Raw genomic sequence first — 72,089 nt, 5'->3', positions numbered from 1 at the left:
CTCTGAGGTTGGCCTCCATGTTTTCTGTTTGTTACAGAGATCTCCGCTAAATGAGCAGAGAGCTGTGCGGCATCATAGACTGTCATTATTTCAGCTGCAGGGAACCCTGATATCACCTGGCAGCTGGTGAAAAATTATCATCTTTGACTGTCCTCCAGCACTGAGATGCAGTACGACTTCTAGGCTTTGATGTGAAACAGCCTCACTTTGTCACACCCTAAATGACAGGAGACAGACTCTTTTTTTCCTTCTCATGCCTGTCCCTGATGTATCATGATGGTCTCCATGGATATCCCCAGGGAGACAGAAGGAGCGTGCATGACAAATCACGGAAGCTGTGTGCTTTGACAGCCACGCAGCAGAGCTTGGGAGAGAGCGTGTGAGAGAATTCTTACACAAATTGCCTACAGCCAGAACCCTGCATGGTGGGGTTCACACATCTCCCTGTGACCTGCCCGATTCTCCTTCTGTACAGTTGCCAAAAGAAGGGGGGAGGAATCACACGGAGGAGAGAGATCCATTGGACCACTGAGATGAAAAGCGTCACCTGGAATGTCAAAGGGTACTGGGAACCACCAACAGTTTCCAATCTACCACCATCCTGTGACACCCCAAGACACAGCAGAAGACCTCATGCACACAAGCTTGAACTCATTCTCTCCCCCCCATTTTTTAATTCATTTTATAACACAAATAAACAATACAAATGCAAACAATGCAAACAAATTCTTGTCTTATCCTTATTTTTTCTACATTGTTAGGTGAGCTTCCCCAAGTCCCCCCCATCTGATTTTCATTTTACCTCATTTTTAGCAGTTTCATATATCATAATTTTTAACCATTTTTTTTATCACACTTGTTGTTGTTGTTTAGTCGTTTAGTTGTGTCCGACTCTTCGTGACCCCCTGGACCAGAGCATGCCAGGCACTCCTGTCTTCCACTGCCTCCCGCAGTTTGGTCAAACTCATGCTGCTAGCTTCAGGAACACTATCCAACCATCTCGTCCTCTGTCGTCTCCTTCTCCTTGTGCCCTCCATCTTTCCCAACATCAGGGTCTTTTCCAGGGAGTCTTCTCTTCTCATGAGGTGGCCAAAGTCTTGGAGCCTCATCTTCAGGATCTGTCCTTCCAGTGAGCACTCAGGGCTGATTTCCTTAAGAATGGATAGGAAAGAAAGGAAAGAACTCTGATTAAACCAACATAATATCTGGCATCAAACCCAGAGTCAGATTACTGAACGGGCATGTACAGTTGGCAATGCTTCCCATAGAACATGCAGTTTTGCAAGCCCCTGCCAATGCTCATGCCAGGCAAGTAGGAGGAGGCCGGTGGAGGCCGCTCCATTTAGGTGATTGGGGCACTGCCCCACAAACCTCAAACTCCACCAGCTTCTGCCAGCCCGCCTTCTTACCTGCAATAAGTCCAGGGGGTGGGCGGTGGTGGAGGAAGGCGTGTGTGCGTGCGCGTGGTACGCACCAGGTGTCAACCGTGAGAGCGGGTGACATTGCTGCGCCACCCCCCCACGCTGCTTGGGCAGTGCCCCGGATGCTTGCTGCGTGGGTGGCGAGCTGCTAGGGACAATGCTGCCATGGGTGGCTAGAGCATAGCTGTCAACTTACAGATTTGAAAATAAAGGACCAGCAGCCTCGAAAATAAGGGATCAGCAGCCAAAATAAGGGATTTTCCAAGCACAGGTATATTCAACTTCTGAGCCCCTCTGAGCCAAAGGCAGAAAGCCCAGCCAGCAGCCAAACGAAGCCTCAAGCGGTGGTTCCCACAGTGCAGCAACCCGGCAAAGGGGATGCAGCGAGGAAAACCACCGTCACCTCTCCGCTGGGAAGCGCTGAGCAAAGGCGAGTCCCCAGGCAACGCGGCCGATTTGATTGGCATAAGGCATGCAAGCTCCACCCCCCAGTCGTTCTTGGACTCCTTATTGGGTGAGCAACGCAGCCAAGCAACACAGTTGGAGCCTCCCTCCTCCCTGGCCGGCAGGGAGGAAGGGAGAGGAGCTGCTTCCTTTGAAACCCGGGAAATTTAAGGGACATCAACAATAAGGGACAGCAGCGGGAAACAGCGCTGGGATAAGGGACTTTCCCGCCAAATAAGGGACGGTTGACAGCTATGGGCTAGCGGCGCCCCCCCCCAAGCTCTCCGCGTGGGCGATGGGTGGCTAGAGACACTTCCTGTGTGCGCTGGCTAGCCCTGCCCCCACACCACTCTGTGTGCCAGGGCAAATAGCTCCGCCCCTGGGAGTGGGCACTGCCTATCCTTTTTCTCCTCCTTACTCTCAGTGTTCCCTTTCTAGAACTCAGCAGGCAGGAGGATGGGGTCAATATAAGACAGAGCTGGCTCTGCCTGCTGTTGGCTCTGGCGCCACCTGCTGTTGACCCCACCGGCTCCAATGGGCACCATCCAATACTGGGTCTCTTCCGTTATGGCATGTCCCATTCCAGTGAAATCGAGAGGACACTGCAGAAGGCTCTGCAGTGACACACGACCTCATCAGCCAAGCTCCTTAATGTTCTTTTCTCCTGCTTTTTAAGATTCCCTATTAATCCTGCTCTTCGTTTGTGCTTTGCCATTTTGTGGCTTTTAGCTCATTGCAAGAGATTTTATTGACCAACCCTTCAGTTATTTAGTGCAATCCTGTGCCGGCCTGCTCTACTCATAAGTAAGCCTTACTGAGCTCCATAGGACATTCGGCCAAGCATAGGTGGGTAGGATCGCAGCCTAAAATTTATTTGAGTGACAGTCCCAATATATATATATATATAGAAGATCATTATTTTGAAACGAGAGCAGCCGTGGTCCTTTCCAATAAACTTGTAATTCTCATAAATAAATATTGCATATGTTATGATCTCATATGACGTTTTAATGATTTTATTGTACACTCCCATTATATATTTTTTAATGAGTTGCTGGTTGATAAATATACTTGTAAATAGAAAACTACAAAGGCTGAGCAATGAGGTCTCTTTGGCATTCAATGCATTCCTAGCTGGTAAGGTGAAAAGCACCATTTTTTAATGCTCAGTTTGAAGACAGAGTGCCACAACGAATGTTGCAGCACCACTGGTGGAAGGGGCATCTGTGTGTACAACAGAACTCCCTCTCCTGCCTCTCTAACACCCCCCATAAACCTTCAAAATGAGCTCTGGAGGGTTGGTGGAAGCTCAGGTTTGGGTACAACTCAAATAACCTGTTATTGTTGTTGTTGTTTAGTCGTTTAGTCGTGTCCGACTCTTCGTGACCCCATGGACCAGAGCACGCCAGGCACTTCTGTCCTCCACTGCCTCCCGCAGTTTGATCAAACTCATGCTGGTAGCTTCAAGAACGCCATCCAACCATCTCATCCTCTGTCGTCCCCTTCTCCTTGTGCCCTCCATCTTTCCCAACATCAGGGTCTTTTCCAGGGAGTCTTCTCTTCTCATGAGGTGGCCAAAGTATTGGAGCCTCAGCTTCACGATCTGTCCTTCCAGTGAGCACTCAGGGCTGATTTCCTTAAGAATGGAAATAACCTAGGGCCTGTTAAAGGTGTGGGAATGGACTGTTACTATGATTATTTTATTATTTTGCTGTCTATTCTTATGCTCCGTATTACGTTTTTATTCTTACGCTCTGTAAATTACGTTCTTAATGTTGTGCACTGCCCTGGGATCTTTGGATAAAGGGCAGTATAGAAATAAAAATAAAAATGATAATTAAAAATCAGAGGTCGGTGGCTTTCTTGATATAGTGATAACAGTAACAACCACCACCGCAAAAAGTAAGATCGCACCACAACAGGCTGCATTGCATCAGCTGTCCCTCTGAGTAAAGAGGCTTGCATCAAAACAGCTCTGCTGGAACATCTGCAGTGGGAACTCTGAAGAGACCACTGGCTGACGTCACAACTGCCTTTGTTTCTGGAAGTGCATTAAGTTAGTTACATGACCGCGAAGCTGCTATATTTATCTGCTAAGCTTCGGCTGCTCACGCAACTTAATCTGGTGCAAAAGTGAGCTGGTGCCAGCAGGCTGCTCGGGGTGAGGTCCAGGGCTTTGCACATCTTTCTCTCCTCTGTCCAGGGTCTCTGGGGGGGGGGGGAGAAAAAGGACTCTCGCTCCGTGCTGATCAGCATAAGGCCCCACTGGGATGCAAGGCAAGGTGGGAAGAGGTTCAGGCAGGATACAAGGCGAGGCAAGGCAGGGGGAGAGACAGGAATTCAAGGCAAAGGGAGGGATCATGCTGTTTTCTGGGGAACACAGAGCTCTGGGGTTGCTTGTAAGAGCATAAGAATAGCCAGCCACATCAGGCCAAAGGCCCATCAAGTCCAGCATCCTGTGCTCGCACTGGCTAACCAAATGCTGTGGGAAACCTGCAAGCAGGATTCGAACACAGAGGTTTCTGTTATGAAATTAATGAAACTTAAGATTCAGACCCCCTCATCCTGTAGGGCCCCCAGAAGTGGATTTCGTTCAAATAATAATAATAATAATAATAATAATAATAATAATAATAATAATAATAATTTATTATTTATACCCTGCCCATCAGGCTGGGCTTCCCCAGCCACTCTGGGCGGCTTCCAACCAAATATTAAAATACAGTAATACATCAAACATTAAAAGCTTCCCTAAACAGGGCTGCCTTCAGATGTCTCCTAAAAGTCTGGTAGTTGTTTATCTCTTTGACATCTGGTGGGAGGGCGTTCCACAGGGCGGGTGCCACCACCGAGAAGGCCCTCTGCTTAAGTTATACTTGGAATTCATTTTTGTAAATACCATACAGCGGTACCTCAGGTTACAGATGCTTCAGGTTACAGACGCTTCAGGTTACAGACTCCGCTAACCCAGAAATAGTACCTCAGGTTAAGAACTTTGCTTCAGGATGAGAACAGAAATCGTGTGGTGCGGCGCAGTGGCAGTGGGAGGCCCCATTAGCTAAAGTGGTACCTCAGGTTAAGAACAGTTTCAGGTTAAGAACGGACCTCCAGAACGAATTAAGTTCTTAACCCGAGGTACCACTGTATAAGGTTAAGGTCTGGTTGACTTCAATAACAACCCCACCCATTTTCGTAATGTACAGAATATCTTTTGTCGTTGTTGTTCTGTTTTGTTCTCTGCATGGGTACTATTTCTGGTTTCTTTTTGTGTGTGTGTGTCTTATTTTACTCTGTGCACCTGTAATTTTGTACTTTTCATTTTTCATTAAAGAATATACCTTGGTTCTCAAACGCCTTGTGACTCAAATGTTTTGACTCCTGAACTCCGCAAACCCGGAATTAAGTGTTCTGGTTTGTGAATGTTTTTGGAAGTCGAATGTCCGATGTGGCTGACACGGATTCTGATTGAGTGCAGGAAACTCCTGCAGCCAATTGGAAGCTGTGCCTTGGTTTTCGAACATTTTCGGAAGTTGAACGGACTTCCAGAATGGATTCCGTTTGAGAACCAAGGTACGACTGTATATATAAAAATGGGGTCTAGTAGACCCAATTTAAGTTGCACAACTCAAGAACTGTAAGGCATAGGGAAATTTTTATTCACACCAGTGACTTTGATTTGCGAGATAATCCAGTACAACAATTTTAATCAAAATCTGAGATGTAGTCGTTCATTTTTATATTATTATGTCGTGGAACAACCCCACTGAAGAAGATAACAGCGGTTATCCAGACCTTGTTGCTGTTTGTGAAGGGTCTCCCATGACAGTTCAAGCTTCAGAGGCCCCAAAACGTAGTTTTCTGCACTCAATCAGAGCACAAGAGAACTCTCCTTTCTCTTGGTTTCCAGCAGCCGGTATTCAGAAGCCTTGCTGCTCCAGCAAATAAGGAGCTGAAACGGAGCTATAGAGTAGAAGCAGCCTAACTAGAGCATCACCTGTGCTGAGTGCTTTTCCAGCAATAAGGAAGTAATCCCTATTCTGCCCCAGAAGTGAATGAATCCAAACTGCCTTGTTTTGCATCCCAGGCGTTGTCCTTGAACCTTCAGCAATGCAATTCCACTACTACATTTTCCCAGGTTAAAAAAAAAAAGGGTGTGTGAAGCAGCCGGGAGTCAGCGTGATGGGGGTAGCAACACTCTGCCCCGCAGCCGGATCATTGAGAGGTCCCGGATGCTCAGCCGCAACACCACCCACCAGGGAAGGTGAGCAAACCTCCCTTTCTCCAAGACACCTGAACACTCACAGCACCATGCAACTGTCCCTCTTTATCGCACTCCTTTCCCTCTAAAACAAAACAACACAAAAGTGTGATGGAAAAGGCCGATTTGAATTTCCAAACTGCGTTTTGTTTTTGTTTTTAAAAACCCTCAGCATGCTAGACGTCTTTCAACCAAAGAGTGCTATACTCAGACTCTGCCAAAGAGGCAAGCTTTCAGGCTGATCTGAATCACAAGGTCTTTCTTTTGTAAAATGCAAAATAACAAAAGCTGCCAGGGTTTTTTGTTTAAATAATGAATAATATTATCAGTAAAGTATTTTTTAAAAGCCATTTAAAACATTCCAAAAAAAATTAAACCCACAATGAACTAAAACCAGAATTGTACTAAACTAGGTGGAGTGATATTCTCACTCACTATAAATCAGTTTCCCATGTTGCTAGAATGTTGCACTTCCAAGACCGCCCCCCTCTCATTCTTCCCAAAACTTTCCAATGGATTGATTTTTTTTTTCTGTTTCAAAAACAAACCACAAAGTCATCAAGCTGCTGCTCTGGTGAGATTATATTTCTGGAACCAAATGACAAACGTATTAGCCGGTCCCCTGGCAGTCTTGGTTTGCTGGATTGAGTTAAGGCTGTTTGTCGGTTTCTAAGAGACTGATACGTGTCTGGAAAAAGCAAGATTATAATTTGTGGAACCCTTGAAAGGTGGAGGAATGATTCCAAGAGGCAACTGTACCTTTGCTCCCCACTAGCTAACTCTGAACTCAAACACTGATTAAAAAGCAGATCTGAAGTGGCGATGGAGTTTGTGCTTGAGTACCAATACCCTCCTGCGAGCCACTACTCTGAGGCTGATTGGCTGACTGGCTGACTGGAGGGGATTAATTTGCTTTACACTGAGTTCCCCACAATTTGTCTTCTCCTCCACTATTTGCACTGGAAGTGTTAGAATTCCTGCTCCATGATTGCAGTCATGGAATTGTTGTCTTTCACATGACGGTGTATGTTTTGACTCCACAGAGTGGGAAGTGACGGAGACAGGATGTTTGTGTTACTGTGTTCCGTAAAGTGGGACTATTGTCCTTTGTTCTTTTTCCTCTTTGCTGTCAATGCTGGAGAGACAGTGAGCCATGTTGCAGTGCTCTGTGTGTGTTTAGATGTAAATAAAGTAGATTAGCCAAAATGCCAAGTTGCTGAGGTCTGTCACGCATGATGCGCAAACTCTGCGGATCCCTAAGTGAGCCAGTGTCGGTTGGCATCGGTCGCTGTGATGTTCAGGCAGAAGAAAGCTTTTTTAGCTCCCGAACAATCGACCAGGAGGGAGGGAACATGCCAGTTGGGCATGTGTCTCTGACAGGGTCCTACTCGAGTGTAAGCTCAACTCCTGACAGGAAGATGGTCAAAGCTATTTTCAAGAGAGCATATTATAACCCCCCCTCTTTCTGCATTGGGTGGGTTGTAATAATAATAATAATAATAATAATAATAATAATAATAATTTATTTATACCCCGCCCATCTGGCTGAGTTTCCCCAGCCACTCTGGGTGGCTCCCAATCAAGTGTTAAAAACAGTACAGCGTTACATATTAAAAACTTCCTTGAACAGGGCTGCCTTCAGATGTCTTCTGAATGTTAGGTAGTTGTTAATCTCTTTGACATCTGATATGAGGGCGTTCCACAGGGCGGGCGCCACTACCAAGAAGGCCCTCTGTCTGGTTCCCTGTAGCCTCGCAATGAGGGAACCGCCAATAGGCCCTCGGCGCTGGATCTCACAGCCTTCCCCTTTTCGTGGCAAAGTATTTATCGTTCTCCATTTCTCTTGCACATCCAGGCCCAGAACATTGTCACCGTTGACCAACACACAAAGAAAAGACGTCGGAAATGGATGATGGGTTGGCTGAGACAGGAAAAGGTAGAAGTTTTTTCCTGACTAATTCAGGTGGAATCAGAATGACTGGTGCTGTGTGTGCATCTGTTATCGCAATACTGCTTGCGTGTAGCCAGATGGGTGGGATATTATTATTATTATTATTATTATTATTATTATTATTATTAATTTATTTATCTTTCAAGCATCAAAAAACCACTTTAGACAAATTTGTTCTGGAAGGATGCAGTTAATCACCAAAGCCCCTTAATGGGGACATTGGCTAACAAAACTGATATGCTTCATTCTTATAACAAAATGTTGGCATGTGTGTGTGTGTTTCTGCAACTATAATTTCCAGTAGTGCCTTTGTCACTGATGGAAAACAACTTTTTGCCATTGAAGGTGAGAGGCATAGTGAAGAAAAGTCCTTGAAAAGATTACATTCCTCTGCATCATTTCATTTTGCTTCTCAAAGGAATTGTGTTGTTTCCTCCCTACTATGAATAACATCTCCCCGTTGCCTGAGTCATCCTGAAATTCACACATTCTGGGGGTGATTCATAGTGTGTTCAGTCGCAGCAAGGCAAAGAGGAATCGGAGCCTCACTGGGTGCAAAATCTGGAACCAGTTCAAGACAGCCAGTGCAGTGAGCTGCAGGGGTGCCGATTAGCACCCCCCCACATTGAGGGGTCCCAGTATCACATGACCCATTCTGCACCCCTGGCTGGGCCAGCTCTTGCCCATCAGCGGCAGGGAACCCCTTGCCTCCACCTGGTGGGCCAGTGCTCGCCTGGGGGGTGGGGGATGGCGGACCCCTCAATATTGGGAGGCTCAGCCCCCTGCCCAGAAATATTCAGAGGGGCCTGAAACCCATTCTGCCCCCTATACTTGGCACCCCTGGTGAGGTGTTTAGAGTGTTGGCTTAGGGCCTGGCAGACGCGGATTCGAATCCCCAATTGGCCATGAAGCTCACTGGTAGAACCAGGAACACCCCCAAACTGTGAGAATGTTCAGGGATGCAGGAGAGGATAGATTGTATGATTATAGCCTTTCCAACTTTTGTAAACAAGTTCACGATTTAGCAGAGTAACATCCCCCTTTTTAAACTCAGCGGATGTGTTTGCTCAGGCTCACTAAAGCCTCTATAATAACTGTTCTGGTATTTTCCCCTTATTCCGTCATAAAAGATAAGACACGACACAGTCTTCTATAAAAGTATAAAAGGAGTTTAATCACATTCTGTTCACAATCGGATCTCAGAAGGCAGACTTAGCTTAGAAAAGTAACATACACCTAGAAACTATCTCATAAGGAGACAGTCCCTCTGTCCTCTCTTGGCTAGAAGCCAAGAGAGCATCCTTGGCTAAGCAGATGTTGCTTCTACGATGCATGTAGCCAAAGAGAGAGAGACAGGGCTGCCCTGCCCTGTGCTTTTGTTGTTACCTGCACAGGTGAGGCCACGCCCACCTCTAGTCACATGCAGAGGAAGTCTGTCCCAGCCCAGAAGGAAACAGGAAGTTTACCTGCTGGCTGGACAAACATTCCTCCCCATGTGTAAACATGTTCACTTTAGGAATGTTGTACTTGACTGCACTTGTGTTTCACATCCCACACAAACTATGCACCTACTCCTTCAAAAAGAGTTCAGCCCATGAACCACTTACTCACAGAACCTCTGTCTTGCCAGGAATAATGGGGATGATCCCGCTGCATTTAATTTTCTCAAACTTTGCAAAGCCTTGGATAAAACCTGAGCTCCCCCTGCCCCCATCCTCAGAGTATTCTCAGATAGCCTGGAAAAATTGAGTGCTCTCTGAGGTAAACTCATTTAGTTTCCCCACAAAATATCTGGCGCCGCTTGAATTCTAACACCTGACATAGTTTCCTGAAGGGACTGGCAGGTCTGTCAAATTCAGTTTCTCATTTCCCCCCCTAGTCTTCAGTTCACTCCATGTCTATTTGCTTTTGCTTTTTGTAGAGTTGCCATATGTCCTCCTTTTCCAGGACACGGCCTCTTTTTCATGGGTATGTAAGATGAGTCATCATAGCGACAAAGAGTTAAAAGTAGAAGTCTTTTTTGCTCTTCAAAATATGGCAACCTTAAATCCTTGTGAGCATTCACCAGCATTTTGAAAAGCACATTTTTTTTAAAAAAAGTAGATTTTTGTACACAGTTGTGGCTATGCACATTTTTTGAAAGCAATGTTTCCTAATATTTCATTTTTGTATGTTATGTTCATAAACACATGCAGTGATATGCCCACTTTCTATCATTTTTGGAACACTTAAAAAACTGCATTGCAAAATTCAAATAAGTATACATTTTAAAGCTGCTTCTTCTTATTCTTCTTTTGCCTTTCATCTACAGATCTCAGGGCTGTTTGCAAGATAAAAATACAAAGTAAAAGCACAAATAAATAGTTAGAACAAAAACAAAACAATAACTGCCCTTCCACAAACAATATAATGTTTCAGAAGTTTGAATTAGGTAGATAAAGATACAAACTGGACTGAATTTCTATCCCACACGAAACCGCACACTGGGTCCAGCTGGCCAGGTGGGTATTTGTTGATTCCTGTTTAAGAGAAGCTGACTTTTTGTGAAGTGTGAGTTTCTAAGACAGACAGGCCCAAATCTCCTGTTCTATTATTCTGTTGTCATTCTCTGTGTTTGTTCCGCCATCGTGCTGATTTAACGTGGTGAATTTCTAATGCTGCTTCCAGATCTGGTGCACGCAGTTTGTGGCGGTTTCCTGTGACAGCATGTGCTCACTGATGGTAACACAGCACAAAAAAGGAACATTAATAAGGATTCATGTACACAATCATATTCTGTTTTGTGCTGTGTTCTAGCAAATGGCATGCAAAAACAAAACACGAAGCAAGAGAAGGAATTGGAAGCTGTGAGAAGCAACTAAATATGCACAATGGTCCATATAAAATTTCTGATTTTTATTTATTATTTATTTGCAAGTAAGAGTGGCCGAGTGGTGATGCTCTGCAAATAAAGCACAGCACAATCCTACAAGTGCCCTGTTCCAAAATTCTGTTGAGTTCTGTGGGGCATAGGATTGCAGGAAAAGAGCCTCAAAATCTGGGAAGAAGTTCTTCAGGGGACCATTTCATAAACATTCTACCTCTCTTTTAAATCAGAACCAGTGAAGACGGTCAAGGTCCTGTGTGAGTGCCTGGAGGCGGTTGGAGGATGGATGGTGGTGTTGAATGGTTTCTTTAAATGTAAAGGTTCATCATTGTTCCACCCGATGTGTATGTCTTTAAGGGGCCAGAGCAAAATAACGAGACCCAGCTTTACAGCTGTGAAACATAGCAGGTGCTGCTGAGTTGTATTGATTAAGCTATGTCAGCAATTGGGTGTAGTATATAAGGAGCAGCACCTAGCTCTCCCATTACCCTGGGGGATGGGTTGGTGGTTGGGTCATGTTTGTTTGTTAAAGTATTTAGTGTAAAAGGAGTTTTTGTTTTTGTAATTAAAACCTTGTTTAAGTACTTTTGAGTCCCTTTTTAATGCATGGTCTCCCCAGCAAGCTCTCCGCAGCGCTACCATACTGCAAATAGCCAACAGGTGGCTAACAGATTGAGGTCGAATCCTGACAAGACAGAAGTACTGTTTTTGGGGGACAGGGGGTGGGTGGGGGTGGGGGTGGGGGACTCCCTGGTCCTCAGTGGGGTAACTGTGCCCCTGAAGGACCAGGTGCGCAGCCTGGGAGTCATTTTGGACTCACAACTGTCCATGGAGGTGCAGGTCAATTCTGTGTCCAGGGTGGCTGTTTATCAGCTCCATCTGGTACACAGGCTGAGACCCTCCCTGCATGTGGACTGTCTTGCCAGAGTGGTCCATGCTCTGGTTATCTCCCGCTTGGACTACTGCAATGCGCTCTACGTGGGGCTACCTTTGAAGGTGACCTGGAAACTACAACTAATCCAGAATGCAGCAGCTAGACTGGTGACTGGGAGCGGCTGCCGAGACCATATAACACCGGTCCTGAGAGATCTGCATTGGCTCCCAGTACGTTTCCAAGCACAATTCAAAGTGTTGGTGCTGACCTTTAAAGCCCTAAACAGCCTCGGTCCTGTATACCTGAAGGAGCATCTTCACCCCCATTGTTCAGCACGGACACTGAGATCCAGCACCGAGGGCCTTCTGGTGGTTCCCTCACTGCAAGAAGTGAGGTTACAGGGAACCAGGCAGAGTGCCTTCTCGGTAGTGGCGCCCGCCGTGTGGAACGCCCTTCCATCAGATGTCAAGGTATTAAGCAACCATCCTACTTTTAAAAGACATCTGAAGGCAGCCCTGTTTAGGGAAGTTTTTAATATTTAATGCTGTATTGTGTTTTTAGTATTCAATTGGGGGCCACCCAAATTAGCTGGGGAAACCCAGCCAGATAGGTGGGGTATAAATAATAAATTATTATCATTATTATTGTTTCTTTTCTCTCTCTCTCTCTCTCTCTCTCTCTCTCTCTCTCTCTCTCTCTGTGTGTGTGTGTGTGTGTGTGTGTGTGCAGCCCCTTCACTTTCCTTTAAAGCTTCTGCATCTTCCAACCTTATCTGTTTGGGTTGGAAAAAGGAAGAGGAAGATCCTGAAAATCACACACTTTCATGAGCTGGAGTACAGTTGGTCGGAGCCATGAACTGCTCTCCCAAGTTAGTTGGCATCTATTAGAGGTCTGTGTAAGGGACACGGGTGGCGCTGTGGTCTAAACCACAGAGCTTAGGACTTACTGATCAGAAGGTTGGTGGTTCGAATCCCCGCAACAGGCTGAGCTCCCGTTGTTCGGTCCCTACTCCTCCCCACCTAGCAGTTCGAAAGCACGTCAAAGTGCAAGTAGATAAATAGGTACCAATCTGACAGGAAGGTAAACGGCGTTTCCGTGCGCTGCTCTGGTTTGTCAGAAGCGGCTTAGTCATGCTGGCCACATGACCCGGAAGCTGTACGCTGGCTCCCTCGGCCAGTAAAGCGAGATGAGCGCCGCAACCCCAGAGTTGTCCATGACTGGACCTAACAGTAAGCGGGTACCTTTACCTTTACCTTTACCTTTAGAGGTTTGCACCAGCTCTATGTGGTTGATGGATAACAAGGTAAATCAGGGTGGTTCAGGGATCTTCTTCCATGCCTCCAAGTCAAAGTACAATATCAGTACCCCTCCATTCAGATCACAAACCCACAGAGCACTTTGCTTTTCTGTTCTTCTTTGTATAGAATAGCAGTCTCCTATTGGAATGAGTCCCATAATTTAATCAGTGTGTGAAGAATTGCTTTATTTTATCTGTCCTGAACTGACATGCAAGCTTATTTCTACCATGCTGCCTCATCCTCACCTTTCCTCTAAACTAAAATGTCCCAAACCTTTCCTCATAGGGACGGCGTTCCATTCCCCTAACTGTTTGGGTCCTAGTGCTCCCATTGTGGGGAGCAAATGGATACGTATAGCAGAGGTGGATTTAGGGCAGATTTAGGCCAGTTCCCCTGCACTGGGTGCTGAGCCAAGAAGGGGTTGTTGCAGCTATGATGTAGTGCACATGCAGAATGGAAGGTGAGAGTCATGGGGCAAAATTTGACCTTTGCACAGGGCATAGTTGAAATTTGAAGGACCAATGTCTGCTGCTGTGCACACAAAGACATGAATTCAGGAAAGAAAGAGCGGGGGGGGGGGACTGTAAATCATTTCAGGCCATGAAAGGCATATCATTTGCCACATTTCTATATATGCAAGATAAATTTAGAGCGACTCAGTAACCAACTAGTGGTGATAAATTAGCATAGCATAAATTACCCGGCAGTCTCCACTGTTTCTTTAAATTCTTGGCTGCGGTGATTTAATCTTGGCAGAGCGTGACTTCCTGGTTTGACGTCATTTGCTATGAACAATGCAGAAATTATAGCAGGCAGCTGTGTTGAACTCCACATCCCTGCCTCAGCCATTCTCTTCTAATGAATATGCAAAAATGAGGACAGCCATCTTGGATTGGATTGTTGGCTCTGCGTTGGTTGTCTCCTGCTGGGCATGTTAAAAAACAAGACTATTTTCTACAGAGGCTCTTTTCTACATAAGCACCGCCATCTTGGTGCTTGCTGTGCAGTGCTGTTGAAGAATCCAAGATGGCAGCCCTAATGCCATCATAGGAACTTAGCAATGTCTAGGCAACACAATGACCATGTACATACGCAATAGACAATCTTTATAGAATTCCTTCAAACCATAACAAGTACAAAATGAAATCTTTAGTCTCAAAGTCTCTGAAAATCTTTAAATGAAGCGAGGTACCAAACTTTGTACGATGAAAGACAAGCTGTATTTTGCCTGTAACTTTGTACTGCTCCTTTAATCCCAATCTCCTTGTATTTGTATTGTTACTTTGCACTGTACCTTTAAACTCAACCTCCTTGTTATTAGCACCACCTGGAGCTGGCTTTATATGTTTTTCAAAAAATATTGTTAGCAGCAGTGACTACATTATTACATAAGCACTGTTCCACAGCATTTGATATTTTCATTTACATTCATTCATTCGAAATAAGATGGGGTATGTATTCTTGTTCATTACTGTTTGTATTATAGTTTATAATTTTTGTAAAGTGATATGTCATGCAGGTCATCATCTGTAAAATTTTATTTTCAGTTTATGAAGCAATTCTATATCCTCCCACCACGCTGACGAAGAATTCCACGAAACAGTAGTCAATATCCGGAATCACTGTTCAGTGTTGGACATCATATTTGCTGAATACACAAAGCTTCACAGCTTGTCTTTCATCGTACAAAGTCTGGTACCTCGCTTCATTTAAAGATTTTCAGAGACTTTGAGACTAAAGATTTCATTTTGTACTTGTTATGGTTTGAAGGAATTCTATAAAGATTGTCTATTGCGTATGTACAAGGTCATCGTGTTGCCTAGACATTGCTGACGTTCTCTTTGCAACACAGGGGTTTGTTTGGTTAACCATAGGAACTTAGGCAGCTGAGTCTACACAGACTCATACGGCCCAAGTGTCCCATTTTTATCAGGACATCACAAATGTACAGGCTTCTGATTGAATCCCAGAATGTCCCGGGATCCATGCATCCTCTCTTGGGCAGCTGCTACTGAGGAGCACGACTTTCTCTCTTCCCAGTGTCTTAATAATTTTAGCAGTGACTGTTGGGAGAAGCCTCACTCTTCTCTAATCAGAGTGGACATCGGGGAGCAGAAAAAAACACTGACTTGATAGGCTGGTAGCAGAGCAATGGTGGTGAAGCACAGAGACGAGGAAACTAGGAGCCAGGTCAGCTCTGCATTGGCCAAGGAGCACCAAGAAGGCCTGCTCACATGGTGTGTGCCAAGGGAGAAGGTCTGGCTGCACTGGCCAAGAAGGGCTGGTTGAGCTGCGCCAGAGGGGGAGGATGTGCTGGCAGATAAAGAGCAAGGTGGTCCCATCACCTCCTGGCAAATAGAAGGGGGGAAGAAATGGAGGCAGTGAGAGATTTTACTTTCTTGGGCTCCATGATCACTGCAGATGGTGAAAGCAATCATGAAATTAAAAGATGCCTGCTTCTTGGGAGAAAAGCGATAACAAACCTGGACAGCATCTTAAAAAGCAGAGACATCACCTTGCCGACCAAGGTCCGTATAGTTAAAGCCATGGTTTTCCCAGTACTGATGTATGGAAGTGAGAGCTGGACTATAAAGAAGGCTGATCGCCGAAGAATTGATGCTTTTGAATTATGGTGCTGGAGGAGACTCTTGAGAGTCCCATGGACTGCAAGAAGATCAGACCGATCCATTCTGAAGGAAATCAGCCCTGAGTGCTCACTGGAAGGACAGATCCTGATACTTTGGCTCCAATACTTTGGCCACCTCATGAGAAGAGAAGACTCCCTGGAAAAGACCCTGATGCTGGGAAAGATTGGGGGCACAAGGAGAAGGGGACGACAGAGGACGAGATGGTTGGACAGTGTTCTTGAAGCTACCAGCATGAGTTTGACCAAGCTGCAGGAGGCAGTGGAAGACAGGAGTGCCTGGCGTGCTCTGGTCCATGGGGTCACTAAGAGTCGGACACGACTAAATGACTAAACAGCAACAACAAAGATGACAGTGGTGGTGGGAGGCAGTGGTGGGTGCGCATGGTGGCAGGCAATGCCCTGAATTGTGATTATAATAATTTGGAGGGTATGCTAACTGGCAGTTGCTTTCCAGGGATTCAGGCAAGGGACCTGGAGATGCTGGGAATTGAGTGCTGGACCTTGTGTATGCAAAGCAGGTGCTCTACACCCCTTCCATTTTGTTCACTCCATCTCTCAACTGCCACTTTGTTTTTTGTTCTGGCAATTCAGGCATCTTGCAAGACATGGACCACTGTGTAATTTAATAGCCTCCCTGCAATCCAGTCAGACCTCACTGGGGTGCAAACATATCAGACTGGGTTTCTTGCCTAGACAAGAACTCAATTTATGTTCCAAGAGAATAACAGAGAGATAGGATAGGTTGGTGCTTAACAGACCACAAAGTGCAAAGGCAAAGCTTTGCTCCACAACCTGATTTAGCGCTATGATGCAGCCTGAGATTACATGAAGCAATAGAGAAATGATCTTCTGATCATGTATAAAGTGCTCCCCGCTCCCCACTGAGAAACCACAGCTATTCTGCGATACAGACTGCATAAATGAGCCAGCTTCTGCCACAGATAAGAGGGTGTACTCTGGGGAGAGACCTGATGCCTAACTTAGCATTGTTAGAATGGTGGTGTTAAATCACTGTCAATTACTGCTGTTGTCACAGGTCACTAAGTTTAACTTCCGCTGTACGTAGAATTGCCGCTGTGCATGAAACGTATGTTTCCCTCCCAATTTCATTACCATTTGATCCCAAGGTTTACAATCCTCCACCTCTCAAATACACATGCCACCCCCCAGCTGAGGATGCTTTGAGCCTCTAAGGAACTTGATTCTATCCAGTTTATAAAGGTTATGCCACTATCAATCTGTTATGATATCCATTGCTGTTTTCACAGAGACAGATGAAGACCTCTCTGGAAATTGCTATCTGATATCAACTGCCTAATACCCGATACTGGATCCAAATATCAGAGCTAAAGAGTAGTATCAGACATTTTGTGAATAATCAATGGTAATGGTGCTGAATTTTGCATTTCAGAGATGTGAATCTCAGTGGCTTGCAATGTTGACTTCAAAGGAAAATCTGAGCTACAGTAGAACTTCTCCATCTTAACCTGCCTGCAGCTTTGGTCGAGGAGTGAAACGAAATATTTGACATCAGAATCTATTGAGCAGGGACAGCCAACATGTTGGCCTTGAGAGGTTTTATATGATGATGGTTGTTTATTAAATAATTTGCCACTTAATTCCAAATTAAGTTTTGAAGCAGTTTTTTTAAAAAAATAAAACAAAGATTAAAATACAAATACCCATTAATTAAAACATGCAGTAAAGCAATCCTATTAGAATAACACCAATTAAGGCAGCAGATTGAGAAGAGAGATCAAGGGAATGAGGGTGTAAACAGATGAGCTCTCAAAAGCTGGCAGAATGCTTTGATCTTAACAGCAATGTTTCTAAGGTGGGGTTCATGCATTTGGATCATAGGAACCCTTACCTTCAAGGTGATCAGCCAGCGTAAGTGTTTGAAATATTTGAGATCTGCATGCTTACATAGTCAACTATTCTTCTCATAAGATAGTACAGGCATTGGCAAACTCCGGCCCTTCAGATGTTTGGGACTACAATTCCCATCATCCCTAGCTAACAGGACCAGTGGTCAGAGATGACGGGAATTGTAGTCTCAAACATCTGGAGGGCCGGAGTTTGCCTATGCCTGAGATAGTACATCTAACATTCTAACCCTTGATTTTATGTTTGAGTGTGCGGCCATTCAGAAACACACAAAGAAATAAGTCCTCCATCCAGCAGAGGGTGCTGTGAAAAAATGGAGCTGCAAGTCTTGTCATCGCTGGCCTTTGCTGACTGGGGGTGATGGGAATTGGAGTCAAGCAGTACCTAGAGGGCACTATGTTAACTACACCACCATAGAGGAGAACTGGGGAGAGCAATTTCATTCCATTTCTAGTCACTTCCGGAGGCGGCGCCATCGGCAATGGCCGATTCCCTCTAGTCTTGAGGGAGTAGCTCCGCGGAAATCGGGTCTTGCCGCTACGGCGAAGTGGGGACCCCTTCAAAAATCACAGGCGGGAGAAGCCTGTGACCGTGGGACTCGGCGGGCACCCTTAGCGCCCCCCAATTTGCGAGGGAACCCTGTAAAGAGATCCGGAGCGAAACGGGGAGTGTGGCGCGGTGCTGAGAGTCAACTGCTTCTTCCGTGGAGTGAAGCCGCGCAGCTGTTGCCGGAGAGCGCTGACCTTTTTCCTGTGACAATTCGGCTATTAAACAACTACCCGTGAGTAGGTCAAGTTTGAAGATTGGGGAATTTAAGGGGGGGAAAGGACTAATTTGGCACTGAAGCGGGAAGGCGTAAACAGGAAGTCCGCCTTCCGTTTTCTGTAAATAGATCAAAGCAAAGACTGTCTAAGCTAAGACCTTGAAAATCGCGTTGAAAAAGACTCAAATCCTAACATCAATTAAAAGAGAACTCTCTCCCTGAGGTGCAGGAGAGGGGAGGGAGAAGGGGAAGTACTTTTTTTTTTGCCTGCAAAAAAAGAAGAGAGAAAGGGAACAAAGACCACCACTTAATCCCTGGGAACGGACTGTCAAGGGACAATAGAACTGTTGTATTGTTAATCGCGCTGTTAAAGGATAATGCAACTTTTTGACAGCTAACTCTGTAAGAGAGATACTTTGACTCTGAAGGGTTTCTTTGGACCTGAAACTGTTGCTTCTTTCATTAAAGGGGGATTTTTGAAAGTTGGAAAAGTCATCTTATTGTTACAAGTTTGGACTGCTACTGTGTCCCCCTAGAGGAACTTTGAAATTGTTACAATTGGCCAGGGAATTTTCCACTCTAAATTGGCCAGGGGAATTTTCCACTACAAAACAAGTAACCGTGGGACTGACCTTGATCCTTAGATAAAGTGTTATGGCAGATTTGACTCAGGAAAAAACAACAAGATTGGGTAAAATTAGACTGCAGCAGCGTAGACCATCAGCACCCGGCCCTTCTGCCCCACCAGGGGAAGATCCAGCTCAGGCGACGCCTAAAGGAATGGCATCTGAAGGGGGTTTAGCTCCAGCATTAGATAAAATTTTTGAATCTTTGGAAAAATTAAGCAAACAAGTTGCTGAAGCGACAACTAAAATTGATCAAAATACTTCAAGCATCAACAACTTGGGGCAGAAGGTGAACTCAAATACAGAATCTATTGAGAAATTGCTGCAGGAATCTACTTTGAACCAAAAAACAGCTGAAGAAGCCAAGGAAAAAGTATTGGCTGTAGAGGAAAAGATACCACCAATATGTAGGCAGCTTGAGGACCACAAGTCATTACTGTCTATGATTGAATTAAAAGAAAAACAGACAAATCTAAGGATCAGGGCTGTACCTGAACTTGAGAAAGATAGTTTGAGTGACTTTCTTACACAGGAATTTGCAGGCTTTTGGAACCTGGATGATAAACAAGATTTCAAGATAGTGAGTGCTTTCAGACTTGGAAGAGGAGAGAGAAAGAACAGGGCGAGAGACTGTTTGATTACCCTCCGATCAAAAGAGGAGAGAGACAAAATACTGAGTCTGCACTTCCAGAATACCTTGGAAATAAACGAATCAAGAGTGGAGATATTTAAGGATATCCCAAAATATCTTTTGGACCTTAGGTCTAACTATGGAGATTTGGTGGCCCTGCTGAGAGGAAACAGAACCATTTTTAGGTGGGAATTCCCCCAAGACCTATCTTTTACCTTTAAAGGGAAAAAGTTTAAAATAAGATCAGTGGAAGATAAAGAAAAATTTCTGAGAGAACACGAAGAAGACCTGCAAAAAGAAGCTGAAGAAGAGCCAAAAGCTTTAAAACCAGGAATACAAGGCATAGTACCACTACCTTTGGGATTGGACAAGCTAGAGAAAGTGATACCACCGTCAGAACAAGAACAATTATTGGGAGCAGTTGGAGGAGAAGCAAATAAATACAGCATGTCTCTGCAACTATTAAGTTGGAACATTCATGGATTTAATTCCCCGGAGAAAAGGAAGAAAGTCTTTCATTTACTGAAAAAGGAACAATTGGACTTGATTTGTTTACAGGAAACACATGTGATAAGGCTACATAGGAAAGTATTGATTAATAAAAGATTGGGCCAAGAGTTTATCTCATCGGACAAGGTCAAAAAGAGAGGAGTAGTTATTTATGCAAAAGAGAGCCTATCACCGAAATTTGTTTTTAAAGATGATCAAGGAAGATTTGTGGCAATCGAAATTCAGACACAAGGAGAAAAATTTTTGATAGTAGGAGTATATGCACCGAATGAGGGGAAATCTGAATTTTTTAAGAAGTTGCATGAGACATTGTTAGACTATATGGATTACAACATTATCATGATGGGAGATATGAACGGAGTGGTATCTACAAACATGGACAAGTCGCAGAGACAAGTTGTTACAAAAGATGGCAGACTACCAAAAACCTTTTTTGAATTGACTGACAATATGGATTTGATTGACATTTGGAGAACTAAGAATCCCTTGGCTAGAGAGGGAACCTTCTTTTCTGAAGCCAAAATGACATGGACAAGAATTGACCAAATCTGGATAACTAGAGGACTGGCACCTAAGACTCAAAAAGTGGGAATTTGCCCTAAAACTTGCTCCAACCATAATGCTGTGAAAATGGAGATGAAATTAACACCAACCGGTTCCTTCAGATGGAGGATGAATGACACCTTGTTTAGAGATCAAGAGATTACCAAGAAGGCCCAAAAAACCTTGAGAGACTATTTTGAGATAAATTTGAACACCACTATTGAAAAAAGAGTAATCTGGGACGCAAGTAAAGCAGTTATGAGGGGGTTTCTGATTCAACAGAATGCAATAAAGAAGAGAGCTCAAAATGAGAAAAAAGATAAAATTTTGGAAAAAATAAAAGAAGGTGAGAAGAAACTGAGAGCGAAACCAAAGTCACAAGAGATTCTGAGAGATATAAAGTTATATCAAGTGCAATATATGAAGATGATGAATCAGGAAATCGAATGGAAAATTAAACAAATGAGACAAAGGACATTTGAATCGGCTAATAAATGTGGAAAATTGTTAGCCTGGCAAATGAAAAAAAGACAAAAGCTCAATACTATTACCAATTTGGAAGTGGAAGGAAAGAACATTCAGAATCCAGTCGAAATTAGAAAATGCTTCCAGAGGTATTTTAAACAGTTATATACACAAGGGCCACAGAAAGAGTTTGATTTAGACCAATTCTTAAAAACAAATGGACTACAAAAAATCTCTCAAGAAAACAAGTTAATGTTGAACCATAAAATTACAGAACAGGAGGTAGAAGGTGCCATTCAGAATATGCAGTTGGGCAAATCTCCAGGGCCGGATGGCCTAACCTCAAAATATTATAGATCTTTGAAGGAGTGGATAATACAACCACTAAAGGAGGTTTGTAATGAAATTTTTTTTTGGGGGGGGGGGGGAAGCGCCAGAGTCGTGGAAGGAAGCTTATATTACGCTTATACCGAAAACTGAGTCTGAAAAGACACAACTTAAGAACTACCGCCCCATATCCCTGCTTAATGTGGATTATAAAATATTTGCTGATATTTTGGCTAAAAGATTGAAGAAAGTATTAGTGGAAGAGATACACAAGGACCAAGCCGGCTTTCTCCCAGGTAGACACTTATCTGACAACACGAGGAATATAATTAACATTTTGGAGAAGTTGCAAGTGAACATTAATACTAAAGCAGTTTTAATATTTGTAGATGCGGAGAAAGCCTTTGATAAGATTTCTTGGAGTTTTATGAAGAAAAATCTTCAGGGGATGGGGGTTGGTCAAGGGTTTGAAAATGGTATAAGTGCAATCTATTCAGAACAAAAGGCTAAACTAATTGTTACTAACGTGGTGACAGAGGAATTTAAGATAGAGAAAGGTACACGACAAGGCTGCCCAATTTCCCCATTGCTTTTTATTTCGGTCCTGGAGGTTTTGCTAAATATGATTAGAAGGGACCGTCTGATTAAAGGTATACAGGTCGGAGCCAAACAATACAAATTGAAAGCTTTTGCAGATGACTTAGTATTGACGTTACAGGAGCCAGAATCTAGTACTAAAAGAGTATTAGAACTGATTCAAGAATTTGGTCATGTGGCAGGATTCAAGTTGAATAAGTTAAAAACCAAAGTTCTTGAGAAAAATTTAACACCGATTGAGAAAGAGAGGTTTCAGAAGGAGACAGGTTTAACACTGGTCAAGAAAGTAAAATACCTGGGGGTTAATATGACTGCTAAGAACTTAAACTTATTTAAAGACAATTATGAGAAATGTTGGTCAGAAGTGAAAAAGGACTTAGAAATATGGTCAAATTTGAAGCTTTCCTTGTTGGGTCGAATTGCTGTTATAAAGATGAATGTATTGCCAAGAATGTTATTTTTGTTTCAATCATTGCAAATTTTGGACAAAATGGACTGTTTCAAGAAGTGGCAGAGAGACATTTCTAGATTTGTCTGGCAGGGCAAGAAGCCCAGAATAAAATTTAAAATATTAACTGATGCAAAGGAAAGAGGTGGATTTGCCCTGCCAGACCTTAAACTTTATTATGAATCAGCAGCATTCTGCTGGTTGAAAGAATGGCTGCTTCTTGAGAACACAGACATTTTGGATCTAGAAGGTTTTAATAACGTTTTTGGGTGGCATGCATATTTGTGGTACGACAAGGTTAAAGCACATAAAGCATTTAAAAACCATATTGTCAGGAAAGCATTGTTTAATGTCTGGATAAGATATAAAGACTTACTTGAAAATAAAACCCCAAGGTGGTTGTCACCGATGGAAGCAAAGGCTCAGAAAAAGCTCAATATGGAGGCCAAATGGCCGAAATATTGGGAAATTCTGGAGCAAGAAGGAGACAAATTGAAATTGCAGAGTTTTGAGAAATTAAAAGACAAAGTGTGAGACTGGCTCCACTATTATCAAATAAGGGAGGCTTATAATTTGGACAAAAAAATTGGCTTCCAGGTGGAAAAATCAAAATTGGAAACAGAGCTGTTAGATCCTAAAACTAAGATACTTTCAAGAATGTATAACTTGCTGTTGAAATGGAATACGCAGGATGAAACTGTTAAATCTGCTATGATTAAATGGGCACAAGATGTTGGACACAACATTATGTTTGCTGACTGGGAACAGTTGTGGACCACAGGTATGAAATTTACGGCATGTAATGCCTTAAGAGAGAATATTATGAAAATGATATACAGGTGGTACATGACACCAGTCAAGCTTGCAAAAATCTATCACTTGCCCGATAATAAATGTTGGAAATGTAAAGAAAATGAAGGTACATTCTTTCACCTTTGGTGGACGTGCCCAAGGATTAAGGCTTTCTGGGAGATGATCTATAATGAAATGAAAAAGATATTTAAATATACCTTCCTGAAGAAACCAGAGGCCTTTCTCCTGGGCATAGTAGGCAATTGGTGCCAAAGAAGGATAGAACTTTCTTTATGTATGCTACAACAGCAGCAAGAATACTTATTGCAAAGTATTGGAAGACACAAGATTTACCCACCCTGGAAGAATGGCAGATGAAGGTGATGGACTATATGGAACTGGCAGAAATGACTGGCAGAATCCGAGACCAGGGAGAAGAGTCGGTGGAAGAAGATTGGAAGAAATTCAAAGACTATCTGCAGAAATATTGTAAAATTAATGAATGTTAAAATGATGTTGGATTGAAATTAAGTGGCATTAGCAACAAGGCCAATAAGAATATGTAAAAATGGACTGATAATGGATGAAAATATACAGTTATAATATGTTAAGATATAGAGTTGAGATAAATGAAAGAGGGTAAGGATTTGCTGAACTGACTATGTGAACGGGAATACAAAAAAGGGAGGTGTGAGGAGGTCAAGGAAACAAGCAAACGAGCTTAAAGATATGGAAAAAAATGGATTTGTTTTTAACTTTTTCTACTTATTTCTTTTTTGTATTTTGTATTTTCTTTTTTTATGTATTTTTGTATTTTTTGTATTTTTTCTTTTTTTTCTTGTCTTCTTTTTATTCTGTTAATTTTTGCTTTCTGTAAAATCCTAATAAACATCTTATAAAAAAAAAATTCATTCCATTTCTAGTAGGTCCTGAAGCTACTCTAGGTGCAGAATACAACATGGAAAATTGTGCATACCGATCTACTTACCACTAGGATTTTGAGTCATAGCAAAGTTGCTTTTGTATCTAATAAACACCTAACTACAAGTTCCTGGTTCCTGGTTCCTGCTTCGTCTATCCTGTCTGCAGCCAAGTCGCCAATTGCTTCCGTGGATTCTGCGTTTACTCTGCTAGGCCTGGCTAAGGTCCTGCAACTAATCAGGAAGTTGCGAAACACCAAATAGGTTTTGCCAACTCTGGACCCAACTCTGAGTCTATTATTCTGTGATTCTATCCTCTCTTGATTTAAGTGCAATAAGCCCTTTTTGCTGAAAACTCTTCCAGCTGTTGCAGCTTTGATCACTCCCACCAGCCTGACACCACGGTATATGCCGTCCTGTCAAATACTGGTAGATGAACCTCAACCTGGTGCAACAACCCTTGGAGGGTAAACAGCCTTATTTACTAATGATCCCCTTGCCATTTACATGCCTGTAGGTCTGTTTACTATTTTAGCTGCAGCTGTCAGTCTCAAAACAAAGCAACAAACCCGATAGAGCTTTCAGTTTTTAAGAGGCGCATATTACAAATTCACAATGATACTCACGGATTAATTGAGCCTAGAACCGAGTCCACCATTCCGGGTGAACTTGGGACACAGCTCATAGTTAAACTATACAATTGTCTCTCACAAGAAGCAGCGATAGTCACCAACTTGTTTGGTCTTAAAAGAGAAATTCGTGGAGGGTAAGGCTATTGATGGCTGATAGTCATGATGACAAGTTCTACTTCCACTGTAAGAGTCAACGCTCTCTCCACTGCAAACTAGTCAGATTGTTCTGTCCTAACTTCTCTTACTGATGTCCTCGTGTTTAATAATTGATGAAGGTTTATTTCTTCTTTTAAACCTAGACAAGCATATGAAGAAGAAAGGCACATCCCCGTTTGTGGCACAGTCCAAAGAGGAAATAATAATAATTAATAATAATTAATAATAATTAATAATAATTAATAATAATTAATAATAATTAATAATAATTAATAATGATTAATAATAATTAATAATAATTAATAATTTTATTATTTATACCCCACCCATCTGGCTAGGTTTTCCTGGCCGCTTTGGGTGGCTTCCAGCACAAATAAAAACATAATTTTTTTAATTGTTAGCTGCCCTGAGCCCAGCTTCGGCTGGGGAGGGCAGGATATAAATAAAATGTATTATTATTATTATTATTATTATTATTATTATTATTATTAACCATCAAACATTAAAAACCTCCCAGTACAGGGCTGCCTTCAGATGTCTTCTAAAAGTCAAATAGTTGTTTATCTCCTGGACGGGAGGATGTTCCATGGGGAGGGCACCACTGTCTAGAAGGCCCTCTGCCTGGTTCCCTGTAACTTCACTTCTCCCAGTGAGGGACCTGCCAGAAGGCCTTTGGAGCTGGACCTCAGTAGGGGACGATGGGGTTGGAGACATTCCTTCAGGATACAGCTGAAAGTGCACATCAGGTTTCTTCACCAAAGACCTTGGAACGGCCAATGCAATTCTATCTGCAGACAGTGCTTTAGTGATTTCAGAATGCCAAAGAAGGTGTCATCAGGGTTGGCTTGAGCTGTTGCAGAAATGTATTTGCAGTATATTTTATTCATATGCTGCCACATTGTAGACATCGGCAGAAATGATGCCATAGCATCTGCCAGAGGGTTCAGCTTAGGTATAGTTCCTTTAATTAAAACACCTCCAGGTTCCCAGCCCTGGGAGGCATCTAGAATCCTGAGGTCATTATGGTAGTCAAGCCTTACAAGCAAGCCCAGCAATGGCCAGGGATGATGGGCGCTGGAGTCCATCAGCATCACATGACATTGCCTGTCCCTGGTCTAGTTCCTTGGTCTTCAGTAGGTGGCTTGCAGCTCCCTGCTGGGTCACAGTCTGATCCAAGGTTCCATGCCATGGATAACATCCAAAGAAACTATTCCACTAGCGGGAAACTCCCATTGTTCAGCTGAAAGTCCTTGCATCGGGGGGGGGGGGGCTAGGGGCGCCTTGGAAGATGGCGGATATTAACATCTATCCAGCTCGCACGAGGTAATTAGAGGCTGATTATGGGGAGTAAATCAGCCTCCCTTCATCTCTCCAGGGGGGAGAGATGCTGTTTTCACCTGCTGTTGCCATAAATCACCTCCGAGTTTGGAAGATGGAGGGGGTGAGGCACTGGGTGTACAACCCTCGGCGGGCTTCGGAACTCCTCCGAAGCTGCTTCCAGGAGTGAAACTAGTTGCGTTACTTAAAAGGAAAAAAATTGGTGAAAGATAATGCACAAGCTTCAAGAGAGGCAGGAGGTTTTTATCTGCTAACAATTTTACCACTGAAAGGAAAAAGACTGAGACAGACTGAGAAGGAAGATTACATCAAAGCACTACAGTGATGGTATGTGGATTGGAATGCAACGGAACTAAGGGGGGGGAATGACTTTTTATTTCTTTTGCTCTATGTGATTTACTAATAACCCTCCCTCTGAAGATCCGTCACAGCAATTAATTGCAAATGGGACTAAAAATGAATTGTGTGGGAATAATATGAACTTAAAGGTTTTACTCTGTGAAGGATTTGGAAAGAAGGGCTCTCTTGTGACGCAGTAAGAATGAAGATCTGATATGAGACCCGTGTTGCTGGAGTTGGTCTTGGGGAGGGCGAGCCGAAGATATATTATTTTCGACGAGATTGCAAACTGGAAGGGGCAGCCCTCCTGGAAAAAGACTAATTTACGATGCAACAGGTCGGGAAAGCAAAAGAGCGGAAAGGACTGTTGGATGAGAGTGATTTACGAGAGAGCAGTACAAAGCCCACACAGAAACACAAATAAGACTGTTTTTTTTCAACCCACTTGCGGAGCAACTCGGAGGTGAATGAAAAGGAAAATGAGTAACGACAAGGATTGAGAAGAGGGGACTGGAAACATCATTCTTAATATGAAAGCAGAACAAATATTCGAGGATTGGACTCCTGCCAATCAAGAAGCATGGGTACCCCCCACAAAAATTTATAATTTGGAAAACAATTGGATTATATTATATGTATTGTTATAATTTGGACTAATTGGTTTGATGTGTTTAATTTGGTAATATGAAACTTAATAAAAATTATTTTAGAAAGTCCTTGCATCAGGGGAAATGCAAGGCTGGAATTTCCATGAGATGAGGTGTAGCAATTTACTTCGGGCCATTTGGGTAAGATCTTGCTGGAAATTGGCACCAAAGCTGGCACTCCTTCTCCATCACTGGCAGAGGTAGCAGGGCAGATTTGGTGCCCATGGGTGGACCAGCATGAAAGGCAATTCATTAACATCTTTTTGGCACGTTGCCTCATTTCCCGGGCATTTTATGGACTATAATAACGTTTGTTATTTGTCACCGACAATTTGTTGCCGTCAAAGCTCTCGCTGCTGCTTTATTGTGACTGTGGATTTTTTTTAAAAAAAGGGGATCTTTTATGATATATTTTATGATAATATATTTTCTTATTTATGCTTATGCTCATGAAATTATTGTAAGCTGCTTGGAGACTACTTGCAACTAATAAGTTCAATTAATATTAATGTCGAGAACGATAAATAAATTTGAGTGCATGGGGAGCCAGCTAGTCCATTTGGAAAGGAAAAACCTGCATCTGGAGAAGAGATGGAACTGGAGAGGGGTCAAGATGGTGGTGCTTAACCCTTTCCCCAACTGCTATTTCTCCATGTCAAACTGTCTTCCAAGCGGCTTTGACTGTTGTGCAGGGCCGAAATTAGGTCTGATGAGGCCCTAAGCTACCAAAGGTAATGGGGCCCTTTATATGTCCAGCTGTCCTTTGACTCAACAACAAATTAACTGTTTTTTGTGTTGAATATATGTTATATGGTAATTTATGGCCTCATCAAACCTAAATCCGGTGCATGGGGGGGGGGGGAAATACACTGTTGAAAATATTTCACCAATTGTTTAAAGCCTAGTAGACATAGTGTCAGAATTTCCCCCCCTTTTTTGGTAAGGATTGGAAAGCAAGTGCTAAGGCTGGTCTCAGTAGGTTTGTATATGTTTGAAATACAGCTAGCTTTCAAAATGTACACATCTCTGAATTTCATAATAAAATTCTTCAGCCAAAAAGTGTGCATGAAAATGAAATTTTGGGGGGAGGGTGTTAACAGCAATGTGCGACCTATGTTATATTGGAGGGGAATTGCTTGTAGCAATGCATATATTTAAAGTAATAGACACAAAACTGCTTGGTGACTGTTTTGAATGGGGAATTAGCAAACTGATGAAGAAATGGGGCAAAATTAATTGTAGAAAAATTAGAAACTGGGAGAAACCAAAATGGACATGTTCATCTAATGCCAATCATCCAAGCATCAGTCTGACTTTTAACAAAAGAAGCTGTCCAGTTTGCTTCCGTCTACAGGAAAGCCGAACGAGACCCCCAGGAACTCACCCCCCCTTTCCATTCTCCCTCCCCTCCCTTAAAGATGTGATCCATTAAACCTCCAATAATAATAAAAGAAGGAGTTAAGGAGGTCAGGGTTTGCCAAGGCCCTGATGAAACAAAGACTTTTCATCCATGAGCCGGGAATTGGATTAAGATGTCGGGCAGCAAATTCCATCCACTCATTCGGGTAAAATGCCATTTTCGGAGCAAGTGGGTTGTGACAGCTGCAGAAGTGCATCACATCAGCGATGTTTGTTAACAAAAGTGAGGGGTGCTGGTGGAGGGAGAGAGAGAGAGAGAGAGAGAGAGAGAGAGAGAGAGAGAGAGAGAGAAGAGAGGCAGCTGAACTGGAAATACTTTGTATGCGTTTATTAATTTTTGATTGCTTGTGCCCAGAAAGGGAAAGTTAATAATGCATTACTGCCGACGGCGAGGCCCACTCCAGAGAGGAGGACATCGAAATGACTAAAGCAGTGAAGCGTGAAACATGAACAACAAGGAGGAAGGACACCAGCCAGTAAGTTTCCATCACATGAGTTAAACTCAAACTGAAATGCCACGGCTAGTGACTTAGGAACAGAGCGAGGGCTGTTTACCTGACAAATCACTCCGTCAGATGTCAGTCTGAAGAATGTGCAAAACTCTTCCTGCAGCCGACTCTCTGGATGCTGTGGCTTCTGGTGCAAAAGAATGGTGGGCGGTTTAGAAAGGGCTTTGTTTCCAGATAGGGGCTCCAGACTGAAGCTTCTTAGGGTCCAAATATCTTGGAGACAAATACGGGGAGATTGTAGGCAAGAGGCCTGAGAGTGCAGATGGACAAGTATAGACTTAAACTCCAATGGCATTCCCAAGTGAGGAAGTGGGGAATGCAAAAATCAGTTCTAAGCTGATCAGATGTATATGATTTATTTAAATCATTTATAAATGGCTTAATATTTTTTTAAAAAAACACTAAACAGTGTGCAACATAAAAAGACCAGTGAACTATCTCTATCTATCTATCTATCTATCTATCTATCTATCTATCTATCTCTATCATCTATCTATCTATCTATCTATCTATCATCTATATCTATCTATCTATCTATCATCTATCTATCATCTATCTATCATCTATCTATCATCTATCTATCTATTATCTATCTATTATCTATCATCTATCTATCATCTATCCCATAAAATCAGTAAAACAGTAATATCAAAGTATATAAAAAGAAAAACAGGAATTCAGAGAATTCATATAGACAAAAACAGGGTGTGATCTTAAGGGCCTTGGCAAAAAAGATAAGTCTTTTTGCAAGACATCAGTTTTGGGGGAACTGCCCTATGCCATTCTGTAGGGTACAGAACCAAGGATATTCCCCTAAGGGAATCTGAGGGATCTTACAGGTCTAGAGAGGGGCAGGTGGCTTTGTATTCCCTATAACTATCTCCAGTACATGTGTGAGAGAGGTTGAATTCATTAGCCCCCAGCTCTGTTTTTCCAAAGACAGCAGAGCCACCTCCTCCCTTTGAACACACTTAAAGTCCATAATATCTGGGTTCTCCATGATTCAGAGGTAACAGAAAGTTTTCATCTCTGAGCTGCGGAATGCACAAATGCTATCTCACACATAGGCTTCTTAACACGTACAATTTACACACACACACACACACACGACAAACACGAAGTCCCTTTCTGCTAGCCCTCTCCTCTTCCAGCTCAGTCGATTCATCCGACAAGCCAATGCCAATGATGGCACGTATTCTTATCCTCCCCAGACAGACTGACAGCACCTCCGGTCAATTCTATTAGGCAAAGCAATCTGGAAGTATTTGAAAATGTTATTCTTCCAGGATGAAAAGAAAAAGAGGCAGATCAGGATACCTAATGCCGGCTAAAAGCTCCTCAGCTCCCATCCACTCCTAATTAAGCTTAGAGTGTAATCTCAGTGAACTGCAAACCTGTTCTGCTAACCTGAGAAAGCCAAGACCTTTCTAAAAATTACAATTATTATTATTTTTTTAAATCACAGAGCAGACACCATATACCACGAAACATACAAATTACCTTCAAATGTAATCTGAAGACGAAAGTGTGGGCGAGGTGGGAGGACAGGAACATTTCAAACAAGAATTAGATGGGAATTTACTACTGAATAGACAGCCAAAAATTGTTTCCCCCCATTGCCCAGCATTCAGCAGCAGTGGCTGATTTATTTATTCTTTAAGTGTTATCACTCAGCTTTGCTCTTATGGGATTACAAACTTTTCCGGACTTACTTTTCAAACCACATTTCTAAAGGATTATTTAAAATGTTTAACATGATTTCATGCAAAAGACGAGAGCTCAGTTGGTCACCTTGACCAAAGCAACATTGCTCCAAGATAGCAGCCAATAATTTAACCTTCATTCTGACATTTCTTTGCATGGTTAGAGGTAGAAGTGGACCAAAAATGAGGAAAAAGGAACCTGGGACAATTAGGGGCTCTTGCTTCGTGTCTGGATTTTGCCAGGATATGTGATTACACCCAAGCCTGACCACCGTAGTTCATGTGTTGGCTGCCCTTGGACCTGGTTCAGAAGTTCCAACTAGTGCAGAATGCTGCAGCCAGGTTGCTGATGAAGTCACCCGGTGGAGGACATGCAAAACCATTGTTAAAACATTCCCACTGGCTCCCCAGCTGCCGAAAAGACAGGTTCAAGATCCTTGCATTAATTGACAAAGCCAGGGGTCGGCAGCCTAAGGCCTATGGGCCACAAGTGGCCCATCAGGGTCATTTAACCCACCCCTGGACCCCTGTCGCCTGCTCAGTTGGCTCCCGTATGCTGCGCTAAACTGGTGCGGAGCAGAGCGGGGACCACCTTCCGCAACACTGGCCAGCTTCCCATTGGCTGCAGGAAGCTCATGCAGCCAATGGGAAGCTGCGCACACCTCCTCCGTGCCAGAAGGAGCACCAGAAATAGCATTTGTGTATGCATGCGTGCGTGCGCACACACTCTGGCCCACCATGGCATCTGCAGGATCATGAACTGGTCCAAGCCACAAAACCTTTCTGACCCCCGGACAAAGCCTTGAACATCTTGGGTCTAGGGTACCTGTCAGGAATGAGCCAGCTCCAAGTGAAGAAAGCAGCCAGGAACAGAGAGGCTTAGATGTTAGTTAGGCAGGGGAGAGCCGGCAGCTGCAGAATTCGGCTCTTCCTGACCTTGATGAGCAACCTGATAAGGCAGTAGATGAAACCAGGCTAGAACACAGCCAAAGCTCACCGGAAGCAGAAAACGGTGTGAAAAAACTCAGAGACAGCCTCTCTGAAAAGGAAGAGGTGGGAGCTGAGCCAATGAGTCCACACAGTCGGCGAATGGGAGGGTTGCTAGACCGGAAGCAAAAAAAGAGACATAGGGTGCAAAAGTTCAATATCTTCAGTCAACGCCGGAAGGAGACTTCAGAAGGGTCATCTTGAGTAATGATGCCGGAGGCTTTGTTAGAGGTGCCCAGAGCTATCTGTTTGTTTTTGCAATAAATCCTTCTTTTTAATTACCTATGCTTACTGTGTTATCAAGCTCAGAATCTGGACTCCTGACAGTACCTCAGGGATGGCCAAAATCCTTATATCTCAGCTCGATCGCTGAGCTCATCTGCAAGAGCATCACTGGCTGTTCCCCGAGTTGGCGAAGCTCACTGGCAACAACAAGAAACCAAGCCTAGAGTGTCATTGGCACAGTCCTGTGGAATAGTCTGCCAGGAGAGATTTAGCGGGCACCTTCCGTGCCAACTTTTAAACACTTGCTGAAAACTTCTCTATTCTGTCACTCTTATGCAGGCCACAGAGTACATAGGAATGCATATTTCCACAATAGTTAACTGATTTCTGATATTAACTTTTTAAATTTGGTTTTTTATTGTATGGCTTTATGTATAGTTGTTGTGAACTGTCTTGATATTTCTTTATGAATTAGTTGCTCATATATTTTCAAATAAATGAATAATATAAACAAATATGCATTATTATTACTTATAGTGCTTTTTTTCCTGGAGGTATGCAAGCCCCTAAACATTTTGTGAATCTTTGTATTTTTGTCCATTTACTGTATTTATTTCCCCCGATTTGAACTATAAAATGGTGATTTTCTTGAGTCAAAATGAGAGTACCCCTAAATTTTTTAGAAACATTTAGAAAAAACCCCCACACTGCTTATTTTTATTATTTAATTTCGATACCCACACTACCTCCGAGGGTGACAGTGCGGTTTACAATCTGATCTGATCTGTGTGCAGTCGAACTCGCCTCACCTTCCAACCTTTGGACTGGATTAGGAAAGACGAAAACGTCTGAGTTGTTCCATGGATCAATCTAGCTCCAACCTCAAATGGGAACCAAGTCTTCCAAGTTGCCTTGTGAAGTTTTGAACTGATTGGGAAAGAGCGAGCGAGACAAAAACCTTAAAGCAAAACAGCCACCTGGAGTCTAAGGTCTGTCCCCATGCATGTCTGACATTGCAATGCTATGGTGTCATATGTGTATTGCTTTGAACATCCAAGCCTTGTTCTTTTCTTTTTTCCTTTTCTTTTTATAAAAAAAATAGTCACATGGGGTGGCAGCCGGGGCATCCTGCTGGAGCAGGAGACAGATTGAAAACGGGTGGGGAATCAGCCGAAAGAGGGAGAACGATAATCACCCTCTGATATAGCGAAGGGGCAGAATTATCCTAATCCTTTTGGGTGTGGTGGTGGTGGGGGGACTGGATAAAAATACCGTAAGTAGAGATTATCTGTTTCCAGAGCCGAGTCCCAGGCTATACATTAAATACAAAAAAACCCCCACCCCCCACTCCTCACCACACACACACAAAAGCATATTAAAATGAAAGGTCAGGAAGATTGAGATAAGCTGGTGAAACACGGCAATTGAGAGCGATGGCTTCTCTGAACTTCTCCTATTAGGTTCAGAAACACTTAGGGGAGGGGGAAAACATCCCGGCAAAAGGTGGATTATCGAGTCAGCGGGGTTTCTCCTGAATCTGCTCCAGAGCTGACCTCCACCTCCAACATCTAGCCTTGTCTAGGCAGAGGTAATGCTCTGTCCCCCCCACATTCTGTGTGTTATCTGTAGGGGAGAGAGGCAGCTTATCCATTATACTTTTTATTAAAAAAAAAAAAAAACAGCCGCATGGGGTGGCAGCCAGGGCATCCTGTTGGAGCAGGAGACAGATTGAAAGCAGGTGGGAAACGAGCCGAAAGAGGGAGAACGATAATCACCCTCTGATATAGCATCCTGCAATCTGCAAGCCTGGATGGATGCTTTCTGACTGCTGCTGGATGTTCCCTCTGCCAGCCCCAAGGCAGGTTCCGTTGTGTGGAAAGGCAGCGGGTCAAGGAGGGGTCCCCGTTATAATGTCAGCTTAACCTACCTCAAAGGGTTGTTGGGAGGATAGCGCGTATGAGGAGGACAATGTATGCTACCTTGAGCTCTTCAGAGAAAAAGTGAGATATAAATGTAATAAATAAGAATAAATAAGAATAAGAATAACCATTGCAATACCTGCATAAAACATTTTTGTTTAGGTAAGCCTATGCAGACATGTCTGTATAGTTAAAGCTATGGTTTTCCCACTAGTGAAAACCATGTTGGTAGAAAGTGAGGAGGAATTAAAGAACCTTTTATTGAGGGTGAAAGAGGAGAGTGCAAAATATGTTCTGAAGCTCAACATCAAAAAAACGAAGGTCATGGCCACTGGTTCTATCACCTCCTGGCAAATAGAAGGGGAAGAAATGGAGGCAGTGAGAGATTTTCCTTTCTTGGGTTCATGATCACTGCAGATGGTGACAGCAGTCACAAAATTAAAAGACGCTTGCTTCTAGGGAGAAAAGCAATGACAAACATAGACAGCATCTTAAAAAGCAGAGACATCACCTTGCCGACAAAGGTCCATATAGTTAAAGCTATGGTTTTCCCAGTAGTGATGTATGGAAGTGAGAGCTGGACCATAAAGAAGACTGATCGCCAAAGAATTGATGCTTTTGAATTATGGTGCTGGAGGAGACTCTTGAGAGCCCCATGGACTGCAAGAAGATCAAACCTCTCCATTCTGAAGGAAATCAGCCCTGACTTCCAGGTTGGCGCCTCCAGCAATGGCGGAGCTCCTCCGATCGGGAGGAACTTGCTCCGTGGAAAGCAGGGTCTGACCGCCACGGCGAAGGCGGAGACCCTCTGAAATCACAAGCGGGAGAAGCTTGTGCACTTGGGATTCGGCTGGCACCTTCTGCGCCTCCCCTACTCGCGGGGAAACCCTGTTTTGGGGATCCGGAGCGATGTGGGGTGAGTGGCACGGTGCTTCGAATTGACTGCTTCTTTCACGGAGTGAAGCCGCATTGCTGTTGCTGGAGAGCGCTGACTTTTTCCTGTGGACAATTGGATTTTAAACAACTACCCGTGAGTAGAACGGAAAATTGGATCTTTAAATACCTTAATTTGGCACCGAAACGGGGAAGGTCTTAAACAGTAAGTCCGCCTTCCTCTTTTGTAAATAGATTGAAGCAAAGACGTTATAAGCTAAAGTCTTTGAAAGCTTTTGGCAAAGGATTAAATTTCCATCGGTTGAAACTACAAACCCCCCCTTGGAAGCAGAAGAAGAGGAGGGAAATTTTGGACTTAGCGAGCCTGCAGGAGAGAGTGAAAAACCAAATTACCACTGCTCTGAACCTGGAAAAGGGGCTGCCAGAAAGAGTGAAGTTTTGGGGGAGTTCATTGACTGCGAACAGAACACTTTTGACAGCTAGTTAAATAAGAGAAAGATACTGTTTCCATTGTCCTCTTCTGCGTTTAAAAAGGAGGAAAAGTAACTGAAAATTGAAACTCTCTTTATGGTTTGAGTTGTGTTTGAAAGGATTGATACAAGTGGAGACTGTTTCCCTCTAGAGGGAGCCTTTGAAACTGTTACAGGAGTATAACTGAGGAAAGACTCTCCTCCCTGGAAGAGAGGGGAGTGGTTGTGGGCGGGAGCCCGAGCTCCGCCCCTGGCCGGGGGCCTTAGCCCCTGCCCCTCCTCACCTGGCTGGTGCCCACGCCCACCGGAGGCAGCCAACCAGGTGTCTCCGGGGGGCGTGTTTAGCAGCTTAATGCTGCGGCTCCAGCTCCGCCTCCTCCTCAGTCGTCGTCGTCCCGCAGCGAGTCACCCACCCTCCACTCCCATTTAGCTCAGGGTCTAGGTTTTTTGGCCTTGCTATGGACCTTAGGTTGGTCGCCCCGGTTGTCTGGAGGGCCTGGTAGGAATTTTTCCATTTGGCATTAGGCTTTTTGGTTTTTTCGCCTACCTCGTAGCAATCGTCACAACTTTTGTGGTATTGGTGGGTAGGTTAGGCATTGGATTCATGTGTGTCAAGGGCTAGGTGTGGCCATCGCCTATGCTATCTACCGTGGGTTATTCCGTTAAAGGAATCTGGCGGTCGTGTATTCCGTCCGATGCCTGCTTGGCGGGAGGCCATGGCACGACCCTCGGTGACATCAGGGGGTGAGCCTATAGTTGGATTGGCATCAACAGGCTCCACCTACTGTTGAATAAACCCACCTCCTATAGTCATCCAATGCCTAAGCCAATACCTTTTCACTGCTGTAATCAATAAAGTTGTGGCCTTTTCTTGCCCATTAACCTTATATCACGTGTCCTTGTGTGTTTATTTCACATAGCGGGGGTCGGGCCCTCGATCCACAATCGCCAGCTGCGAGATAAGAAATTGTGAGAACCAGAGATTGACCTTGGACCATCTAAAATGTTGACAGGAGAAGCCATTGTGACGGTATTATGTAAGATAAGCTATTTGCTGGAACAGCTTCATAAGAAGATGGATGACATGTCTTTTAAAATTGACAGCTTGGAACAAAAAGTGACTAATTGGAGACAAAAAGTGAGCACCAATACAGAAATAATTCAGGACTTGGTTACAAGAATCTACTTTGGCAGGACAAATTGTGGAGGAGAAAGAGAAAGCTGTGGTTGTTGAGCCTAAAGGAATACAAGCGGGATCCTCAGTCTTACAGAAGCAAATTGAGGATTACAAGTTGAGGCCTTCTATGATTGAATCAAGAAAAAGCCAGATTTTGAGGATTGGATCCCGGCTTGGACGGAAGAAGGAAAGTTGGAAAGATCCCTCTATGCAGGGATTAACTGACTTTTGGGACATGGACTTGGGTCTGGAGGAGATTGGAGTTCTGGGGGCCTTTGGATTTGGAGGAATTTTGAAACATGTCATGAAACACCTTATAGACCTTAGCTTTAACCATGGAAATTTGGCTGACCTGTCCAGAAGGAATAAAAGCATGGTTAGGTTGGAGTCTTCCCGAGATCTGCTCTTTGGCATTAAAGAATATGAAGAAGACCTGCAGAAGGGACCTGGAAAAGAGTTAAGAGCCTCGGACATAAGATCTCCAGGTTGATGGACTATATGGAATTGACGGAAAGGACTGGCAGAATCCGAAACCAGGGAGAGGAGATGGTGGAAGAAAATTGGAGAATTTAAAGTTTATATATAGAAATACTGTAAAATTAATGAATGATAGAAAAATGGTGGAAAGAAATTTTATGGCCTTAGCAGAAATATTATAAGGAGTTAAGCATATATAAGTATTTTAGTTTTAATGAAAAATAAGGTTAAAAAATATGTTAAGATATTTATAATATGATAGAAAATAGAGAAAGATGGAAAGGATTTGCTGAAACAATTAATAGAAGTGTAATACAAAAAGGGAGGTGAGAGGAAGTCGAGGAAACAAGGGAATGAAAGATAGAATATGGAAAAGGTGTGATGTATGTTTTTAAATGTTTTTTGTTTTGTTTTGTTTAGGCTTAGGGTGGGTTAGGGTTTTGTTTAGTTTAGTTCAATGTGTTTAGTTTAATGTGTTTAGGTTGTGTTTTGTATTGTTTATACATTGTATTGTATTGTTTCTTTTCTTTTTTTGTTTTTTCTCTCTTGTCTTTTTTCCTTTTCTTTTCCTTTTCTGTAATCTTTAAAAGTAATAAATATTATTTAAAAAAAAAAAAAGGAAATCAGCCCTGAGTGCTCACTGGAAGGACAGACGATGAAGCTGAGGCTCCAATACTTTGGCCACCTCATGAGAAGAGAAGATTCCCTGGAAAAGACCCTGATGTTGGGAAAGATGGAGGGCACAAGGAGAAGGGGACAACAGAGGATGAGGTGGTTGGACAGTGTTCTCGAAGGTACCAGCATGAGTTTGACCAAACTGCGGGAGGAAGTGGAAGACAGGAGTGCCTGGCGTGCTCTGGTCCATGGGGTCACAAAGAGTCGGACATGATTAAATGACTAAACAACAACAACATGCAGACATGTGGAAAGTTACAAGTATTTTAATTTATTTTTACTGATATTTTTACTGTTGATTTTAGTTTTTAAATTTTTTTAAGTGCCTGTTTCTCACTGTCTTTTACAGGTAACCTTTTTTTGGAGGAGGTGGTAAACTGCTTTGAGGTTTTATTACAATCCAGTGGCATATAAATTTTGTTAAATAAAATAAACAAACTGCATTTGTATAAATGCTTTACCCTAGTATATGCATTTCTGTACCCATTGGTGCAGAATAGCATTGCAAGATTTGGAGATGTGTTTGTTTGGAAGGATAGCTGTGTTTCAGTTCGTTTATTGTTATGGGGATTGTGAATCGGATAAAGTCACCTTTAAATGCAAATGGAACCAAATCTCCTCCATTGCTAGCTCTGCCCTGGAGCTAAAGCTCCTCCCCATTATAAAAGAAAATATTTTTAAAAGATTTTGGGAGTGTGGTGGGCGAGAATTGATACACTCATATCAATAACTTGGAAACTCTAACTCATTAAAACTGCTCTCTCTCCCCGTCTCTCTCTCTCCATGAGTAAAACTGAAAAGAACAATTTGGTGGCTTAAGAAATGAGAAGTTTCATTAGCTCCGTGGAGTGAGAAGGGAGAAAAAGGAATCTCCCGAGTAATGAGCAAATATTTCATGCCATTTCCCCACTCTCTTTGCCCTAGCCAAGATGCAGAGAAACTGATTACGGATTACTAAGTGTTTAATACTGTGTTTCAGGCACACAATTAACAGGCTATCTAAAGAGGTTTTCTTTTTTTTTTAAAAAAAGAATCCCTCTAGAAATAATGATATTTGCCCATATTCTGAAGACCTGCGGGGGCATTTTTCAACTAGGATACCTGCTTGACTGCCTATTACCGTATCCTTTTCTTCTTTCATAGGGAAAACTCCTCCAGGCAATGTACATACTGCAGCCGTCTCAGCAAGCATAGAAGGGAGTGGGAGGTTTGGCTTTTCAATCCTTTGTTTATGTACGTTTGAGAATATAATAGACAAGTTCCATTCAGAGTCTGGAATGAGATCGGGCAAGCGGCGCCGGGGGGTGGTGGTGGTGGGGGCCAAGGCAAAAGATTTCTAGGAGTGATGCTGCTGCCCTAATTTTGCCCCCGTCTGAAACATTGCTGGGAGCTACACGGCAACCAGGGATGGCTAATGCCGGGCAAAACTCATTTCAAGGCCTGCTTCCCTGCCATTGCATGGAGCTGGGGCGAGCTGCGCCATTGCTTCTCTGCCAGAGGATGCTCTTGAATGACAGAAATCCTTCCCTGGGAAGTTGGAGGGAGTTTAATTGCTGCATTGTATCGATGGAGGAGAAGGCAAGGCCTAAATGGCTGAAGGAAGCAACACAGCAGTATGCCTGGTGTATGGGGTGTTGTTTGCAAGTGATGGAATTAACCAACTGGACCACTGATGGGCAAGACAATGCACAGATTCCTGCTGTGAAATTAATGAAGGAGTGATACCATTCACCCAGAGTTTTGGTTTCCTTTGACTGAGGTCACCAGAGACTTAAGGGGTTCTGTAATATTTGTGTTTCAGTACAAATATGCCTGTTGTCTTTGTCCATGGAGTTTTCTTGGCAGGGATACTGGAGTGGCTTGCCGGTTCCTGCTCCAGGTGGATCGTGTTTAGTCAAAACTCTCCACTATGACTTGTCTGACTTGGGTGGCCTTACATGGCATAGCTCATAGATTCTCTGAGTTATTCAAGCCCCCTCACCACAACAAGGATGAAGGAGACCATAAAGAAGGCTCATTGCCGAAGAATTGATGCTTTTGAATTATGGTGCTGGGGGAGACTCTTGAGAGTCCCATGGACTGCAAGACGATCAAACCGATCCATTCTGAAGGAAATCAGCCCTGAGTGCTCACTGGAAGGACAGATCCTGAAGCTGAGGCTCCAATACTTTGGCCACCTCATGAGAAGAGAAGACTCCCTGGAAAAGACCCTGATGCTGGGAAAGATTGAGGGCACAAGGAGAAGGGGACGACAGAGGACGAGATGGTGGGACAGTGTTCTCGAAGCTACCAGCATGAGTTTGACCAAACTGCAGGAGGCAGTGGAAGACAGGAGTGCCTGGCGTGCTCTGGTCCAGGGGGTCACGAAGAGTCGGACACGACTAAACGACTAAACAACAACAACAAATATGCAGGCAGAGGTTCACACCATTAAGGTTCTTTTTCTTGCTTTTTAATAAATCTTCAGAAAGCCATGCATTAAACAGACTGGCATGGGGCTCTTCGTACCAATTCCTGGGATGGGTTGGGAGCAGTGCCAGAAGTCAGGGTTGGAAGACTAACCAGGAGATAGGCAAATGCCTCCCCATAAAGGGCAGCCTTCAGATGTTTCCTACATGTTATATAATTACTCATCTACTTAACAACTGATGGGAAGACATTCCACAGAGTGGGTGCCACTACCCAGAAGGCCCTTAGTAAACCTGGGTCCAGGCTGCACCACTTCAGACTGCAAGTGTGCATGTGTGGGATGTGATTGTGTGGGTGTCACGACTTAATGCTGCTCTGCATACATCTCAACATCTAACATGAATACAACAGCAACAGACAGTTGCAGGCCAGAAGCAGTCAAGAGTCAACCTTTCTAAACGAACAATTTGGATGACTTTAAAAGAGGACTGTGATCCTCAGATGAAGGGTGGTAGATCAATTTAATCAATAAATAAGCTGTACAAATTCATGGAGGATAAGGGTAGCAATGCCCACTAAGCCACAGTGGCTAATTTTAAAAAAATATAATAATTTTTATTAATTTTCAATTATAATTCAACAATACCCTCATTATAACAACGCCAATTCATAATACAATCAAGAATAGCACTCATTCAGGTAACAAATTATATAATTTAGATAAAGTGCCCCACCCCCCCACTTGCTAGAATTGATGATTTGGTGATTTTCTGCTTTCCAAAATCTTATTGATTTCAATTACATTCCAGTCATAATAATAATCCCTTATAAAACAGCTGCAATATTTATAACTTCTATTTGTGTGGACACATTAAATGATTTATAAAACTACAGGTGAGGATCTCAAACTATATCCTTTGTTCTTCCTGTGTGTGACATTTATTCTGTCCGTGGTGTTTCTTCCTGTCCTTGTAAAATGTTATGTCTATTTCCCCCCCGGTTGTTGCTGTTTTCCGTCATGCCTTGAGCAGAGCTGATATCCCATTGTTGTTCCAGAAATTTCTCCCTCGCTCAGTCCCATGCTTCGTTGTTTTGCCACAGTGGCTACTTTCTGCCTCCATGGTCAGACACAGTCAGGGCCGGATTTAGGTTTGATGAGGCCCTAAGCTACTGAAGGTAATGGGGCCCTTTATATGTCCAGCTGTCCTTTGTCAACAACAAATTGTTGCTGTTTTTTGTGTTGAATAAATGCTATATGGTAATTTAAGGACCTAATAGGTCCATACACAACACAAAACACGGTTGCTGTATGCAGGTTTTATTTTATTTGTTTTTTATCTTATATTTTGGATATATACATCCAGTTTTTCATTTAATTTTTTTGGGGCCCCCCAAGAGAGTGGGGTCCTAAGCTATAGCTTGTTTAGCTTATATGTAAATCCAGCACTGGACACAGTAATGCTTTTGAATAACACTCGCTGGAAACTTCAGGAGAGGGTTGTGCTTGTGGGTTTCCTACAGGCATCTGAGTGGCTACTGTGAAAACTGGACGCTGGACTAGAAGAAGCATTGGCTTGGCCCAGCAGGCTCTTCCTATGTTATTGTTGTTGTTGTTTAGTTGTTTAGTTGTGTCCGCCTCTTCGTGACCCCCTGGACCAGAGCACGCCAAGCACTCCTGTCTTCTACTGCCTCCCGCAGTTTGGTCAAACTCATGCTGGTAGCTTCGAGAACACTGTCCAACCATCTTGTCCTCTGTCGTCCCCTTCTCCTTGTGCCCTCAATCTTTCCCAGCATCAGGGTCTTTTCCAGGGAGACTTCTCTTCTCATGAGGTAGCCAAAGTATTGGAGCCTCAGCTTCAGGATCTGTCCTTCCAGTGAGCACTCAGGGCTGATTTCCTTCAGAATGGATAGGTTTGGTCTTCTTGCAGTCCATGGGACTCTCAAGAGTCTCCTCCAGCACCATAATTCAAAAGCATCAATTCTTCGGCGATCAGCCTTCTTTATGGTCCAGCTCTCACTTCCATACATCACTACTGGGAAAACCATAGCTTTAACTATACGGACCTTTGTCGGCAAGGTGATGTCTTTGCTTTTATTGTGATGTCTCTTATGTTGTTATGTCTCTTATGTTATTATGTCCTACAATTCTCATTTTGGGAAACAGAAAGTTTATGCTTTCTCACATCAGATGTTGGGAAAGCATATTTTCATGGGGAATTTGAGTCTCTTCCTTGTTTTACTAGGCTCTGCTAATTGCTGCAAGAAAGCCAATTCTGCTTGGGGATCCCTTTCTCTCCCCACCCCACGATTCCTGCTGAGTACCCATCTCCAAACAAATCTATTCAGCCTCCCTTGGCTGTACTGACTCATTCATTTGTCATAAAGGATGGACTGCACTGCAGAAACTGCTTTAGGAGGTGCATTTTTAATGTCTCTTTAGACACAGGATTTGTATAGACATGATTCAAAACACGACAAGGAGCAGAAGAGATTCTCAGCAGAGATGAGGGAAAGAGGAGAACAAACACTCAGACGTCAGCAAACGACATTTTTTTGGGAAATGGAGATGGGAGTAAGGAAGAGGTTCAGAAAGTTGCTAAAAGCAGGGCAGGGTGGGGAGAGGCAGAAATGTCAGGATATAAATCTCTGGCCAGCAACTAGATATCCGCAAGAAGGCAGTAAAGCACGGAGTGCTCCATGCCTCCATGGTTTGCCAGCAAGTTTTGCTATCACAGACATCACTTTCTTCACACTCTAAGTTATTGTGGGGTGAGGTTCAAATTGGTCAGGAGTGCTGTTGACATAAGCAGAGCCATAGTGGATCAGGCCACTGGATCAGGCCCATTTAGTTCAGCATCATATTCTCCCAGAGACCAACCAAATACAAGAGCACACTTCCCTCCTGCAGTTTCCACCAATTGGTGTTCAGAAGAATTACTGCCTGTGACCATGGAGGTGGAACACAGTCATTGTGGCCTTAAAGGAAAAAAAAAATAGCCTAGTTTCCTGAACCTGGGCTGCGGCTGTGTGCACAGGCTTGCTCTCTCACTAGGGATGCTCTCATTGTGATGCAAACCTACCCAATTCACGCTTCCTGAAACAATACGCGAGCCCAAACACAGATGTCCTTCAAAATGTGCACTCCTCTGGATTTTGAAATAAAGTTTTCCAACAACAACAACGAAAATGTGTACAAAAATGCATACTTTAGGGGAAAGTGTCCATAAAAATACACTGATTTGTGAAAATAACATACAAAAATGCATTGTGTTAGGGAAATTGTGGGCAAAAATGTGTATATTAGGGGAAATTGAATGCCAAAAGGTGTGTAATAAGCGAAATGTGCTCTAAAATTCTGATGAAGTTTCATGGGAGAAAGAAAAAATCAAACTAATGTGGAAAAGTAGGCAGAGTCCCCATACAGTTCACAGATCAGTAGATTGCATAAATTATATATGGCTCCGTTAATTTCCCTTTCTTTGTTCACTGGTGTATTTGTATACAATCAGAGACTGCACTCCCTCCCCCATGCTGGCTATTTTCCTCACAAACATCCTTATTTCTGTAACCTTGCCTCCTTAACTTATTTTCCATAATCGGCTGGCCTTCTTCCAAGAGATCCCTGAGCCTGTAGAACCCTTCAAAACATTCTCCATTTATTCTTCTAAATAAAAGCTACTAGTTTAAGCACACTTATTAAAGAGCATGTTTCTTGCAATGTGTAGCTTGCCCTGAGAAGTATGAGGGCATTAGCTCACTCCGCTCTCACTTGCAGGTACAGGGAACCTATGACCCCCTCAAGATGTTGGTTGACTTCAACTCCCATCAGCCATAGCTAAGATGACCAGTGGTCTGGATTGCTGGAAACTGCAGTCCAGCAACATCTGGAGGGCCACAAGTTCAAAATCCCTGTAATAGATTCATTCATTCACACTGTATTCCACTCCCAGCTCTGTTCTCTTTATACAGAGGTCCCTTCAAACTAACAGGAAGGATCCACCTCTCTGCTTTTCTTGATCCTCTAACTCTCATCGTTTCCTCCTACTGCTTCACATCAGAGGAGACATTATTGTCTGTGTCAAGGCATCTGCATGCCAGCATCTAACTTTTGCTCCACTTGCATCTACTTCTAGAGTGATTGGTCATGTTGTGGGAGCCACTGACACAGTCCCCGCCTCCTGTTTCCAACAGTGGAAGAGTACAGCTTTACCTGTCTGTGAAACGGTGTGGTTTGGCTGACTTGTCTCGTTTTGACTCTGCAGCCATCTCATTTGTTCCCTTCTTGTGGCTCACTGTGCTCTGAATTATAGCTGGTGTGTCTGTCTCTCTGTGTGATTCTGCCTTCTCATTAGCCTTTGAGTCTTCTAAAGCTCTGTGATTCTGCATTTTTACTTTTCAGCACCTTGGACAGCATCCCTTCCAGTGTCATTGCCTAGCTTGAAACAGCCAGCACAACAGACAGACGTTCCTTTTAACTTCTCACTGAATTCTCTGCTGTTCTGGTGAATCAGACCTCACATGTAGCAGCCTGCTCAAGACTCTTCTTTCCAGTCAAAAGGCAGATTTTTTATTTTTAAAAAACCTTATGGCACTTGCTCTTTTTAGATCATCACACACGCACCCCTGCTCTAGCTGCATGAATTATTACTTAGTGACAACAAGGAACCTGAGCAGTAGTGTATATTCCTCCTTAGGTGGTCTGAACTTTACTAAGGACCATTAACTCTCATTTGAATGGCCAACGGACAAAGAACTTTTCTTGCTCACCATGTTGCCGAACTGTGAACATGATTTGAAAAGTTTTGTATCTGGACTGAATTCAAAGCACTAGTCTTGCCCTCTGAGGAGACGAATCGTCTGGCACTTACATATTGAATGGGGTAGTGAAACAGCAATGCAGGGGGGGAGCAGATCCAGTATCCCCCCCACACAGTAAGAATGATGAGCTCATCTGCTGGAGCAGCAATTTGCAATGTTTTATGTTGAGGTGACTCAAGGACTGGTCTGGTCGAACACATGATCTCTTTGTTAGGTAGGCTAAGCTGACTCAGTGGTCCAAGGTCACACAATGGCTGACTGGAGATTATGACCAATCAGGGATGTGAACCCCAGACTTCAGGAACAAAGTCCAATGTGCTAACCACCACGCCACCCTGTCAGATGTTGTCATATGTGTGTCATACGTGCAGAGGAAAACCTTAAACACGTTGCAGAGTTCAGCAGAGTTCCCAAAAAATAAACCAGAGGTGGTAGTAATTCATTCAGCACAGCTATACTTGTGCTGAAGGCAAATGTGTGTTAATGGTTATCAAATCCAATACAATCAGGATTGGCTCAGTCCATACAAAATCCACTTGCAGCATTTATAAACTTAACTCCTAATAAGACTAAACCTTAGCACTAAGCATCCGATGTACAGAAACAGAAACACCACACCAGAAGGAAGAGAGAGAAAGAAAAGTAAGACTCGGGCTCCTTTTCGCCTATATTTATAGTCAGCTTGACTCTTCAGAATACAGATAAGAGAACTAGTTCAAAGTAGCTTCCCGGAAGGTATAACCCAAACAATCATTAACCCTTCTGCCTCTGCTTCTCTCACACAGAGAAGCTTCTAGTAGCTCCTAGATTTAATCAGAATAGGAAAGAATAGGAAAGATCTTAACACATCAGGTCAATACTTTCTGCACTAAGAAATGCAAACAGACACCAACTTCACCAACTTAGGCTTCCATCAAGTGTAGCTCTAAGTCACCGTCCATTCAGTAAAAAGATTTGTGCTTGCACAATAGGATTTACGCCCCCCTCCTCCTCTATGCACCTCCTAAATCTGTTCTGTGCTTTCACTCACTGCTCTGCAGCAGACTTGGGCTGGGAATGTGGTGCAAGAATGGTGGCAGGAGTGGGAGGGAAAGTCCCACTGCACAAGAGTAAATCCTTGAGCCGAAAGGATGGTTACTTAACACTGCACTGAATACAAGACTTACTGCTTTATCATTGTCAACAGGTATTGATAAATAGGGTATTATGCCAGGTACTTTTGGTTTGTTTGTGAGTGTGTCTGTGTGTGGCCACATGTAACAATGGATCAAGACAGACGCTTGGAAGTTTTTTTTTAACTCGCTTTGGGGAAGGGACTATTGACCCTTCATGAGGACATGGCTGTATGAGATGTTGTGATGAGCTCCTGCACTTCAAAATTTGTCGCTATGTCTCTTTAAGTATCAAAGTGAGCACCTTTCTCCATAACAGCCCTCCTGCCAAGATTAAGACCTGTTTACCAGGCTCTGCTCCATACTTGAATGATTGAGAAGTTTCATGGGTGGAGAACAGGGACCTGCCAATTATAGTTCCTAGGTTGCTGAATTCCCTGGTGCTCCTTGAGGATACAAGCTTTATTCTCCTGGTCTTTTAAAATATCTATTTATTCACTTTGTTTTTTCTGTTTAATTCTACCTGGCAATTTTCGAGCACTGACAATGTGCTGTTTTATTACGGTATCTGCTTTTCCCTTGTTTCCCCCTTAGTTAGTTCTCTATTGTTAAACAACTCTAGGAACTGTAGCTCTTATAGTTTAAGGAACAGTGTTTCCTAAAAACTCTCAGCACATTTAGCAAACTACATTTACCAGGTTTCTATGGGGGTGCCGTCAAATGCTTAAAGTGCAATGATACTGCTTTAAAAGTACAATGCAGATGAGCCCTTTATTTTTTATTGTGGCGGCCTATGAGTTTAAAAAAATTAAGTTTGTGGAAGCAAATTCCATAATTCAATTAAGGCACACACTTTACCATTTATTAATGCTATATTGTTTTGCAGGTGGGACAGTCAATATCCCATTTGAACGGCTCCCCATTCTGGGAGGTACACTGTTTACAAGTGTTGTTTATTTATCCTCTTATTTAAAAACCCAGTTTCTTTCCCCAGCAGCTATAAGTATATATAAATAGTTCTCATTAAATGTTCTTTAATGTGATGTGTAGCAAGTGCATTCTATGAGGGCAGCATTTCTGTACAGAGGTGAAGTGACTTTTTGACAACGGGATACAAATAGAAGTTCTTTCTACATGCCCTGGTTCTGTACCCGCCTCCCCTTTTGCTATTTTAAACATTTGAAGGGCAGGTGTAGGAACCAGCCACTTAAAATGCACAGCTAACTAAGGCAGAGGAAAAACACACAGGCGAAGAACCTCAAACATTGTCAGAACAAATTAGCAGCCTGACAGATGACCCCGGTACTCAAAGGAATATTAATACCAGGTAATGTCTGAGGTCAGAACAGAGAGAGTCGCTGGAGGGGCTGTGGTGGATGCTAATATGGTTGGCACCTACCAATCATGTAGGAAGAAATGAGGTAGCTGCAGCAGAGTGACAAACTGATTTGTGCAATTATAATGACACTTCGTGGCGCTCTCAACAAATCTTCTCAAGGCCATTGGATGAACAGCCTCATTGCATAATATCCATTTTGTTTCAATTACGGCATTTATATCCCACCTTTCTTTCCAAGCAACTCAAGGTGACATATGTGGTCGTCCCCTTCTTCCACTAACCGCCTACGACAACCCTGTGAGATAAGTGTCTTTCCCTCTAAATCCTGCACCAAAAACCAAGCAAACCTCTGGATTCTGGACAACGTGTGCGTCATGCACATCCAGAAAAATGTACATGCATTTGCTTCTTTATGTTTTAGCTGGGTAGAAGAAAATATCGGGGCAGACAGGATACCTGTCCTCAACAGAAACAGCCGGTATGATGTGACAGAGCCACCCGATGTCAGGGACTGGACTGAGGAGAAATGGTGGGGGCTGCCCCCCCTTCTCCTGGAACTTCCTGAGGACAGGAAGACAGCGTAGATTTAGAACAGTGGCTTGTAAAAGGGCATAGTTCAGGAGAAAACAAGCTTGCTTCATCTTGAGATATTGCTGGGTAGAAAGCAGTAGTAGTAATAGTAGTTTAAAGCCCTATGCAGCCTAAGACCCATGAACCTACGGGACCACCTCTCCTGGTATGCCCCGCAGAGGACCTTAAGGTCCACAAATGACAACACTTTAGAGGTCCCAGGTCGCAAGGTGGTTAGATTGGTCTCAACTAGGTACTGGCCCCGACTTGGTGGAACGCTCTGTCACAAGAGACCAGGGCCCTGAGGGACTTGACATCTTTCCGCAGGGCCTGCAAGACAAAGCTGTTCCGCCTGGCCTTTGGTTTGGACTCAGTCTGACCCTTATGTTTCCCTCCCCTTATGGTTTTGACGAGGCTGCATTTTAAATTGCATTTTAACCTGTATTTTAAATTGCCCCCCCATTATGTTTTTACTGTAATTTTACTGTTGTTGGCTGCCCTGAGCCCAGCTCTGGCTGGGGAGGGTGGGGTATAAATAAAAATTATTTATTTATTTATTTATTATTATTATTATTATTATTATTATTATTATTATTTTATTTATATCCCTTCCATCTGACTGGGTTGCCCCAGCCACCCTGGGCAGCTTCCTGCATATATAAAAACAGTGTTATTACTTTGTTGCATTAATCCTTGGCCCTGTTCTTGGAGTGGGGGGAGTCATTGTAAACCCATGGAGCTGTTACGAAAAAGGAGCAATGCTGCTGAGTGCTCCAGATGGCTGGAAAGCCAAACAGGATGTTGATGTTATGGGACTGTACCGTGGGAACAAGGGACAGTCTATTCTGTGCTCTGAGCACCGGATGTTAGCTCAGAGTGTCACATGACCCTGTACCAGAAGTACATGGGTGGAGCAATTCTCTCTCTGCTGTGGCTGCTGAGGAGTGCAGACATGTTTCCTCTGCACTGCTGGAAAGACAGAAATAAAGGCATGTAAATACATTTCTGTCTGTCTCTCTCCCCTCCCTGGGGATGGCAGGGGGGAGTGGTTGTGTTCTTCTCACGTTGAGGAGGATCGGCCGATAGAGACCTCGCCTTGTCTTGCCGGGAGTCGCTGACGGGGGAGGCCAACAAGGAATCCAAGCCGGGCACCTGGAGAGTGGCCAATTCCTCTGACTGAAGGCTTTGAAGATTCCGACAGGAGCAGTTATTCTGTAAGGAGGGGAAAACTCATCAGCATTGGCATTACAAAGGCATACATTCAGGAGGGAATGTACATTTGCAGTGAGCTTAGCAATGCTCCTGATCTCCCCCTCAATTAACAGAGAGGGATTCCCTTTGACTAGAAAGGACTTGGGGCCACACAAGAAGAGCTATCAAAAGGTGATTATTCACTAATCCCTCCCAGTGTGTCCCAGTGTGGGCAGGGAAGCCTAATGACATTTGGCTCGCAGTGAAGGATTTAGCCCTAATGAATCATATCCTCTGAGGACAGGCAATGCCAGCTGAGCATAAAATGAGTTGGGAAGAGGGGAATCCATTATCACACCAAGAAGATTTACAGTATATTCAGACCCCACCAAAGCAGCAGCCATGATTTGGAGAAACAGATCCCTGTCCATTCGGGGGATGTAAAACAAGTAAGGTTGCTGTTGGTGGGCCTGTGCAGACTTTGGGGGGATGGTTTTTGTCATGACAAGTCATGCTTTTCTCCAAAACATTTGCAGAAAGCTGTGGCAGCTCCCTGTGAGATTTAGAGCCCTAGAAAGTCATGGTTCTTAAGTATGCAGGAAGTCTCCCCAAAGACAGGAGGCTCCTGGTTTCACAAGTGCACCCTTCAACACATGGAGGCTGAGAGGGAGGCAGAGCATAGGGCACAAGGTCCCACGTTCCCTGCAACTAGATTACCTGAAGAGGGTTACTGAAGAAGCACAGACGTCCTCAGGACCCCAGAGAGTGGAGACCCTGTGAACAGTACTCCTAGACTTTGCCAAGGGAGGCTTGAGTTCAACTCTGTGCTCAGCCAAAACATTTGCTGGTTGCCCTTGGGTCAGTGACTCTTTTTCATGGGAAATAATATTGCAGCTAAGCAAAGGGTTAAGACACACAGAGTTCCCCTGTAAAATCAAAGAAGAAGAAGAAGAAGAAGAAGAGGAGGAGGAGGAGGAGGAAAAAGTGGTGGTGGTGGTGGTGGAAGAGGAGTTTGGACTTGATATCCCACCTTTCACTCCCCTTAAAGGTAAAGGTAAAGGGACCCCTGACCATTAGGTCCAGTCATGGCCGACTCTGGTGTTGCGGCGCTCATCTCACTTTATTGGCTGAGGGAGCCGGTGTACATGTGGCCAGCATGACTAAGCTGCTTCTGGCGAACCAGAGCAGTGCACGGAAACACCGTTTACCTTCCCGCCAGAGCGGTACCTATTTATCTACTTGCACTTTGATGTGCTTTCGAACTGCTAGGTTGGCAGGAGCAGGGACCAAGCAACGGGAGCTCACCCCGTCGCGGGGATTCAAACTGCTGACCTTCTAACTGGCAAGTCCCTTCACCCCCCTTAAGGAGTCTCAAAACGGCTAACATTCTCCTTTCCCTTCCTCCCCCACAACAAACACTCTGTGAGGTGAGTGGGGCTGAGAGACTTCAAAGAAGTGTGACTAGCCCAAGGTCACCCAGCAGCTGCAGGTGGAGGAGCGGGGAAGCGAACCCGGTTCACCAGATTACGAGTCCACTGCTCTTAACCACTACACCACACTGGCTAGAGAGGGCACTCTGTGAGGTCACATCCCCTGCTTGACCTGGTGGGAAAAGTAACAAAGATAAACAATCCTTACTACTTCCTCCCTTCAACATTCAGCTTCATTGAACGTCCATGAGTTCTAGCTTCTGCACCATGCATAATCTTATGTTCAGCTGTCCCTCCCACCTTACTGCACCACACACAATTTCATAAATGTCTGTCATGTCCTTCCTCAGTTGCCTTTCTCCTTCATCTAAAAAGTCCCGTCTATTTGTGCTCTTTTCTCATTAGGAAGAACTGTCTCCCGGATCACAGTCTCTTGTCTAATTCATTCCAGAAAGTCCCATGACTTCAGCATTCTCTCCTCTCACCGCAATGCTGCTTCCAGGTGCCACAATTTGCGCTCCTTCTCTACGCGGAAGAACAGATCCACAGAGCAGATGTGAGCAACAGCCAGTGACACCAGTCATCTGATAAATGGCTTTTACGCCACTTAAAAAATTAGACCTGACAAGGAATCATTACCCCTTAAGAAAACAGAGCCAGAGTGCGAAGGCAGCTGGCAGGGGATCTACTGCCGTTCGATGCTTTCCCCTTTGAAGGTGCCACTCAGCAGCCGCCTAACCTGTCACCATGAAAAGATGCAGGAAATACCAGTGTTCAGTCCTGACTTCCACAATTTCCTTGGAACAACAGCTCAAAACCATATAAGGCTCTTTCCGAAACTTCCTATTTCAAATGAAATAATTTACTTCCCTCCCCTGAAGTGTAACCTACTTCATTTATTTCCTCTGTATTCCAGAAACTTTTACAGTGGTACCTCGCTTTATGAACAGACCTGTTTACGAACGACAGTCATACCTCGGGTTACAGATGCTTCAGGTTGCGTTTTTTCAGGTTGTGGACTGCCGAAATCTGGAAGTACCGGAATGGGTTACTTCCAGGTTTCAGCGGTCGTGCACGCACAGAAGCTCTAAATCGCACTTTGCGCATGCGCAGAAGCACTGAATTGCAACCCGTGCATGCACAGATGTGCCGCTGTGGGTTGCGAATGCTGTGGGTTACGAACGTGCATCCCGCACGGATCACGTTCACAACCCGAGCAGCCACTGTATTTGGTTTACGAACTCCGCAAAACCGGAAGTAGTGTTCTGGTTTGTGAACTTTACCTTGGTCTACAAACAGAAGCTGAGCAGTGAAAGGGCACTGGCAGTGGGAGGCCTCATTAGGGAAAGTGTGCCTTGGTTTAAGAATGGATTTGGTTTAAGAACGGACTTCAGGAACAGATTAAGTTCATAAACTCAGGTACCACTGTATAGGCTTTCTTTCATGCAGTGACAGGGGAGCAAAGGGGAGCCTTTCTCTTTCGCTGGCCAGAGAAAGGAGAGGTGAGTACTCTTGTGCTTGAATCCTGCTTGCTAGTTTCCCAAAGACATCTGGTTGGCCTCTGTGAGAACAGGACTAGATGGGCCATTGTCCTGATCCAGTAGGCTCTTCTTGTAGTCTTCTGTCATAGCTCAGAGCATCTGGCTTCCTTGCAGAAGAAGAAGAAGAGTTTGGATTTGATATCCCGCTTTATCACTAAGAAGTCTCAAAGCAGCTAACCTTCTCCTTTCCCTTCCTCCCCCACAACAAACACTCTGTGAGGTGAGTGAGGCTGAGAGACTTCAGAGAAGTGTGACTAGCCCAGCTGCATGTGGAGGAGCGGGGAAGCGAACCTTGTTCACCAGATTACGAGTCCACTGCTCTTAACCACTCGCTCTCAGGTTCAATCCTCAGCATCTTCAGGTATGACTTGGGAGCCTGAAACCCTGGAGAGTTGTTGCCACTCAGTGTAGAATATTGAGCTATATGGACCAATAGCCTGACTCAGTAGTGGAAATTGCTGCAGTCTGCATGTTCACCGATGGTCACAAATAGAAAGCAGTCATATGAATAACATCCAGACTCAAAATGTTATTGCTTTTTTCTTTTGAACCCCACAAATGATGTTTTTAAAATGGTTCCAACATTTCCCTTACAATGAATGCTTTCTGCAGGGTTGAGCAGAGGAACTCACATGTGCAGCCAACCAAGCTGGATTTAACCTTCTCCCATCAGCAGGATCAGTGGGGGTTAAATCCTGCTTCCTGCAGGATTGAGCTGCAGAGAACTCAGGTGCACAGATGAACTAGGAAGGATGGCAAGGATTTCTGTGGGGTGGAGCAGCTTCAGCAGCAATAAAACATGACAGAAATTATGAAAAATGCTGCCATAGCAGACAGTGAAATGAATGAGGTAGTATTTGGCAGAAACCGAACTGCAGAAGAATGGAAACAGCACTATGAAGAATGCAGATGCTTTCTTACACCCCTAGTGATGTAGGAAGGTGCTCTTACTACGCCCCGTTCGGCTCTTGCTAAAAGCATTCTTGTTTAGCCTAGCCTACCCATATGCTTGAGATAATTTTGATCTGTTTTAGTCTTTCCATTTTTCTATGTTTGAAAGTTCTGCTGTAAATTTTTCTTAACTTTATTGCTTTATATTTCTGTAAACCACTTTGAGGTTGCTGTTTTTTTGCCAGTGTATAAATTTTATGAAATAAATACATGATCTGTGCCACCCCCACCCCAGAAACTGCTGTTGGACTCCACATCCCATCAGCCTCAGCCAACATGGCCAATGGTCAGGGATGATGGGTGCAAGTTGGATGGCTCCAAGTTCCCTAACTCTTCAGTGGGAAGATGTCAGAAGGTGCAAGAGATAACAAAATGCACTTCAAAAGCAAATGGGGAAAAGGTTGAATGAGTCTTTGACCATATCTATCTATCATCTATCTATCTATCTATCTATCTATAATAATAATAATAATAATAATAATAATAATAATAATAATAATAATAATAAATTTTATTTATATCCCGCCCTCCCCAGCCGAAGCCGGGTTCAGGGCGGCTAACAACAATCAAATAATCAAACAATCAAATAAAACAACATTCTAAAAATATTTCACTATAAAAATTAATTAAAATCAAGTTGATGGCAACCATTAAGCAAAACTCTGTGCAGGTTACCAGAGGAGGGAGTCAGGCTGCGCCCTGACCAAAGGCCTGGTGGAACAACTCTGTCTTGCAGGCCCTGCGGAAAGATGTCAGGTCCCGCAGGGCCCTAGTCTCTTGTGACTGAGCGTTCCACCAGATTGGAGCCGCAGCCGAGAAGGCCCTGGCTCTAGTTGAGGCCAGCCTAACCTCTCTGAGGCATGGGACCTTCAGGATGTTTTTATTTGCAGACCGTAGGTTTCTTTGTGGGGCATACCAGGAGAGGCGGTCCCGTAGGTACGAGGGTCCTAGGCCGTATAGGGCTTTAAAGGTTAAAACCATCTATCTATCTATATCTATCTATCTATCATCTATCTATCTATCAGAAGGCTGATCGCCAAAGAATTGATGCTTTTGAATTCTGGTGCTGGAGGAGACTCTTGAGAGTCCCATGGACTGCAAGAAGATCAAACCTATCCATTCTGAAGGAAATCAGCCCTGAGTGCTCACTGGAAGGACAAATCCTGAAGCTTAGGCTCCAATACTTTGGCCCCCTCATGAGAAGAGAAGACTCCCTGGAAAAGACCCTGATGTTGGGAAAGATGGAGGGCACAAGGAGAAGGGGACGACAGAGGACGAGATGGTTGGGCAGTGTTCTCGAAGCTACCAGCATGAGTTTGACCAAACTGCGGGAGGCAGTGGAAGACAGGAGTGCCTGGCATGCTCTGGTCCATGGGGTCACGAAGAGTCGGACACGACTAAAGGACTAAACAACAACAAACAACAACATCTATCTATCTATCATCTATCTATATCTATCATCTATCTATCTATCATCTATCTATCTATCTATCTATCTATCTATCTATCATCTATCTATCTATCTATCTATCTATCATCTCTATATCTATCTATCATCTATATCTATCTATCATCTCTATATCTCTATATCTCCAGAGACCAAGCCAGTCACAGCAAAGAGGGAAAATGCAAGCATAAACCACTGTGATGAGACAGATAGACGCCTCCTCTCAAGTCTGGTTAAGGGTTGATGTGCCATTTTAACATTTCAAGACTTGTACAATCATCATTTCTGCTCCATTCATTTGATTCATTTCCACTGGATTATCTTGTCGTGCATAGAAATATCTTTTAAATATAGCTCCATGTTGCTTTGTGGGTATTTGGTATGTGGTGGGTATCCAGAAATGCCAATGCCAGCCTTGTGTGTTCACTCTTGAAATTAAGTATCAACGAGGGCAGAAAATTAATTCACGAGTGGAACAGCAGGATGGGGTGGGGGCTGGAAAATAAAGTCTGTGGTCTTATGCCAGGAGATGACAATTTTGGGATTTATTTTATGTGTGCGAAGAGGACATATTCATGCTGAATAAACACAGCTTGAAACTGGTTAGAAGGCCTTTTGATATAATGAAATATACAATTAGTATAACAAAAATCAGAGGCTACTTTTAAACAGCTGGCAGCTAAATGCCTAGGTCTGTATACCATGGTGTGAATGCAGTCAAAGTACAGCTGTTTTAACTATGATTGATTTCAATGGAAGGATTAAGGATGTATGTCATGCAATGCCATTGAGATCAATGGGAAATAGAAATTTGCTGCACTGGGTTCCTTGGGGAGAAAGGGTGGGATATAAATTCAACAAACAAACATATGCAATTCAAACACAATCCTTCATAATTCATTAAAGAAAAGGAGCTGTCTGATTCTCAAGGTGGTAAGGTAAAAAGGTAAAGGAGCCCTGGACAGTTAAGTCCAGTCAAAGGCAACTATGGGGTTGTGGTGCTCATCTCACTTTTCAGGCCAAAGGAGCCGGCGTTTGTCCACAGACAGCTTTCCAGGTCATGTGGCCAGCATGACTAAACTGCTTCTGGTGCAACAGGACACCGTGATGGAAGCCGCAGCGCATGGAAATGTCGTTTACCTTCCCGCCACAATGGTACCTATTTATCTGCTTGCACTGGTGTGCTTTTGAACTGCTAGGTTGCAGGAGCTGGGACAGAGAAACAGGAGCTCACACTGTCATGGGGATTTGAACCGCTGACTTTCTGATTGGCAAGCCCAAGAGGCTCAGTGGTTTAGACCACAGCACTGGTCTATCCCAAGGTGGTAGAATCTGCCATAACTTCCTAGAAGTCCACAGAGAAGGACTTTGATCTAGACCAGAGAAGCTCCAGCTACTGGTTGATGGACTCTGTCCAGCCTCACCAGCTTCCCTTAATTTCCACCTCCTTGTGCCAGCTTTGGAAACACTGTGCACCTCTCATCTGCTTCCAATCTAGCCAGCAGTCCTCAGAGGGTAGAAACACCAGCTGTGTGACAAGCAACTCAAAAACCGAACCTTTCCACCATCATAGCATCTCCATGCCAGAATGAGCTTTCCCTGTTGAACATCTGCCAGTCACAGAGCTGTTGAAAACGTAGGAGCCATACCAGGAAATAAAGGGCTCTCTAAATAACAGCTTTTTTAAAAGCTTTCATTGATACTTGACTCGCCTGAGATTAAAATGCTTGCATACAGCCTTCTGCAGCTGATGACAGTTATTTGGGATGCCATTTGCCAGCTGCCAATCTTTGTCACATGTTCTGGACATGTATATTTAGTGAGGTTTTGTGGAAACTGAGGGTGGCATTCAGCTAAGTTTTACTCAGTAGAGACCCACTGAAATTAATGAACATGATAAAGTTAGATGGTGGGTTATTATGTTCCATACGATGACAAAATAGGGAATATTTCAAGAATACTGTTGAGTAACTTGCTCGCTGATGATGGGAAAAATATGCATTGCTTCTCATTGGTAATCAGGGAGATCAACACCTTTCATAGATTGGAATAAATGAGCCTTGACAAGCATATTTTACTAAATGAATGCATTGCAGGACAGCAAATGGAAACATTGACTTGGGCAGACTAGCTGAAAAGCGGATTGCATATATAATACCTTGCGTCAGAGCAGTAAATGTCAAAACAAGCTACAATGAATTTCCTCATTTGTAAACAGTATGCTTACTCCTATCATATATCTGATTATTATCATTATTATTACAGTGGTACCTCCGTTGAAGAACAGTCCGGTTTAAGAATGATTTGGTTTACAAACTCCGCAAAACTGGAAATAGTGTCCTGGTGTGCGGACTTTACCTCAGTCTAAGAAGAGAATCCAAATTGTGGCAGGGCGCTGGCAGCGGGAGGCCTCATTAGGGAAAGTGCGCCTCGGTTTAAGAATGGTTTAAGAACGGACTTCCGGAATGGATTAAGTTCGTAAACCGAGGTACCACTGTACAGGTTGTACAGGAGGTACTCACGCTTCAGGTTACAGACGCTTCAGGTTACAGACTCCGCTAACCCAGAAATAGTACCTCGGGTTAAGAACTTTGCTTCAGGATGAGAAGAGAAATTGCCTGGTGGTGGTGGTGCGGCAGCGGGGGGCCCCATTAGCTAAAGTGGTATCTCAGGTTAAGAACAGTTTCAGGTTAAGAATGGACCTCCGGAACGAATTAAGTTCTTAACCCGAGGTAACACTGTATTAAAAATTTGTATACTGCCCTATACCTGCAAGTCTCAGGGTGGTTCACATGATAAAATCACACTATAAAAACACAAAATGCATAATCAAAATAAAAACAAGAACAACCCAATAACCCTCCATTTGTCTCACTGAGACACACACACACACACACACACACAATCATGATGGTAAAAGCTGTTTGACAGTAGAACCGACCACTTTGCCAGGTGGCCTCTCCTTGCTCAGAAGGTTTTTAAACAGTGTTTGGATGGACATCTGTCAGGGGTTCTCTAGCCACGATACCTGGATTTCAGAGGGTTGTACTAGATGGCCCTTGAGGTTCCCTTCCAGCTGTCCAGTTTTATGAGTCTATGAAGGGTTGCATTTCCCTTTTCAGTATGGATGCTTAATGCAAAAGTCTGCAGCAGCAGCAGCCTTTGCTAGCTCAATTCCCACCCCCAGGCATTTTGGACTGCAACTCTGATCGGTCCCAGCTAGCATGGCCATGCAAAGTCCAGTCTACAGGGAATCCTTAGTTGAGAAGACCAGGCTGTGACTGAGCAGCTACGGAAGCGATGAGCCAAGCACAACATGACAGCCTTAAAGGGACGGAAGAGCGCTGGGGCAAGGGAAGGAATCTCTCCAGCTACCTAGATGAAAAGGCACCAGCCTCATTAGTATTCCACGGAGGCGACAGCTCCTGTAGCAATGGCTCTGAGTGAAACAAATCAGCAAAGGAGAAGGTTTTAAAAAACACATCTCAAATGACGCGGGAAAGTGACTGAAATGGAAATCCCCGTCAGGAAACTGTTTGTTGCATCAAGATGCTTTGCTCCAGATCAATCGTTTTAGGATGGACGGCTCCTCTGGAGGAGAAATTTCTATTTCTTTCCACTTAAAAAAAAGGGGGGTTGGGGAGACAAAGAAGGAAGACTCTTCTCTGCTCCTGGGTACCTCTCCATTGCTGATCTGCACCTTAATTATGGATGGGGAAGAAATTTCATGCCCTTTTTGAAACAATATGCAAAGTGAAGCATCCTCCCCAAATTTTGCGGTGCAGTTCACCATCTGAGTAATGTTGTAGAATAATGTACTAAAGTAAAGAGTGCATAAAGGTAAAGGTAAAGGGACCCCTGACCATTAGGTCCAGTTGTGGCCGACTCTGGGGTTGCGGCGCTCATCTTGCTTTACTGGCCAAGGGAGCCAGCGTACAGCTTCCGGATCATGTGGCCAGCATAACTAAGCCACTTCTGGCGAACCAGAGCAGTGCACGGAAACACCGTTTACCTTCCCGCCAGAGCGGTACCTATTTATCTACTTGCACTTTGACGTGCTTTCCAACTGCTAGGTGGGCACGAGCAATGGGAGCTCACCCCATCACGGGGATTCGAACCGCCGACCTTCTGATCAGCAAGCCCTAGACTCAGTGGTTTAACCCACAGCGCCACCTGCGTCCCATAAAGAGTGCATAGAAATGCATATATTAGAAACAGTTCTTCGCACTGATTCCGGATCTTCCCCGTCAGCTTTGCTAGCTCTATGTATTCCACCATCTTGCTCCGCCATTCTTCCAGTGTTGGAAGTTCCTGCAGTTTCCATTTCTGAGCCAAAAGTATCCTTGCAGCCGTTGTGGCATACTTAAACAAATTTATATTATATATGAAAGAACATTGTAAACATCTGAAAACGTTTGTAGGTTTGAGCTGAAATATTTTGTAATGAGAATATAAGGAACTGATTTATGAGGGGAGATACAAAAATAAGAGAGAAGGTAAAAAAGTGGTTATAGAAATGCTAAGAATGATGTAATTATGTATGGAAGTCAGAAAGAGGGGCGGGAGGAGGTTGATGCTCTGTTAGAACAATGTTTGAGTTTATTGAACTATGTATGGAAACTGTGATTATGATAAAATTGAAAATGCAATAAAAACTAGAAAAAAGAACAAGAAAAAAGAAATGCATATATTATATGGGATGACAGCATGAACCTATTCTATGCTGGGTATGTTTAGCTTGGAAAAGAGGAGACAGAGAGGAGATAATGATAGCCATCTTCAAATATCTTAAGAGTTGCCGCATGGTAGAGGAAGCAAGCTTGGTTTTTTTCCATCTCTGGAGGGTAGGACTCGAACCAGAGGCTTCAAGTTGCAAGAAAGGAGATTCTGACTACACATTCAGAAAAACTTTCTGACAGTCAGAGGTGTTTGGCAGAGGGAGCATCTCCCTTGGGAGGTCGTGGGTTCTCCTTCCTTGGAGGTTTTTAAGCGGAGGTTGGATGGCCATCTGTCATGGATGCTTTAGCTGAGATTCCTGCATTGCAGGGGTTGGTCTAGATGACTCTTGGGTTCCTTCTCTGATTCTATGAATTACTTGTTAGAATTCCTGCTCCATGATTGCAGTCGTAGGATTGTTGTCTATCACATGACGGTATATGTTTGACTCCACAGAGTGGGAAGTGACAGAGACAGGATGTTTGTGTTACTGTGTTCCGTGAAGTGGGACTATTGTCCTTCTTTGCTGTCTGATGCTAGAGAGAGAGGGAGCCATGTTGCAGTGCTCCGTGTGTGTTTATATGTAAATAAAGTAGATTAGCCAAAATGCTGAGTTGCTGAGGTCTGTCACCCAAGTTGCGAAGACTCTGTGGATCCCTAAGTGTGCCAATGTCTGTTGGCATTGGTCGCTGTGATGTTTGGGGTGAAGAAAGCTTTTGAAGCTCCCGAATGATTGACCAGGAGGGAGAGAACATGCCAGTTAGGCATGTGTCTCTACCAGGGTCCTACTCGAGTGTAGACTGAGCTCCGGATGCTGACAGCAGCCAGGATTTTCATAGCCTAACAAGGGAAGGCAGTGCAGAACCTTCAGCTCTCTGCAGTGTTGGTATAAAAATGGTATAAAATGTTATAAAAATATGTAGGCATCAGCAACGGTAGAAATGATAGCACATAAACCTTGTGTTTCCAGAGCCAAGGAAACCCCAGAACACTTTTATGCCACACGGTGGGATATCTTATGTTTCTAACTCAGGTAAACAAGATTCTCTGCCTGCGTCACAAAAGGAGATTGGATATTGTAATTTTCTAATGCCTGTATAATTGTTTGTTTGCCCAATACAATACCTATCAGGAGCACCAATGTTTTGAAGTTCTTGCTGTTGTTTTATTTGGCATGTTAATAAAATAAGAACCTTTAAATAAAAACACCTTTAAATTTTAATGAAAGCATACAAATATAAATATTGGGCAAAGTAAGCTTTGCAAAAAGATGTATATTAGCCCAAATTGCATACCAGAAGCAGCAAGCATATGAGGAGGAACGCTCAATAAGGTCATTTGGAGACCAATGAAACAAATTGATTGCTGCCACCTACTGAACCAGATCTGGCAATCAAACAGTTGATTCTGTACATTCTGCAAGCCGCCCAGAGTGGCTAGGGAAACCCAGCCAGATGGACGGAGTATTATTAATATCATCATCTTGGTTGATATTATAATAATAATATCATATAATAAAAAAGCCAAAAGATTTCTATGAGAAGTTCCTGAGAAAGCTTGCAAAAGCCAGTTCCAAATCAAATTATGGGGAGTTTGACCACCATTAGCAAAAAACCGGAGCCAGATCACGGGTGATCACAAGTTCCTTCAAAACAAATATAGTGGTACCTCGGGTTACAGACGCTTCAGGTTACAGACTCCGCTAACCCAGAAATAGTACATCAGGTTAAGAACTTTGCTTTAGGATGAGAACAGAAATCGCACGGCAGCAGAGGGAGGCCCCATTAGCTGAAGTATAACCTCAGGTTAAGAACAGTTTCAGGTTAAGAACAGACCTCTAGAACAAATTAAGTTCTTAACCTGAGGTACCACTGTACCTGGTTTCCAGAAACTGTTATTTGTATTTTTCTCCAATAGTCCCCTGTGGCATCCTCTGTATCAAATAGCATTAGCTATTTTTCCAATCAATTATAGCATCGATGGAAAACCACATCTTCTTTTCAGTAGTTTTCTTCGTTCTCTGTTAAAATGCCCGCTTGTTCCTTTACATTGGCTTGACTGGCCTTCATTGATGTCATCACTTAGAGATTGCCTACGCTATGCTGTGACATCATCCTGTCTCTGATTGGGTGGGAGCACACATTTGACCAATCTAGGAATGGAAAAGCAGCAGCAAATAGGGGGAAAAGACACAAAGGAAAAACCGCCAGAATAAAAGCAATTGTGCCAAACTGAATCAAAATCACTGATATTCTGAGAGTCTAAAGTAGTTTCTTTTTTTCAAGAGAAATCCACATCTCAATGAAATCACCAGTTTTGGCCTGGAAAAACATTTGACACAGCTCTAAAATGAGTTGGCTTGTAAGAGGACACACCAAACACCCAAGTGGTCAAGGGAGCACACTGTAAATATTTGAACTTGTGATATACAAGCTGGGGTGAAGAAACAGATTTGTAAAATGCTGGAGATCTGTAAGCTAATTTAATTATCTTTTACAAAAGAGACCATCCTATTGTTTGTAGACTGAAAGCTGAGTGCATCTTAGCTGAAAACATTTCGGAAAAATTCCCAGGGCAATTTAAAAGCGGAAGGAGGGGGGAAAATATGTAATAAGAAAAATATATGTATTTTATACAAAAGTGTATGATTCATACACAGTCACTATTTTTCTCTCCCTCTCCCCTCCCACCCACACAGGAGAAACTTACTTAAAAGCTTTGGCACTCTTTATAGAGGATATATTTAACTCAGCACTAATAGACGAGTGCGGAAGAAGTCCTTGGTACCTGAATTCTCTCAGGAATGTGAAACACCAGCTCCCAATGGCATCGATTGGTGGGAGAGAATCATCTGCACACCCCACAGCGAGTTACTGTTGATTAAACAGAAAGACAAAGAGGAAAAAGCTGCCATTCTAAACAGACTGTCAGAAACCATTTTCCTGATTGACCTTGAGAAGAACTACACCCTCCCACCCCCTGTTTCCAGGCAGATATTTTTTCAGTTGATACAGCAGCGGAGGTAAAAAGTAAGGGATTTTAAATGAGGAACAGAGGGGAAGTCATACCTTGTCATCATCCGATGCCCTGAAGGTGGACTCCACGACCTTCAGGACTCAAACACAGCTCGAATTTGACCAACTTTAAGAATGTTTTCGGTATGCCCAAGACAGCTGTTTGGGGAGGTCTGCAGGTAATTAAAATATGAACCAGTTGTTGGAAACTGCAGGAGAGGAGAATGGGCCCAGTGGTGTAGTGTGGGTTGCCAGTGGCCAGGGTTGTGTGGTAGGGGGGTTGGGATATGGTTACCAGATTTTTTTCAATGAATCCGGGGACACTTTTTTCTTTTTTCTTTTTTTGAAGCTGGGTAGCAACAGGGAGTCAGTAGTGGGGATGGTGTGGCCAAAGAGAGCCAGTGTGGTGTAGTGTTTAAGAGCGGTAGACTCGTAATCTGGTGAAGCGGGTTCGCTTCCCCGCTCCTCCACATGCAGCTGCTGGGTGCCCTTGGGCCAGTCACACTTCTTAAAGTCTCTCAGCCCCACTCACCTCACAGAGTGTTTGTTGTGGGGGAGGAAGGGAAAGGAAAATGTTAGCCGCTTTGAGACTCCTTAGGGTAGTGATAAAGCGGGATATCAAATCCAAACTCTTCTTCTTCTTCTTCAAAGACCCTGGGCCCAAGCACACATGCATATTGTATAAAGGTATAAATACCTTCTTTTGCACCCTGTGAAACATAAATGTGCAGAGTTTTTAAAAAACTGGGCAACGGCGCACCACACGCCCGTGACTCCCGAGCCTTCCCCAATTTCCTTCCCCCTTCCCCCTTTGTTTTGACAGATCAGGGGAGGATCGGGAGTCATGGGCAAGCGGTCGATGCCCAGGAGGGGCCAGCCTGGTAATGCAGTTGGCTCTGGCTGGCTTCAGGAGCTGCTCGCTGCCATGGCGCCCACCATTTTTCCGGCGCCATGGCAGCAAGCAGCTCCCGAAGACAGCCAGAGCCAACTGCATTACCAGGCTGGCTCCAGGCTGCTGAGGCTGCCACTGCCACATTTCCTGGGGACAGATTTGCAAATCTGGGGACATTCCGGGGGCAGAATTTGTCCGGGGACAGATTTGCAAATCCGAGGACTGTCCCCGGGAACTGGGGATGTCTGGTAACCCTAGGTTGGGAGGGAGGGAAATAGAGTATGCATGTGCCTTCCGCTGCCTGATGGCGTCCATGTCACACAGGAGATCGCAGCCACAGAGATCAGAAAAGAAGAGTTGTTCCGTTGTCTGCAGAGGCCACTTCCTGGTTCACATAGAGAAGTTGTTTGTGATGGAAACATGATGCTGTATTGAGGCAGTGGGGACAGAGCATGCTAACCCCTTGGCGCTGCCGCCGCTGGGTGGGAACAAAGTACCTTCCACACCCTGTCCCCACTCGCTCACAAGCGCCTGGCAACTGTTACTACTTAGGGGTCTAAAACGGATATGTTTTGACTTACCTTTAACATATTGTTACAACTATTATTTTATATTACCGAGCAACAGGAGTGTCAGGAATCATGAGAGAAGAGGTGACCGGCTTCACATTTCCCCCCATATCACAATTTTTTGACGTAGCACGCACACACACATTGTTATTTGTGATATATCACCATGCCAAATATTACAAAACCATTACCGCAATGTGGACTTCGAACCAATTTTGAGGGATGTATCGATACATCACCCAGACCTAGCAGGTGGCATAAGTGAAGTTCTAGTCAGGAGCGGACAGTGAATAGGGGCTGGTGACACTCACCTGGCCTCCCAACATCAGAATCACTGTTGCTTAGCAAGAGGTTGAGGGGCAAGGCAGCCAGGAGGTCAGACTCGTGCATCCGCAGGAGCACTGCATGTGGGAGTGTTAAGGATTGTAGGAAAGGATATATTGTATAAATATTATCCTTCCTTCACCCATGCTAGTAAGTGATGTAGCAGAGCAAATTCCCCTCAATATAGCTGGAAGCTAGTTTGCAGATTTGCTTGAATCTCTTCTTGTTGTTGTTTAGTCGTGTTCGACTCTTTGTGACCCCCTGGAACAGAGCATGCCAGGCGCTCCTGTCTTCCACTGCCTCCCGCAGTTTGGTCAAACTCATGCCGGTAGCTTCTTGAATCTCTTAGTTAAGTTTATTTTCCGGTGTCCCCTTTTGATCCCTCCTAAAAGAATAAAGACACAAGAGTCTTTCAAAGTAACAAAAAGTTTATTCACATTTCAGTTCACAGTATCATTCCTGAAAGGCAGGCTTTACTTGGTAGTTACACAAAGAAATTGTGAGTTCATCTCATGTGGAGACTGAACTCATGTGCCACTGGCTGAGAGCCAGCAGACAGCAAAATTACATTGAGACAACAAAATGGCTGCACAAGAGCAGCATGGCAGCAAAAGATCAGCAAGCCAGTGAGCAACAACAAGACAATAGAAAGACTGACAAAATGGCTGCGTGACTCGGCTCTTTTGTGGAGTCAGCCAGGGCCACGTCCATCTCCCAGGTCACAGGAAGTTACACTGACTAGATGTCCTCCTGCCTGTACCCACTCTAGGGAAATAAGGAATGTTGCATTTGACTGCTCCAATGGATTACATCCCTCACTGGATAGGTTCCATCTATGAGCTGTGCAGGGCCAACCTCCCAGCTGCTTTCCTCTTCCCAGTTAAAGCAGCAATTCTGCAGTCAGGAGCTCAGGTGCCCTCTGCCAACCTTCCTCACCTACTGCCCTGACTGGTACACCTAACTAGGTACTCCACCTGAAATATGGTGCAAAGTGCACACCAGTTACCTATTGATTTTTTGCATGCTCTTGTGTGTGTGAAATCATCAGGCGTATAGACAGATCCTGACCTCCTGCATTGTCAGTGATCCATTTAAGGCGGCGGCACCTGTGGGACAGATGTAATAACTTGGCCTTCCTTTTTCGCTTCAGATGGACGAATGACTCCTCGGCCAGCTCTCAACTTAGTGCACATCATTTTGTTTTGTTTAGATTTATGGAAGAAGAAGAGTCTTCCCCAAAGGCCTCCTGGGGGCCTCCAGATCTCCGAAATGCAATAAATCAGAGGAGAAACAGCAGCTTTGTAATATTACTAAATAACTAGATAACACTAATCCTCCCCCCGACCAATTGTTCCCCAGCTGCCCATAAATCACTCGCAATAAAAACGCTTCTTCAGCAGCCCCCATCTTCCTTTATTATGCCGTATGACTTGTAATTCTCCTCTTGAAGGTCAGTGGGCTTGAGTTATAGGCAGCAGACAGAGAGCAGAGTGCAAGGAGAAAAGGCTGGAGCTTCTGCATTTTATTACCTCTGCTAAGAGGCCAAAGAAAGGAGAGACTTCCAGTCTCAGCATCCCTCTACAATCAGGGCTGATAACTGAGCAACATGTGCTTTTTTGCTTGCTTGCTTACTTACTTACTTACATACAGCATGCCTTTGGGGGGAAAGAGCTAGAAAGGATCTCTGCCTGAGTCCCTGGAAAGAATTGCTACCAGATCAGAGAGTGCTCTGGAACAATGTTTTGAGTCAATGTAAAGAAGCCTGCTGGGACGCGGGTGGCACTGTGGGTTAAACCACAGAGCCTAGGGCTTGCCGATCAGAAGGTCGGCTGTTTGAATCCCTGTGATGGGGTGAGCTCCCGTTGCTCGGTCCCTGCTCCTGCCCACCTAGCAGTTTTAAAGCACGTCAAAGTGCAAGTAGATAAATAGGTACCGCTCCGGCGGGAAGGTAAACAGCATTTCCGTGCGCTGCTCTGGTTTGTCAGAAGCGGCTTAGTCATGCTGGCCACATGACCCAGAAGCTGTATGCCAGCTCCCTTGGCCAGTAAAGCAAGATGAGCGCTGCAACCCCAGAGTCGTCCGCGACTGGACCTAATGGTCAGGGGTCCCTTTACTTTAAAGAAGCCTTCTAGAAAAGAGTCCTCTGGCTAGTCAAGGTTCTGGAGATGAAACACAGGGGTGACTTTGTTGTGGATGTACTGCGGCAATTGAATTGCAATTTAGGGATGGACAAATATGTGAATTTCAATTTGTTCCTCATTTTCCTAATATTAAATTCAGTTTGCAACTTTTTAAAAAAAGTCATGAAAATTCATCAGCAGTTTAGTCTGTGTTTCTCCTGATATTCACATTTATGCACAGCAACATTATGCACTTCACTAATCTCTCATCTTACATGCATTTGACTTGTACAATCTCAACCATATGCAATGGCTGAAATTCTGCAAGTCAAGCGCCAAGCAAGGAGGACAACTTAAAAGCTATTTTTGCACTAGGCCTGCTTGGGTTACCTGGAAGGAAAAGAGCTTTTGAGCTCTCTGCCTTGCTTGGGAGGCAAGGCCCACACAGCGTGCCATCTCTGTGATGCTCTCATGTGATTTTGTGGGACAATCCAAGCTCCTGTGAGATCTCATGTAAGCATCCCTAGTATGTAAGCATCCCTAGTTTCTCCAGAGCCGAACCTGCCAAATTCTCATTTTCTGAAAAAAATGCATGAACCGAAACACAACCATCCTTCAAGATTCACACTTCCCCAATGAAGTAATGCAGCTCTCCAGCAAGTTAATGTGTGCAAAAAATGCACATACTAGAATAAAATGTGTGTTAAAAGGTTATACTGCTGAAAATAACACACACAAAAAAAATGTGTTACGTTAGGGGAAAATATGCTTTGCAAAAATGTGTGCGTTAGGCAAGGTTGGCTACAAAAACACGCATATTAGGAGATATTTTAGGATGATTTTTCACAAGAACTTTAAATCTTTTTTTTTAGCAAACTGATGTGAAAATGTAGATAAGTGAATTTAAGATTGGAAAAATTAGAAACTAAGAGAAATCAATATTGACGGATTTGCCCATCACTGAAGGGACACGGGTGGCGCTGTGGTCTAAACCACTGAGCCTAGGGCTTGCCGATCAGAAGCTCAGCGGTTCGAATCCTCGTGATGGGGTGAGCTCCCGTTGCTCAGTCCCTGCTCTTGCCCACCTAGCAGTTCGGAAGCACGTCAAAGTGCAAGTAGATAAATAGGTACCACTCCAGCCGGAAGGTAAATGGCGTTTCTGTGCGCTGCTCTGGTTTGCCAGAAGCGGCTTAGTCATGCTGGCCACATGACCTGGAACCTGTCTGCGGACAAACACTGGCTCCCTCGGCCTATAGAGCGAGATGAGCATGCAACCCCAGAGTCGTCCACAATAGGACCTAAGGGCCAGGGGTACCTTTACCTTTAACCAGAACTGAGCAGGGCGAGACAACCTGTTCCTTGGATTTGTGACGGCTGCATCTGATGCTAAAGATGGTGATAGAAACCGTTCTTCCAGTTCTTGGGTTGTTCTGACCTATGTCGCAGTTACTGCTGTAGCTGTAGTTGTTGATTTGAGCCAGAATAGGACTCAAGGGCTGTAGCGCTCACCCCGCATTTGACAAATTGCCCAAGTTCTTGTTCCCAGCCAAGGAATTATGAAGCTCGGCGACGTCTCTGCCAATGACCACAAATCTTTCCCATCCTGGATTGGGTTTATTTATCCTCTCTGTTGCCAGACTTGGTCCCAACAGGAAGCAGGCGCATTCAGTAGCAAAAAGTCATCCCTTTTCTCTTCTCTTATGCGCGTATACACACTTCTTCTTCTTTTCTTCTCTTCTTTGGTGATCACTCGTAGCTGAGTAATATTGTTTTCCATAAACACGGTTTTAACAATTAGTCCATAAGTGACTATGAAGGCCAATTCTGGATCCACACGTCCTTCCACAGTGGGGACATTGGTTTCCAGGTGGGAGTAGATCACAGTGTGGATTTGCCAAGCATGCCTTCCTCTTAGCACGTTTCTCCCTTGCGTCCTGAGTTCGAGTGTCTTCAAAGCCCTTGACACCTTTGGTAAAGGCTGTCCTCCAACTGAAGCACTCGCAGGCAAGTGTTTCCCAGTTGTCAGTGTTTATACTACATTTTTTTTAGATTTGCCTTGAGACAGTCTTTAAACTTCTTTTGTTGACCACCAGAATTACTCTTTCCATTTTTAAGTTCGGAATAGAGTAGTTGCTTTGGAAGACGATCATCAGGCATCCGCACAACATGACCAGTCCAACAAAGTTGATGTTGAAGAATCATCGCTTCAAAACACACACACACACAGAGAGAGAGAGAGAGAGAGAGAGAGAGAGAATATATCTATCTTGAAGCTAACTTCGTACTGAAGACAAGGAGCCCCACTGGAACCAGCCATCACTGCTCATCAGACACTGTCTGGTCTTGACCTCAGCCATCTGAGCTCAGGCAGTCGGCTGTTCCTTCTCAGAAGCTACACTCAAGGTTAACTTCATGCTGGTTTGCACAAGAAGGAGAGAACGGAACTGGGAGGATAAGATGCTGCAATCCTAAGCACATTTACTTGGAAATGTTTTCTGCTGAAAGCAGCAGAAGATATTGCCGAGTAACTATGCCTAGGGTTATCTAGGTTGGACTGGGGATGCAGCCAGTTTGAAAACCTTAAGAACCGCTGTCAGTAGGAAACATAGTGCCCTCCATCTGTTCCTGGACTACAACTCTTATCATCCTTGACCATTGACCATGCTGGTAGGGAATGATGGGAGCTAGAGTCCAAGAGCATCTGGAGGTGCCATATTGGTTATCTCTGGCATAGACAATACTAAGCTCAATGGACCAATAGTCTGCATGAAGCGGCTTCCTCCTATTTTCCCACATTATTAGCAATTAGAGCCAGACAGGCAATTTGTTCAGAGGCATTTCCTACCTTGCCTTGTTGGTGAAGTTTCTCAGGGCATCTGATTGGTCCATTGCAGTAGACAGAATGCTGAAGGAGGTGGACCATTGGCTGACAGCCGCATTGCCATTTGCATGTTCTTCAGTGCTGCATAATCAACGAAAAAGATCACAGAAGAGCTATCAATAACCAGGCCTGCTGCTCCTTTATAATGTCCTCTGGACTTATTAAGCATCGTCCCAAATCTATGCTGGTGTTTATTGCACTGTTGTAGCTTTATCAGCACAATTCACGTAAGACTTTTTTTTTTGTTGGGGCACAAAACAGAACAGAAAAGAGAGGGACAGAAAGCGAAGATCCAATTTATCTCCACTTCACACCTGCGATTCAGGTGCTTGATGGAGAATGACTTGTAGTCAGAGAAGACTAACTTTCTGATAGCCTGTCAGCCCTTCTGATAAACAGAGTCCAGAGCTATCAGAGAAGCCTGCCAATTAGGCACAGATCCCAAGGATGGAGCTGAAAGAACAGATCTTGTTCCGTATACAAATGCACACGCAGGTTGTCTTGTGATTGTGTTTTTAGCTTCACTGTGCAGAACAAATTGAAGAAGGACCGACCTGTTGCTGGTTACCTGAGGGGTGTAAAGATCCCCTTGCAAGGCTGGCCCACCCATGAGGCAAGGTGAGGAGATCACGTCTGGTGGCAGGATCCACAGGGGCAGCAGATCTAGCCTCCTAGTAATGCATCACCCCCGGATGCATGCAATGCCAGATTTACATATACGGTAAGTTAAACAAGCTGTAGCTTAGGGCTCCACTCTCTTGCCCCCCCCCCAAAAAGGAGAAAAAACTGGATGTACATTTCCAAAATTTAAGATAAAAAAGAAATAAAATAAAGCCTACATAGAGCAACAGTGTTTTGTGTTGTGTAGGCTCCTATGATGTAAACAATGGGCCCCGCCTGCTAGCCTGCTCCCTAAAATATCCCTGGTTTGCTCCTTTCTATATATAGGGTGCCTGTGGGGATACCCAGGGCTTACAGGGTTAACAGCTCGGGAAATGACATCCTGTCACTGGGGGGGTGTTCGCATCTTTGTTATGTGAATGTTTTACTTTCTGTTTTGGCCAAGACAGGAGAAGCATCATGCCTTCGCTCTCTCCTGGCTGTTGTTGTTTTGCTGCTGTACAATAAACCCTTTGTAGAATAGAAGCAGATGTTGTACGAGAGTTTTACTGCATGGCTGAGATTCCTTCCACACAGGCACAGATGCACAAGTTACTCTGCTAGATATTCTGCTGTAGCCAGGAGGAGCAGGTTGGCACAGAGGAAGCGGACTGGATGCCACAACAGCCGAAATGGATGCTCAATGGAACAGTGCCTACATTCTGCATGGACTGGTTGCATGGCAACATGCGCTTGAGATATCTATTAGGTCCATAAACGACCAGATAGCATATATTCAGCACACAAAAACAGCGACAATTTGTTGTTGACATAGGACAGCTGGACATATAAAGGGCCCCATTATCTTCAGTAGCTTAGGGCCTCATCAAAATTAAATCTGGCCCTGGGTGTATGGCTTCATCAATGTCGGAACACCCCCTCCAACGCCACCTTTATAGCAGCCTCTTGGCAAATAGGAAGCACTGCTTGACTCCTCCCACCCTGAGGTGTCAGAACACCCCTAGGCTGTCCTCTGGGGTCTCCTGGGCTTTGCACCCACCCGGCATAATTCAGAGTGGGCCTCTTCCCCCTGCAATGGCCTTTGATTCGCACCTCAACTGTTGGGTAAGATTGGTTTGATTCCCCCCCTTTCCCTGTCACCAATGCAGATCTTCAGTCATGAAATATACTTAGAGTCGCAAAGTGATTTCATGCTCTTTATTCAGCTCATAGTGGTGAGGAGGAATGAATGAATGTCCCCTCAAAGTATCTGCTTTAAATACATTATTTACACAATGGGCTGCACATGATTGGCTAATTCCGGAATTCTACTGTAAGCCAATCAGGTTGTGGATTCACTTTTATCTGGAGCATGATTGGGTGGTTCCTGCCAACCAATCATACTGCTGCATTGTTCTAGGACCAATCAGACTGCTGCATTCTGAATCCTATTGTTCTAGGACCAATCAGACTGCTGCCTTTTGGATCCTATTGTTCTAGGACCAATCAGACTGCTGCAGTTTGGATCCTATTCAACTCAGTACATAACAAGTCAGTACCCCTTGTTCCCTGGCAGGATGGGGACATTTTGCTGTCCCCTTCAGGTGCCAAAATGTCTTGGGCCAGCCCTGTCCCCTTGTGCTGCGGATGCTAATAATTCACATTCAACAATGCACATTTGTTTAATCTTCTCAGGGAAGAAGGACTGGGTTTTGTGATACGTTTCAAATATGTGATTGATGCTTCACTCCCAAAAGTGAGAGGCGCAGAGCAGGAAAGAGAAATGCTATTTCTCAGGTCGGTTTCTATTCGTGAAAGCGCGTAAGATCAAAGTCTGGCTCAGATGCCTATGTCGACACCATTGCACTGGGGTGGATAACCTGTTCAGGTGTTGTGGGGCTCCAGGTCTCATCCTCCCCTGGCCTTTCTGGCTGGGGTGGGGTGGGGGAATGGGAGTTGAAGTCCAGGAAGAAGAGCTTGGCTTTGATATCCCACTTTGTTAGTTGACATTGGGGCTTGCTGGAAAACTTTAAAATAGGGATGCAGAAAAGGGAGGTATGAGGAAGTCGATGAAAGAAGGTTTAAGAAAAAATGTGAAGAAATTATACGTGTTTATATGTTTGTTTGTTTTTGTATTGTTTTGTATTGTCTATTATTATGTGTTAAAAAACCAATAAAAATTTTATATATATATAAAAAAAGATATCCCACTTTGTTGTGGTTTAGTCGTTTAGTCATGTCCGACTCTTCGTGACCCCATGGACCAGAGCACGCCAGGCACTCCTGTCTTCCACTGCCTCCCACAGTTTGGTCAAACTCATGCTGGTAGC

The 72,089-nt window shown here is 43.9% G+C and overlaps 1 long non-coding RNA gene across 2 annotated transcripts; it reads right to left on the bottom strand.

Annotated features, from left to right (window-relative positions):
- Window positions 1-13,852: 13,852 nt before the first annotated feature.
- Window positions 13,853-69,237, bottom strand: LOC310764914. 2 transcript variants are annotated; one of them, XR_014549353.1, is made up of 3 exons: window positions 62,428-62,524; window positions 62,147-62,232; window positions 13,853-14,034 (listed from the first exon to the last, which is right to left on the bottom strand). It is a non-coding gene; the product is annotated as an uncharacterized lncRNA (long non-coding RNA). The 2 variants fall into 2 exon arrangements; XR_014549352.1 differs by lacking the exons at window positions 13,853-14,034; window positions 62,428-62,524 and adding an exon at window positions 69,124-69,237 and having other exon boundaries at window positions 62,069-62,232.
- Between the last annotated feature and the right edge of the window lie 2,852 nt (window positions 69,238-72,089).

The sequence above is a fragment of the Podarcis filfolensis genome (assembly GCF_964270895.1).
Source record: "Podarcis filfolensis genome assembly, chromosome: 6".
Taxonomy (NCBI): domain Eukaryota; kingdom Metazoa; phylum Chordata; class Lepidosauria; order Squamata; family Lacertidae; genus Podarcis; species Podarcis filfolensis.
This window is presented reverse-complemented; position numbering and strand designations above follow the sequence as displayed.